This window comes from Zophobas morio, unplaced genomic scaffold (genome assembly GCF_036711695.1).
Source record: "Zophobas morio isolate AGI-343-1 ecotype UQ-CSIRO unplaced genomic scaffold, CSIRO_AGI_Zmor_V1 ptg000207l, whole genome shotgun sequence".
In the NCBI taxonomy this organism is placed as follows: Eukaryota; Metazoa; Arthropoda; class Insecta; order Coleoptera; family Tenebrionidae; genus Zophobas; species Zophobas morio.
The window spans coordinates 151,090-222,674 of record NW_026972311.1 but is presented as its reverse complement, the minus strand read 5'-3'; the positions used below and the strand labels follow the sequence as shown (position 1 = coordinate 222,674).

The 71,585-nt window shown below is 29.8% G+C and overlaps 4 protein-coding genes and 6 long non-coding RNA genes across 11 annotated transcripts in view; 5 read left to right on the top strand and 5 right to left on the bottom strand.

Annotated features, from left to right (window-relative positions):
- Nucleotides 1–2,929, bottom strand: part of LOC135146056 (ras-related protein Rab-11B-like) — a 5,622-nt gene extending 2,693 nt beyond the window's left edge. The window contains exons 1-4 of the mRNA XM_064078210.1: nt 2,859–2,929; nt 2,705–2,797; nt 2,546–2,614; nt 2,114–2,218 (exon numbers count right to left, since the gene is read on the bottom strand). Coding sequence (XP_063934280.1) covers nt 2,114–2,218; nt 2,546–2,614; nt 2,705–2,797; nt 2,859–2,901 — 310 coding nt within the window. The 5' untranslated portion in view covers nt 2,902–2,929. The remainder of the gene's footprint in view (nt 1–2,113; nt 2,219–2,545; nt 2,615–2,704; nt 2,798–2,858) is intronic.
- Nucleotides 2,930–8,306: 5,377 nt separating this feature from the next.
- On the bottom strand, nt 8,307–15,650 carry LOC135146063 (uncharacterized). Its single transcript, XM_064078223.1, has 10 exons — nt 15,546–15,650; nt 15,244–15,311; nt 14,950–15,017; nt 14,570–14,620; nt 13,981–14,068; nt 9,435–9,509; nt 8,724–8,848; nt 8,574–8,669; nt 8,447–8,482; nt 8,307–8,383 (listed from the first exon to the last, which is right to left on the bottom strand). The coding sequence occupies exons 4-10, from the start codon at nt 14,589–14,591 to the stop codon at nt 8,346–8,348; spliced, it is 480 nt and encodes a 159-aa protein (XP_063934293.1). The 5' UTR covers nt 14,592–14,620; nt 14,950–15,017; nt 15,244–15,311; nt 15,546–15,650; the 3' UTR covers nt 8,307–8,345.
- A 9,979-nt stretch (nt 15,651–25,629) lies between these two features.
- On the top strand, nt 25,630–26,097 carry LOC135146081 (uncharacterized). The gene is made up of 3 exons (XR_010283667.1): nt 25,630–25,716; nt 25,821–25,935; nt 26,021–26,097. It is a non-coding gene; the product is annotated as an uncharacterized LOC135146081 (long non-coding RNA).
- Nucleotides 26,098–26,559: 462 nt separating this feature from the next.
- On the top strand, nt 26,560–31,345 carry LOC135146080 (uncharacterized). Its single transcript, XR_010283666.1, has 3 exons — nt 26,560–26,717; nt 29,898–30,007; nt 31,217–31,345. It is a non-coding gene; the product is annotated as an uncharacterized LOC135146080 (long non-coding RNA).
- Nucleotides 31,346–34,352: 3,007 nt separating this feature from the next.
- Nucleotides 34,353–44,018, bottom strand: LOC135146067 (uncharacterized). Its single transcript, XM_064078226.1, has 12 exons — nt 43,967–44,018; nt 43,805–43,899; nt 43,663–43,711; nt 43,564–43,616; nt 43,228–43,339; nt 42,144–42,221; nt 40,878–41,030; nt 40,246–40,352; nt 37,179–37,314; nt 36,632–36,699; nt 36,379–36,495; nt 34,353–34,437 (listed from the first exon to the last, which is right to left on the bottom strand). Exons 2-12 carry the CDS (start codon nt 43,886–43,888, stop codon nt 34,378–34,380), a joined length of 1,017 nt encoding a protein of 338 aa, XP_063934296.1. The 5' UTR covers nt 43,889–43,899; nt 43,967–44,018; the 3' UTR covers nt 34,353–34,377.
- Nucleotides 44,019–49,672: 5,654 nt separating this feature from the next.
- LOC135146066 (uncharacterized) lies at nt 49,673–50,935 on the top strand. 2 transcript variants are annotated; one of them, XR_010283661.1, is made up of 5 exons: nt 49,673–49,768; nt 49,823–49,900; nt 49,978–50,150; nt 50,212–50,624; nt 50,683–50,935. It is a non-coding gene; the product is annotated as an uncharacterized LOC135146066 (long non-coding RNA). The 2 variants fall into 2 exon arrangements; XR_010283660.1 differs by having other exon boundaries at nt 49,823–50,150.
- A 472-nt stretch (nt 50,936–51,407) lies between these two features.
- LOC135146078 (uncharacterized) lies at nt 51,408–52,072 on the bottom strand. Its single transcript, XR_010283664.1, has 4 exons — nt 51,975–52,072; nt 51,859–51,920; nt 51,739–51,798; nt 51,408–51,634 (listed from the first exon to the last, which is right to left on the bottom strand). It is a non-coding gene; the product is annotated as an uncharacterized LOC135146078 (long non-coding RNA).
- A 4,695-nt stretch (nt 52,073–56,767) lies between these two features.
- LOC135146079 (uncharacterized) lies at nt 56,768–57,347 on the top strand. Its single transcript, XR_010283665.1, has 3 exons — nt 56,768–56,837; nt 56,904–57,020; nt 57,161–57,347. It is a non-coding gene; the product is annotated as an uncharacterized LOC135146079 (long non-coding RNA).
- A 5,568-nt stretch (nt 57,348–62,915) lies between these two features.
- Nucleotides 62,916–65,631, top strand: LOC135146076 (zinc finger CCCH domain-containing protein 3-like). The gene is made up of 9 exons (XM_064078234.1): nt 62,916–63,039; nt 63,089–63,152; nt 63,336–63,397; nt 63,449–63,513; nt 64,117–64,212; nt 64,783–64,864; nt 64,927–65,012; nt 65,110–65,322; nt 65,581–65,631. Exons 5-9 carry the CDS (start codon nt 64,186–64,188, stop codon nt 65,602–65,604), a joined length of 432 nt encoding a protein of 143 aa, XP_063934304.1. The 5' UTR covers nt 62,916–63,039; nt 63,089–63,152; nt 63,336–63,397; nt 63,449–63,513; nt 64,117–64,185; the 3' UTR covers nt 65,605–65,631.
- Nucleotides 65,632–66,752: 1,121 nt separating this feature from the next.
- On the bottom strand, nt 66,753–67,418 carry LOC135146055 (uncharacterized). The gene is made up of 4 exons (XR_010283659.1): nt 67,345–67,418; nt 67,133–67,198; nt 67,021–67,076; nt 66,753–66,957 (listed from the first exon to the last, which is right to left on the bottom strand). It is a non-coding gene; the product is annotated as an uncharacterized LOC135146055 (long non-coding RNA).
- Nucleotides 67,419–71,585: the final 4,167 nt, after the last annotated feature.

Here is a 71,585-nt window from a genome sequence, read left to right as displayed (position 1 = left end):
AATCAAAAACTTATAAACGGTTCAGTATGAATAGTGATGCCATCAAAGAATACTAATTATTATTAAACTTTTAAAAATTCAAATGAGTTAATATATATAAATAATTATCAAGAATTCAAGAAGAATTATATAAAAATAAGTAAAGAGCAAAAATAATAATTTAAACAAACTTTTACTATTAAAAAAGTTTCTAAATTTAAATCATAGTTATTACTGCTGGAAATTTTCAAGGTAAAAAGAAATTATTCTTATCATTAATAAAATTTTTAAAATATAGAGTAGAGTACAGTCCAGTAAAAGTACTATAATATTATTATAAAAAAGTTAATTATTTCAAATAAACATTTTATATATTTAATTTTAAATATTAAATAATAATCTAAAAAAAATGAATAACAATAAAAATTTCTTTCAACTTTAGAAGTTACAAAACATTATAGTTGATACTAATATTTTTTATACTATTAAATACTATAACTAAAGTTTTAAAATAAAATAATTTATATAAATGTTAAAAAAAATATTAAACTTCAAAAAAACTAAATATGTTCAAAATTCATGAATAAAAATATGAAATTCATAATAAATATATAAATTGCTGAACAAAAACTGTACAACTCTATAAAGAAAATAAATAAACATAAATAATATATATATTAAAAACTTATTATAAAAAGTAGTACGAGTTTCTAGATAAATATTATAAGAAGCTATTATATATTTATTTAAGTAATATAGATGATGAATAAGGAACTATATGTAAGAAAGTAAAATTTATTAAGATAAAATTTTTAACACAATAAACGATATACTAGCAGTATTATTAACTTTAATGTATTACAGTAAAGATGATAATTACAAAATGCAAAATTTAAATATTTCAAAAATAAAAATATACAAATATAAACCATTTCATATTGAAAAATAAATATAAAAAAAAATTTCAAATAAATTTTTTTTTACTAGAATAATAAAAATATTATATAGGCTGAATATAATAAATTCATTTCTTTAATATATTAATAATTGTTTATAAATTTTATAATTATAAAAAGAAAAATAAACATAAAAAAATATAAATTTATAGAGAATATATACTTTTTATTATTTACTTTGCAAAGTATTAACTTAAGTATTTATGTAATGAAGTTTATTTATAACGTAGACTTAAAAATGTAGTACTTTATAAACTTAAGTATTATAATATATTGCTTGAAACTTTATATAAAATTAATAAAGTGTTTTAACCCCATATATTGGTTCGCTGTTTTTTAATATTTATTCATTATTACAATAATTTACTTGTTATCGTATTTTATTACTAAAGCGAATTTAGTGCTTTCATTTTTATAACTTAACACATTATCTTAGGCTAAAACCTCTTTTTTTATTAATTAAAAAAAATTAAAAATTTATTGCTAAAACTGCTAAACGTGAATTGTTTTCTCATTCATAATTATTAAATCCTATTAATAATTGCTAATTTATAAAAATATATAATTTTTTTTTTTAAAAAAACGTGTTAACATAAGTTATTTACTTTCTATTTTTTATATTACTGTTTATATATACTAAAATTCTCAGATAAAATTACTTTTTGTCAATAATTCACTTATTTCTTTTATTTGGTTAGTATTCATTATTTCCATTTATTATAATAACTTTTCTTTATTTTCCCCTATTTACTTCATATTATAAAAAATAAAAATACTTGAAACATGTAGATGTAAATAAAAAGATTCTGTGGGACAAATATATGAACAAATTTAAATTTAAAAATTTATTAAAAATTTATCAAGAAGTTGTGAGATTATTTTAAATGATAAAGCACATTTAAAATTGTTATACATACAAAAGATCCTAAAAAAGATTATAAAAAAGTAAAAAAATTATGACTTCTAACATTAAATTAAATTTTTTAAATTTTTTAAATTTTTTATATTTAAATAAATAAAATAATGTATAATAGAGGTTTTAATTTTTTTTTAAAGTTTTTTTTATATACATTAAGTTTTTACTAATATTATAATTAATATAAATTTATATAAAACATAAAATTTATAACTATTAAACAATAATTTAAATAAAAATTAACTAGTTATAAACAATTTACTTATATTTTCAAAAGTTTCTCTTTTTGCGATATCATAAACAAGAAGGGCTCCAACGGCGCCTCGATAGTAAGCACTAGTAATCGCTCGATATCTCTCTTGCCCCGCTGCGGATTTAAAAAAATAAATATAAATCTTAGCATATTAGAAAAAGAGATAATCTTAACCTTTCATATAAAACAAAAGTTACGGCTGGGCATTAAAGTAAAATTTTCATTTTAAAAATTAAATTAAATTAATTTAAAAAATAGTAATAAGCTTGTGTCTTACAAAATATGTTACAGTTAACAAATGAAGTAATGTACTAAATCACAATGAAAATTTAATTAGAAACAGATTTAAGCCTATTTTTAATACAAAACAAAAGTTACAGTTAGCTTATAACTACATCAAAGATAGAAAATTTTTAGTGATTAGGTTTAAAGGCATATCACCAGTGTCCCAAATTTGAGCTTTAATGACTTTGCCTTCAACCTCAATAGTGCGAGTGGCAAATTCGACCCCTATAACAAAATATTTGGTAAGAAAAAAAAAATTATTCATAAAAGAAATATTAACAAATAAAACTTGAATATATAAAAGAAGTTATCTACCTATAGTTGATTTGGATTCCAAGTTAAATTCGTTTTTGGTAAAACGCGAGAGTAAATTAGATTTTCCTACTCCGGAATCACCGATCATTACGACTTTATTTTATAACACAAAAATTAAAAATACAAACAATTACTATAATTATTTAAAGGTTACTCTTAAAAAGGTAATCATATGCATCACTAGCAGCTTCACTCATTTTTGAGGTTATAAAAATTTTATTTATTAACGGATATGAATGAATAAGCGAAAAACCCTGGATTTTAAGTATATAATATTAATTAGGTTAAAATTTTATATAATCTACTTTACTGTCTACAATTCGCAAGGACGAAGTATAGAGACGCTAAAAAAATCGACGAAGAACCGCCCAAAGTAAAACTAACCAACTAACCCAAACGCTGAGAAGTGGTGCTTGGTTAAAAATCTTAAACTGATTTGGCAATCTCCGGGTAGTCTCATCATATATGGGCATAAGCACTCCGCCTCCTCGTAATTCGTACTTTTATGTTCTCCCTCCTTGAACTTATAGCTATTCTTAAATTCATACAAAAATGCGTTCAAGTTTAAGTAAATTTGAATTTTTTTTGAATTTATAGAATGGTTTTTGAGGCTCTTACATATATCCATGCATCATTCAAAGATTTTGCGGCTAAATTAAGGGCAAGAGAACAGCTTTTAATATAACAGAAACATTTCGGACTGCTAGCTGGCAAGTTTTACTACTTACCTTACTTTGGAAGTTTAAAAATTTTGCCATTTTTATTATAAATTATCTCTGCCGCCCATAAAGTAGTTATAACTAATATTATAACACCAACAAAAATTTTTATCCAACAACCAACTAAATTTTGTAACTGTTGTTGCTAGTCCCTAATTAATTTTTATGCATACCCTTGAAAATTATACTGAAACCTCCTCATTGAATACTTTTAATAAGTAAATTTAGTTAAAAGTTGAATTTGGTGAAAAAACTTATATTTACATATTTTTAATAGAGTTGTGTGGTAAAAAGATAAAAATTATAAATAAAATTGAAATCTTAGTGGCTTAAAAGGGGAATCAGAAAAATTTTTTCAAAAGTAGTTAGAACTCTGACCCTCCAATTGAAACTATCTCAATGCTGCTCTTACACACTTATGCACTATTCTACAATCCTAAGTTATAAAAATGTTTTTCCTAGAAGTCTATAAGGTAGCATAACTTTTTCAGAAATTGTTATGTAGATCTAAAATAAAAATTAAACAAGTCAGGGGCTCCTTTATACAAACTTGCGAATAATATGTTCTTTTTTTTAGTTGCTTTTGGCTAAGAATAGTTATTATAGTGCACATTATACTTAGATGCAAAAGTAAGCAGAATAATCAAGTAAAAGGCATAAAATAAAAGGCATAAATAATTACTTTATAACATAATTAGATCTTACTGAACTTTTTGTTAGGACTTGCTACCGTCATAACTGATTTCATATTCCCTAAGCTGAAGTTAACATTTGAGTGGGATAATTAACCCTGGCACCTGTTTGCTAAAAGCTTAACTCAAGTTACCCTCGCAGTTAATGTAACAATTATTAGGCTACAACCGCGGAAATAGATAACAATTTTGATAAATAAATAGATAATAATATACATTAATCTCCAACCAAAATGACTTTATGATTGAAAAAACCATTCATCGGCAGTTGTTTTGATATGACCAACCAATTAAGGTCTAATTTAATATGCGTCATGGTCAAGTAGTCCCTTTCGCTTTGCTAAAAATGTATACTGGCTCATATAATTAATGATGGTATAAGCAAAAACGGTAACAATAGGAAAAAAGCACCTCCTATTACTAGATTTAATAAAAATTACTAACAGTCCCTCTTAAGGACAGATGTATCCTCCTGCTTGGTTTCTGACTTTCAGGGTGAGTAGGTGATAAATTCTCAATGATTTTGTATGGAGCACTAAAAATTTACGTTATGTGTACGCGGATACTAAATGCTTACTAATTAAACTTTCACAAATATATATAGGTAATACATATCTAATAATGTTTTAGCTCTTCTTTTACTATCCAAATAAGCTGCTTCACTTTATTTTCTTACCTACCTTAATCTTTAAACCTTTTGGCGTTTTTAAAGTGCAAACGTTACTGTCAGAAAAACGCTCAATTAGCGTACATGCAATAAATGACAACATAAAATTTAATATTAACTTTATTTCGGCGAGGCGTTCTAAAATATGAACTTAAAAAATCCCTATTCAAACATTATCTTAAACTTGATGGAGAAATTAAAAATGTAGTCATTTTGTGTAAGAACAGTTACGATCTCATGGTTAACTCGCCTAAGTATAGATCTGTAATTCTTTAAAATTTAAAAAATAGGCAATAATTTTTTTCTCCCTTCTTCATTATTAGTCTTACCGGGCGATGCTATAAATATAAATAATTTATAATCGGAACGATTAACACAGTCGACTGTCAGACAGTTAACAGTGAGTAAATATGTTAGGAAGACATTTTCAACAACCAAAGTAATGGTTTAAAAGATTTTGAGCCCTAATGTGTCCTCGCAAAACTTTAAGTATTGTTTAATTTAGAATAGTGTCTCCCATTTAAACAACTTAATAAATAATAAGAATATAATTTTTGGCGGTGTTGTGAAAGAATTAAAAATTTGCTTTTCCATGGACCCACCAGCAGAGGTATCAAGAAAACTCGGAATATACAAGCTTAATTTTTTCAATTAAAAGGTATTATGTGATATTCTAGTAGGGATATAGGTTTACACTTTAATCATCTAATTTATAACGTCTCGCCTTTTATATGCAAGGCTTGCAAGCTTATGACCAATAGAAAGATTATCGACTTATTAACTTACCCTTCGGAAGAGAATTATATTAATGCGCCCCCGTAAAGGGGTCACGAAGCAGTCCACCTGGTTTGGTCCTTGGAGGGGGTGTGGGCTACCGTCCTGCCCTTAATAAAATTTTCTGTTCTAAAATCTTTTATTGACCACCAAGGTTTAACTTATGGTAAACTAAACACATTGTATAATTTAACTCTACTTTTTTAAATTCCCTTGTTATAATTTTACATTAATCTTTATATATGTCATTCACTATTAAAATTTTTTTAATTAATAAATCATAATTTAATAGTATTAATAAATTTAAAAATTAATGACATAAAACCATTGATAAAAAAACTGTAAATAGTATTTAAGTCAAAAATTATTACAATAAAAGGAAAAAATGATAAAGACCTCTTAGCTTACCTATTAGCAGAGTCCTAAATTTGTATGAATAGAGCTGCGATCGTGTGCATCCCTAAATCGAAGTATTTTTTCCTCTAAATCTAATGGGCCACCGTTTTGTCTTTTTTTCTGTATTCTCAAAAAATCAGAAGCAGTTCTTCTTGAGCGTTTGCGAAAATTTGTAGAGAGTATTCGTGGTATACCAGGGTTATTGTGTAATTGGATAACGGCCGTTTCACTTGGCTTACGGCTACCTCCAATCCTATTAGCATTATAGGTGTTGAACAAGCCCTACCAATACTCTAACTTTTTGTCACAGTTTGGGGATAATACGACTAATCCTGCTTGCTCTGAAAAACACGTGCGAACGTATTTTACTGCACTTGAGTCATAGCCTGAATGGCGACCAGCTGCAAACGACACACTTAAGAGCAAAGCTTATTTCGTATACCGAAATTCTTTATGCTTTGTAGCCAATACGTCTCTTTACGCGCTATAATCAAATATTTGGCAGTTTCATTCGACAAACAACTTTCGTGGCACCATAAGTTTTATTACCGCGTCAACAGAGCGAAGTTAGAATTTCATAACATTTACCCCTATTTATGTAAAAATGACCTTTACTCGAAAGAAGCTTTATGTTTAAACTATTCAACTGCTTTGACTTTTGCAGTCGTAGCGAAGTCAAATAGTAGTTATCCTAACATAAAGAGTCCTCAAGTGAATGAAATAGAATGATACAAGCAATTTCTCTATTAAGAAGCCTCTACAGGTGGGCGTCCACTTGTTGGTGTGTGTGCAGTCTAAAACTGTTCACTAAGATCGCTATTAATGTTGCTTTTCTGAATATTATTTTCTTCACTAGAATTAGTAAATTACCATTCCCAACTACAACTTTTTTCGGCGGGTTATTATTCTGTGAAGGCTGGCTTTTGTAGTTTTGTGTATTAGACGAGAGCTTTTGATTAGAAAATTGACGGAAAATAGAGGCTGCCACAGCTTTGTTACGTGGAGAAGTGCGAACACTTTCTAAAAGACGCATTATACCAAAAACAAAATTTTTATTTTTAAGAAGAAGTTCTTTAACTTCGACCTCTTCACTAAGATATCTAAAAGTCTATATAACAAAAGTTTTAATTACAATAAATAGAGGTATCAATCTTTATTATATAAAAACTAATTCTAAACTCCAAAAAATAAATAAAACCTCTAGAGCAGTGAAAACCAAGTCTTCTTCTTCATTATTAAGAAAAGTTATTAAACTAGGTATGCAATGTTCATCTTTGATTATAAGTGCTCTATTATCTTTGACAGACGCTAGAGATCGTAACTGAGTAACAACTGATTTTAAGTCATTCATTATTATAGGTAAAGTCAAGCACTATTATTTAATAAGGGATTAAAAAAAGTCAAGAATTAAACATTCAAAGTTAACTTTTAGTTTATAAATAATGCAGAGGAAGGCAGTTACTAAAAGCAAACAAGCAGGAAGACTCGATATAGAGGTTTTATAAAGTGCGTTAAACCGCCGACCCTGGTTAACGCTCAGCCTTATATATCCGTAGGACAAGAGTGTTTCTTATTATATGAACCGTTTATTATGTAGGCAACCGCTGGAAATTAAAACGAAAAGTTTATAAGATATTTTTATATTATAAATTTTTTTTTTCTTGACACTCCTTTCAATTACGGTATAAATGTTTTACAAGCGGGTCCATCTAAACAAAGAGTATCCTTTACGACAATATTACTAGACCTTTATCTTTTCAAGAGGGTTCTTTCATTGCTAGCCTTTATTGCATTTATTAATATGAACTACGCCCTTAAACTTATACTGCTAGAACTACTATGAGAACTCAATTATCAACGCCTCGTTAGAAAAGTGTGTTTTTTTTTAACTTTAAAAGTTGTTACTGTCTTACTCATAAAGCCATTCTCACTGTGTTTAACAAAATCTCTAGGGAATGAAGGACTCGTACTTTGTAATATCAATATTTTAATTATAATCTAAAATAGTATTCATTAAATAAATTATAATATATGTTCTTTTAGCTTTCCAGCGCAAATAAGTAAATGGCGTGCGCACGAAGAGCCTTAACATATATTTATATTTATTAAACTTTTATATATTAGTTGAAGTTGTCTAGTATTTTAAATTAACTTGATCCCACTAATACTAAAGGAACCAAAAAATTAGTTCTAAAGTTTTTTGTAAAGATTACAAAAGTTGTGGTTACGTTTTATAGTTCTTACCTAACTTTAAAATTATAATAAACGTTAATTCAAGTTTTATACTTATAATAATAAAAACGTAATAAAAATATTTGTAATAATAACAAAGAAATTAAAAAATAATTAGAAAATGAGCATCTTTATTATAATACTATTGGTGCTTGGCCTAGCTAGCATTGGCCCATCACATTGTAGATCATATGAAGGCCTGCGAACGGGTGATCAAGTTATAATTTATTATTACTGGAGTAGTTTATTATTTCTTTATTACCGGCCTGAATAGTTCGATCAGCATTCTCGCTACTCCCTAAAATATATATATTTTTTAATTGTAATAACAACGTTATCAATAATAACAATAATAGTGATAATAAGAATTATAGTAATAATAATAATACCAAGAAGAGGATTTATTTCCACGAGATCCATCGAAACCGTGTTAAACTCTTGAAGAGCTCTACATATATAAACTCCTTCGCGATACGTTAACCCGCCTTCATTACAAAAAAGTTGGGTCTTGTCATTGATGGAGTGTTTTACATAGAGACCTCTGACGGGCGTGCCGGTTGCAGGCGCTTCGGTGGGGTCAAGAGAGTCAATGTCGAAACTCACGTGCACCGGGCGTTCTCCAATCAATTTTTTTATAACTTGCATAATGTTTCCAATGCCGAGTCTTTTAAGCCGGACAATAAAATTAACTACGCATGATTGGCTAATTGTGTAAGCTAATTTAGTGATTCAAAGCATTATGATTGTTGTTGCATGTACAACAAAAAGGATTTTTTCCCTTATTACAATCTTGACCAATAAATGGGAATTTTAAAAAAAATTAACTGCAAAGGGATTGGTTGACTGTACTAAGTTAGCAGAGAAGTGCGGAAGCAAATGATTCGTCAAATATTGTGTTTAAAAGTTTTCAATTTTTTTTTTTTAATATTATTAATTACAAGAACAGTATATATTAAGAATTTTATTATTATTACGATTTCTTTTCTGGTACGATAAAAATATTTATAATATAACTTTTCAAGTAACACACCTCTTTATAAAGTAAACCTTTTAAGTAATAAAACCGTTTTCTCAGGGTATCAATGAAATTTAACAATATTATTACACATATATAATAATAAAACGATATCTAAAAACGAAATTTTCTATATAAAAAGATATAAATGACATGATAAATAATCCTTTTCACTGTTTTTGTATTAACTTTTGCGAATCATTAGTATTAAGAAAGTGTAGAACATGAACCATACTGGTTGACATCGCCCATATCGAAAACTGTAATATTTAACTGGCAAAGAAGTCTCTTTTCTTCGGGTTCAACATCTCTAACAATTGGATAAAACAAAAAAATTATTGAATAGAATGAAACATAGCAACAATAAACATAACTGTTTTCATATAATAAACTATGCAAAATTTCATAAATCGTCTATACTTATGTTGGTGTTAAAGTAATTATAGTAATAATTCAACAGTTATAAGAAATTTTACTACTAACTCTGCAAGATCATTCAAAAATTTTAACGAAAAAAGTGGTAGTACCCTCAACTTGATACAATTTTTAAAATATTTTTGAGAAACAAAGAATACCATAAAAAACTTTATAAAGGATCTTTATGCACACCAAAATCAAAAAAAAAAAACTCAAAATATATAAATGTGAATAGGAGCTTTTAATATTTTATTTTTTTAATAAATTAAATATTACAGAGAAATTAAAGATAATATATGTGAATACTATTCGTTGTATTATTTTATTAAATAAAACCTAGAAAAGTTATATTTACTATATATTTTGTTTGTGAATACTATTTATATATAGTTACATATAATTATCGTTCAGCTTAATTGGCTGTATTGTAAAAAACATATTTTCAATATTAAAGGTCCAGTTCTATAGATTTTGATTGGGCAATAAATATATTATTTATTTTATGTTAACTAAGTGCTGCCATTTAGGAGATTTTTTTATAATTTTGAATAAACATATCAGTTAATATTTATTTCGAAGAGCTCTATCTTTTTAATACCCCAACAGAAATAAATAAAAACTTTATTAAAACTACTTGTTGATATATATAATTCAAAATTTTTTCCATTAGATACATATCGCTACGGGAATACCAGATGAACACCATGCTGTATGGCCTAATACTAATCAACCAATCCCAAACCTAATTTTTAAGGAACTTTTTATATATGCAACGACGGAAGCCTTAGCATTAAAGATGCCCTAATACAGTTACTTATTTTTATTAAATTTATAAGCACGTGCAGAAGCGACGCGTTGTTTTCGTTAACTGTTAAACCATATCAAGGTTTGCACGCAAACGCAAATTTTAGACAGTTAAAAAAAAAAAAAATTACCTACTACAAATTCCAAGTCTCTTATATAATAGATATAAGTATTAAGACAGTAAAACTCTTTAGAGACATAGATTTTAGCTATTTAAGATAACTTATATTTGCCCTCTGCAATTTCTCAGCTAGACAATTATTAGCTGATATTGTTAGTAACGTTATAACTTAATACTTCTTTACCTTTAATTCATATGTAAGATGTTAGACGTTGCTTATCTCATTAACTAATTAATTTTTTTTGTGTACGTCCTAATAACAATTTAATTTTGCGAACTATATGTATTGCTACTGGCCTAACAGTAACTATCCCTCTCCATATTTACCTTTTTAATAGTAATATATTGCTTACGAATTCATTTTTTAACATGAATAAAGCATGAAATTTCCTAACTCGTTAAAAAAAAAAACAAAAAACTAATAGTTAATAAAGGTTATGCATACGTACTGCACGCATCACCAACGTTACGAGATAAGCCTTTGTAAAAAGGTAATTAAGGGCGTCATGGATATGACGCCAACATGAGATATGTTAGGGTGTGAGTTCTTCCTGACGGCCTTATTTTATGATATAACCTTTTCCTTAATTTGTTCTGCCTGCTTTTAGTTTAAAATTAAGCAATTTCCGAGTTGTACGTATGCATAACTTCCTCACCTCTTTCGCCGCATTCAACATGTCTTTAAAGCATAGTACTTTCCCTTAGTATAAAAAAACATGTTTCTCTATAATGAATGACATCTTCGTAAAACGTGAAGATATCCCAATAATTCATTTTATGTATGTAGGTAAGTTAGCGCTAACGAAGGTTCGCTATTAGAGAAGTACCGCCATAGTAGATCATCTTTGTCAAGTGATCTAATTATATAATGCCACGCAACAGAGACGGTCTAATACGGCGATACTGCTCCAGTAGCGAACTTCGGCTGCGCTTTTTTACCTATATATTAATTAAAACGAACAAGTGGGATATCTTCACGTTTTACGAAGATGTCATTCATTATAGAGAAACATGTTTTTTTATACTAAGGGAAAGTACTATGCTTTAAAGACATGTTGAATGCGGCGAAAGAGGTGAGGAAGTTATGCATACGTACAACTCGGAAATTGCTTAATTTTAAACTAAAAGCAGGCAGAACAAATTAAGGAAAAGGTTATATCATAAAATAAGGCCGTCAGGAAGAACTCACACCCTAACATATCTCATGTTGGCGTCATATCCATGACGCCTTTAATTACCTTTTTACAAAGGCTTATCTCGTAACGTTGGTGATGCGTGCAGTACGTATGCATAACCTTTATTACCTATTAGTTTTTGGTTTTTTTTTTTTAACGAGTTAGGAAATTTCATGCTTTATTCATGTTAAAAAATGAATTCGTAAGCAATATATTACTATTAAAAAGGTAAATATGGAGAGGGATAGTTACTGTTAGGCCAGTAGCAATACATATAGTTCGCAAAATTAAATTGTTATTAGGACGTACACAAAAAAAATTAATTAGTTAATGAGATAAGCAACGTCTAAAACTATCTTACATATGAATTAAAGGCAAAGAAGTATTAAGTTATAACGTTACTAACAATATCAGCTAATAATTCTCTAGCTGAGAAATTGCAGAGGGCAAATATAAGTTATCTTTAATACTTTAAAAGTTAAAAGTTTAAGTTTATTAAAAAATTCCAATATTATAATACAAATCTCTTATACTAGAAACTTTAAAGTGGCAGTAGGAAATGGGTTGGAACTTAATAAGGCAAGAGAGCACTATCAGCCCTTCATAAGTAGGCTTGAAACTATCATCTCATTGGTTAATATCACCGTCAGAGAAGGCCCATTTTAAATATTCATTAAAGAACTCGAGAAGAGAAAAAAAATTATTTTTCGACTTACCAATGTTTTTAAAAATATGTAATAAAGGAAAATTACTTAATTTTTATAAACATATAATAAGTAAAGATGACTCTCAGCATTATTTTAGGTAGTTTATTAACCTAAAAAAATAAATTTCCCAGTACGGTCCCTTTTGGTAACAGTAAAAAGAATTGTCAAGTATTGTATTAATAAGTTTCATCATTTCATAGCTATCTCACTTTTAATCATAAACTTTATAAGACGCACCTACAAATGTGCGCTTGACGTCTCGTGTTGCAATATATTTCATTACGGGGAAGAGAGAGGAGCAACGAAGAACTTTGGTGTCTTCTTCTTGTTCCTCCTCTACAAGCCTACGGGAGGGTTGTAAGTTGGTAGCCCGGGATAAGTAAACTTTTTTATACAACTAGTAGGTCGCCATGGTAGCCTTTGTCATTAGTCTCGTAAATACATAATTTTCAAAGCAAAATAAAAAAATATTTATGTTTTATAATTGGCAGTCGTAGCAGTCAATTCTAAAGGCACTTGATTTGGAATGCAAGTATAACATATTAATAAGTAGGATTTACTGAGTACCGCTGGGAGTGTCTTGTTAGTTTATCTGTATTAGGCAGCGCTGGAAAGTAGTATTATATTCAGACAACTTTTTTTTTTTCACAAAAGGCTTAAGTTTATAGTATAAGTAAACTGCGTAGGTAAAGATTTTTTTCGCTGTGCTCTTATGGTATTGGATCCTTCAGGAGGTTTTACCGAGGAGCTTAATAGAAAAGTCAGCAAGGGCCCATAACTACGTTGTTTTCTAAAGTGTTTTATTCTTGGTCGCCGTGTTTTTTTTCTACTTACGTTATAAGGAGGGCCAAACATCTATGCTCCGGTAACTGTACAATCAGTGAGACTGAATGACCTCCCCCTCTCCTTCGAATGAAAAAATTAAAGTAAAGGAGGTTCATTCGAACATAATTTTTCTAAGACTATTTTTATTTAATATGAATAACATCTTTTTTTTGATAAGGTTAAATAACTTTTCTTAAAGTGATTTTCTAATAGTTAAAAAAAAAAAATAGTCAAACTGTGAGACGGGAAAAAAGGAATACTGTGACACTGGGTATGAGCACATGGTTTATCGGAGCTAATTCTAACTTTTCATATACTGTAGAAATAAGGAGTATGTAATTGCGTTAACCCTTTACAAGCTGGAATTGTTATAAATAAATTGTTGGTGATATAACTTAAATATAAATATCCCCCATTAGTAGTTTAAATCAATTTATAGGAAAACTATACTAAAACAGTTTAGTGCATATGTGCCAGTCCCGACAAATTTTGGGAAGAAAAGAAGTAGTTAATCGGAATACCCATTTATTTTTTACTTATTTCTTATGTAGATTCATATTTTCTTTATATTTCTTTCATTATTTATTAGGACATTTTATTAGTATAAGTAATTTTTTTTTTTTTACTTAAATATATTATGAAATTTTAGGGTATACACAAAATATATATTTACTTCTATATATTTTATTAACTGGCTAAATAAAACAAAGGAAAGAAAAAAAAATGAAATACCTCAGGCCAATATATACAAGTTGGTTCCTGGCTAATACTGGAGGGGTGGTGGGAAGCCAATCAAAGCTGGAGCAGTGATTAGGAAGTCCTTATATATAGTGAAAGTAAAGAGCTTCCAAAAAAATAAAGAAACATAAAGAGAACTTTAATCTAATTTGACACAATAAACAAAACATAATAAAACTCAAAGCATTCGTCCATATTAATAAGAAGCTATCCCCCAAAAAAAAAAAAGCTACTAAGGATGGCGAAAACTCCAAACAAACAGAAATTACTAAAAATAATGAACTTGTAGACCCAATAACCAAGAAGTGGTTCACGGCTATCGTTATAAATAACGACTCAGAAATATCCAACAAACAAAAACTTACTAAGTACAATAAACTTGAAAACCAATCACCATACAGCTTCATAGCCGAAGTAAAAATTATAATACCAAAGATCCCCAACGAACCAAAAAATTTCTAGCAACAATGAACCTATTACACCAATCATCAGGTAGGTTGTACTCGGAAATATTAATAACGATCGCGTAGTTCCCCAACATACAGAAAGGTACATAAAATAATGAAACATTAAATCCAATCACCAAGTAAGAAGCTTAAAGGCATGCCATGCAAATTTCCCGAGCGCGTAGTCTCTACCAATTAAATGAAATAAACGACAGCTATTATTTAAAAAAAAAAAATGAAGACTGAATTAAACATTCACTTTTTTTTTGTAAACACGACAACTAAAAATACTTTTTATTAATTTTTCTCAAAGAACAACACATGTGATTGATAAATAATACTATTATTTATTTTCTCTATAAGTTTAGATTTATATAGAAATGCTTAACCGTATTTGTAGAAGTAGAAATCTGTAAAAGAAAAAAAAAAGCTACTAAACTTCAGTATTATGGATAGTACTACCAGATCCAATAACTACTCATATATATTTTTGGAGCTCTGACGGCAGAAGTTTTACCTGAAGTATTAATATCGGCGTGAGCGTCCACCCATAAAACTCCAATATCCGGATAAACTTTTGAAATTCTAAACATTTTAAAGACAATAAATTATATCAATTTGGAATAACTGAAAAAATACACTACAAAAAATTATTGTTTACTTACGAGTTGACTTCTTTTTTTTATACTAAAACTGATTGGAATGCACTTAAATAATTTTAAAAAGTTATTTGAAATAAGTAATACTAGCAACATAGTGGATGCTGAATATAATTTTATATTTAATTTTTTTAAAATACAAATAATAATACCCGTAAACACTTCCAATAGCAACGGAATGATCTCCACCAAGACACAGAACAAATTTGCATTCCAAAGCCTGAATTAGAAAAAAGTGAAGTTTCTACTTGAAATAAGTATAATAATTTCCTAAAAACTGTAAAAAAAAAAAAAAGTAGGTTTAAGTATTTTATACTTATAAATAATAATATTACGAAAAAATTAGGCATAAGTATACATAAATATACTTAATTATCAACTCGGAAATTTATATAAATTATCAAAACTGAAAGAAACTAAGAGCGAATAGGTAAGATTTATATAAGTGAGAAACTGTGTTGTAGACCACTTCTGATAACTCTTGCGTGACCTTAAATATTTTAAGTATAAAAAAATTAAAAAGTATAAGTAAAAAAAAATAAAAAAATCTAAAGGCCAAAAGAGAAAAAAAAGTTTCAATATAACTTTAATGGTGAACGAAATTTAAATGAGAAAAGTTGCCTTTCCCACTAACTCTGGTTTCCGTAACAAGTTACAACCACTACTACGAATATGCTTATCGTCAGGGATTGCTAAGTTTCCGAAATCGTTCACGTGCCATCCTTAGAAGTTTACGAAAATATTTAAGAATCCGATAATAATAACAAAAATTAAATAAATTCATCTTTCAGCTGTCAACTTTTCTTTTTAAAAAAAATTACAATAAAAAATATCTCTTTTTTTTTTTAATTTTAAAAAGTATTAAGTATTTATTTTCACCGCAAAGTTTTCATAAAATAAAGAGTAAACATAAAAGTTCTTGTTCACCCAAACTTTGTAGAGAAGTTATTAGATTATTTTTTCTCAGAAGATCAGGAGCCTTGTCTACCCCTTGCTTCGATTGTCCGCCTAAAAATAGAACTACTTTTACTATAGTTACAAAGAAAGGCGACAAGGAAATCTTCTTTATATATATAATTTATAAAAAGTGGTTGATACTAAAGTTGCTTACCTTTAACTTTGTAACATTCACTACTTCTACTTTAGTATAAAAAAATTAAGTTGAATTAATTTACTTGTTTTGGTGATAATAACTGGGGAAATTCATCAAAAAAAAAAAAAACTAAAGGGACAAGACTAATTTTATAAAAAATAATGCTTCAGCTGCCTTCAAAGCTAAGACTAATAATAATATTTATTGCGCTGCTTGTATTAAAAGGCCGCTCTTGCTTAAAGGAGAGCTGAAAACTTTGCAAGAGATGAGTTGAGATGCTTTATAATTGTCTTTATTATACTCAAAATTACTAAATGGCACAGAAATATTATGTGTAATAAAATATTTTAAAAGAGGTAAACGTAAGTTATAAAAGTTTATTTTATTTAAAATACAAAATAATAATAGCAAGTTTCTACCTGAAAAAGGAACACCAATAACAGTAAGGTATTTATGTAGCTCAGAAAAAGTATGTTTCTTCGGAAGACTTAAAAATCTGTCATAATAAATAGTTTGTAAAAGCACGGAATGTTAATTATTACGGCACTTGATACCTTTTCGAATATAAATGACTGCTAAGCCGTTGATAAAAAGAATATCTCCTGAGCATACTTTCAGAAGTAAACAAAAGTGTACGATGAGCAAATAGTAAAGAGACCTTCAATGATTCGCACAGTGAAAAACTTTGGAACTAAACACGCAAATTAATAACAAAGAAAACTAAAATTTTATCCAAAGATGGTAATAGGGTGCAGTAATATATATTTGCACGTAGACACAAAGTGAGAAAGTATATAAGGCTGTGAAACTGACTGCTGGCCTTTGTTTTGAATATTTTAAGTGGTCTTTTAATGGTTTAGTAACCCTATATATAACTTTTTAGATATTCAGTTCTCTATTTCTTCTTAGATTTTACTATATTCTTTATTAAAATAAATTTAAGGACCGCTATAGTCCTTGAGGAGAAAAGGGTTTCCGTGATATTATTAAAGCGCGTCAAAGCTATAACATAAAAAAAATAAGAGAATAATAGGAGAAAAAACTAGTAAAATAATTTATTTATATAACAAAATAATAACGTAAAAATAAAAAAAAATAAGCTCTAAAAAACTAAAAAAACCATACTAAGAAGCCAAAAGAGTCAAAACCCAAGCGGGGGTTATAGGTATAGAGATGTAGGTCGCGCTTCAACGCAAAGCATATTCTCAATGGGTGCAAGCCTTTTATTCGAGTCATGATAGAGGGATCAGTAAAAATATTGGATGCTCGAGCTGATAACATGTGTACAAACGGTGCATCGCTTTAAAGTTCTCCTCCATTTTAATCATATAAAGGCTTTCAGGTGAATTTTGTTTTTTTTAAAACATTTAAACTGCAACGCTAAAGTATTAACTTTATTATTTCTAATTTAATTTATATAAAGCCTATTTTTTTTTTTTTTTTTTTGGAAAGTTGTGTTTGAGGCAGTTAAGGTGACCATAACAACCTAATTGTAACTAATTTACACGACACTAATAGCACTAACAACAAAGAAGGGCGAGAACAAAAAAAAGACGAGAAATTGCATTATTTTTGGCAATCAAGGGACTTTTACAAAGGGTTAAAAAAAAGCATTTTTATTTAACAATAGTTTAAATTAAATTTAAGATTCTTAGAAAAAACAGGTTAATGGGTCCGGTTTTAAAGAAACCTCAGAGACAATACTTACCACATTTATCGTAGCCTCTGCGAAACTGTTTAATAACGCGTTTATTCATAAATATTAGTTTATGATACATTTAATTGGTTTACCTTTTAATTAATAGTTTTTGTGTGTGGGGGTCTATGATTGTTTTAGGTTCATGTGTAATTTTTATTAGTACCGAATAACGGTTACCATGTATGGGGACTGGAATTTAAAATTGGCATCATGGATCAATGCAAATTAGAAATTGGAACTATTGCTCGGAAATCGATCCTATTTCCTCGAAATGACCATTCCTAAATAGAAGTGTACAAGCCAGTTTTGCACCTTGTGATTATAACTAATTTTTTTTTGGTCTTCTAGAGTTTTCTTCTTTTAGCCTGTCTGCACCTGTCTGCTAGTCGATATTGGCTAAGTGGACAATTTTTCTAACTTGAAAGATATATACATCTATCTTCGTTATATCATAATTGTTAATAAAATATATTACTTTTTGTTGTCCAACAAGTATATATTTTAACAGGTAAGTCGTTAGTCGTTTTCGTTTTCTATTTTTAAGTTTCAGTTAGCTAATAGCTAATAATTTTTTAATTATTTAGGAACTGCATGTTCTGTTTTTCGCGTTTTAATAGTTTTACTATTTATGCCTTTAGTAGAGTCATACTAATTACCTTTTTTTTTTTTTTTTTTTTATAAACGTTTCAACTTTTTGTTTTGTTTTGTTTAAAACACGCGTATAGTGTTTAACTGTAGCACCTATAAAAGGTAGCGAAAAATAACAAGAATTATAGATGCACAGCATTATTATGTTGACCGCCCGATATACAAGCAAAACACGCACTTAACCGACTATAATGCAAAAATGCAACCCTCGCGCCAGCTTCAAGACGCACACAAGAAAAGGCTTCTCGCATAGCCTTCCCAGCTACTTATGCTCTTAGGCAGATGCTCGGAGTCATCGCGAATACTCGGGGCGTCCTACTAACATGCACAAAAAATATATGTATATATATTATTTGTTAATCAATTTTCTTAATTCAAAACTGATTGCCTTTTTAAAAACTTTTAAACTTTAAAAATTAGTAAATTTTATTTTTAAGTTATAGTTTTATTTCAACCTGAATACAGTTTCGAAAACTTGAAAAAAATTAAATAATAAATATTTTTAATTTCATACTGACTGCTTATCAATTACTATATTCAGTTCAAGGCCTACATTTTGGACATAGAAGTTATATTTTTAAAATTTTGTAGTCAATAAATTATTAGTTGGTTTTCATTTCCTCCTTTTCGACTTTTAGCAGTATTCTTTTTCAGGTTTAGTCTTAATTAATTTAGTTTTGTTTACAATCACTCTTCAAGGAAGGAGACAAATAATCCCCCTCCCCCTACTTTTAGAGAGCTTTTTTCTTCAAAACCACAAAGCATTATCTTATATAATAACTGTACTCAGGTTTTAAAATTAGAGAGAAATAAAGTAGATAAATAAATAGTAATAATAAAATAGAATGAATAAGTATGATGAATACAAGCTTAAAGTAACAAAATAAACAAAAATTTATCTAAAATGGAAAGGTATATATTTAGAAAAAAAAAAAAAAAAAAAAAAAAAGGAAAGAGATTTCAAAACCCCCAGATGACCGTGATTTAATAAAGTTTGAATATATTATATATATATTCAATTAAGATAAATTTAATTGAAGATTCTGTAAGATAAAAATTGTTAACCCCAGTAATTTAAAGCAGGATGATGTAAATTTAAATAGTGCTAGGACCTGACACCTTAATTAATAATACCCTGACCTGCCCTTATGAAGGCGTCCTCTTATTCTGGCGTAGTGGGGGTTTGACAAATTTATATAACTGAAGATTTCCTAAATAGTATTGGTCTGTTAAAATAGACCACCGTAAATATACTTTATTATTTTTTACTGAATATTTCATTGGTTTACGTGAGCATAGCTTGATAAACTGCTACACCTTTTTTAAGCCAAAACTACTGTTTTGCTTTATTATTATTAATCTTATGCATTACCAGCTAGTTAAAGATAGTTAAAAAAAACTTTAAAGCTTAGAGGACATTTACATTAGTATCCCTATGCAAGTAGTATAAGAAAATTTCTATATTAAATAATAAATAGCAAACCCTTTTAAAAATCGCTTTTGTGTAATCTCGAATCCTAGAACGTGTAATAAATTGGAAATTTAAAGTAACTTTATGAGCCAGCATTTTAAAATATTAAAGTCTAATTTAATTATCTAAATTCAAAAAAAAGTTAACAAGGATAAGAAATGCTTTTTTTTGTTTTTTTTGTTTTTGTTGTTAACTTGGGCTGTCCACTTCTTGTGAGCAGCTCCCTGGTATGGTTTGTAGAAGGTCCTACCTATCGTGTCCAACGCACATGGCATAATCGGCACACCCAGCACGCTAAATATCGGCAGACTGAAAGATAGCAGCTTTAGAGGCAGTCAAGGCCTCTATGGAAAACTGTCCATGAACCATCTTTTATTAAGTTGGGTTATTATTAAAAAAAAAAACATTGTGAACAGTTCCTCGCTCTTCTACAGAGGGGAATCATCCCGCTGAGTTACTTGGTTACATACCTCCACCATGTTCTCCGTACTCCTGTCAACACCTACCTTACCAGCACCGTTGTTGTTAAATTCGACGGCGCCAGGGCCCTGATGGCTCATTCCGCTGCCACGGCCACATGTGGAGTTAATAACCACCTTGGTCGCTTGTCTAACGAGAGTGGAGCCTTACCTTGCGATGTGGGCACTCATCTATTGGCTACAACGATTTTAGAATACCGAGGACTTATTTAATAATTACTTTACATAGTATATGAATTTGAAATCACATTATATACTAATATAAATTAAAAAAAAAAAAAAAAAGATCGGGAAAGTAGAGTTTTTTTGTCGGCTTTTTGGTAGTTAATAAAAACTTGCATTTAAAGCAACAAACATATTAGTAATGCTACTAATTATATTCTTTGTTTAATATCCATACTAAAGTAAATATAACTTCATAAACTACTTTTTAAAGTAAGTTTATACTACAAAATGGAGCTCTAAACCGGACTACATCGCCTCTTTAATAAGAAGCTGTGGGGAGGCCAGATTTTATTACGAGTCGGAGACACGGCGAAGAAATGTAATAACTGAATGCGTAGTAGGAAAGTAACACTGCTTTTTTGATCGGGTAACTCGCTTCCCAATTACTAAAGATGAATATCAAATTGACCTTCACCACCACAAAGCGACGAGTGAGATCCAACTTAATGCCAGCGATTCGCATGAGATTATCCCTATCGACGTGATCGTAGTGATTAACCACTCTTCATCGAGGAGAAAGCGCCCGGCCCCGGTGACTTTACTAATCCAGTGCTGAAGTTAAAAAATGTTCATCGTTGACGATGGATTATCTGCGCTGCTTCATCAACGGTCTTACGAAACGATAACCAACGGTGGCTAAAGGGGGGCGCTACCGTATACGCCCCGATTAATGTCCCTGCGAACAAATGTTAGCCAAATAGCCCCCAGTCAGTCGTTTGGTAAAGTGGCTAAAGCTATTCTACTGCTTGCTTGAAAACGGTTGTCAACCGCTCGCGACGCTCAACAAGTCTCTCTTTGGTAAAATGGACGAACCGCGCTTTTAATTTTTTTAAGAAAACCGCTCCAGCTCTTTTCGTGAATGTCGAAGAAGCAACCCGACAAAGTTTAATGTATAATGTATAGTCTCTGTTTACAAACTGCGCGCTACGCCGTTTCTGTGTCCTTTACGGTTTCCTTAAATTTTTACCTTAACGGCCGCGCCTTTTTGCACAGTCTCCCCAGGCCTTTCGCAGCGATGGTTTTGGGAAGGCCTACTTTTATTTTTGCTCTTCGCAGTTTGTACGCGCGACGTGATGACCTTATCCGCTCATAATACGGCGATTTACTCGTTTGTTGCAGTATTATGCCAACCCCAGCAGCACCGGTGTGGCTAAGCTTCGGCATTGAAGACCACTTGTTACTTCCTGACGCTTTATTTTGAAAAATAACCCTTGATCTTAATCGCTATGCTTTCTACTGTAATGATAAGAGTGAGCTCTCGTCGCGCGACAAGCGGTTACAGCAAATTATCAATCGGTTAATTATAAAAGACGCCTCTTTTTGCGTGAACTTTTGACTCGCTAGCAATCCTCTTCGCTAAAAAAAATTGCTGCACGTCATGTCGGAAGCACCACGGTTTGAAGGCAAAAAGACTTTGACTGAATGACACAGAGAGGTAAAGAATAGGTGTTGACTTCATTTTTTATTATTATTTTATTTTATTGATGATAATTTTTGGTACTACTCGATTGGATCGTCAAAAAGAAGATCGAATTTACGAGCTCTCAACAGGGTTGGTAGCGTACAATTTAGCTTTAAGCTTGTGGTAAAGCGATCACACACATTATATACTTATTTTTCTTTTAATAAAACCTTTGGTCCTAGCCCATATAATATATTTAGAGCCTATTGCGCGGTTGGCGATAGGGTGCATGTTCCCAAAATTTCGCAAATGACCTGACCTCATCTGCCAATAATCGATTGGTGTGCTGATTGAGCCGATCGTAGATGGCGCCAGCATTGCGTTTTCAAATACCTTACCAACAGGTTCAATCGGGATGGGGCTTGAGGTAAGGTATGGTTTCGGGCAAACCATGATGCGCCTGTCATAAAGCGTTAGAAGCTTGTTTTCTCTCACTAGAAGCAAAGAGACTTTTTCCGGTAGAGCGTAGGTCCTAAGATCAGTCGCAGTCAAATACAAGCGTCGTTTGTTGTGCAACGAGAGTTTTTTTTTTTTCTTCAGGTCCTACGTAAAGGGTATACAGTTTAAACTAGCGCCTTGACCTTCGATGCGATATAGTGTATACATGCGGCCGACACGAGAGCTTAGTTAATAAGGACTTCCAGGTATTTTCGCCTGAGGATGCCAAAGAACATTACCTTGTTTTCAAAGGTCAGAGGGGTGGTAGTAGTGCAGTGTGCTAACATGTAATAAAAAGCGCTTTGCCCTATTTTGCATTAATGGTAATTTTTCAACGACGACACCAGTTGGCAAGCGTCGGTAGGTGGTAGTGCAAAACGCTGGCACAATAAGGCAGGAGACTCTGACGAGGAGTAAATCGCTGTGTCGTTAGTCAATCTAAGGCAATCCGCGAGTGGGGTTCGTCAGGCTGTTTGCACGTCGCGTACTTAACGTGCAATGAAAAGGAGTGCTATAAGCTATTCCTTGTGGGGCTCCGGCTGCTGTTAGTGGACTCGGGGGTATGCGCGCACCGTCCACACGTAATCAAAGACGCGGTCCTTTGGGTAGGATATGCTCACGTTAAAAAGAAGTGGGAAGGGCTACGCCGCGCAATTTGTGAAGCAAACCCTTGTGCCAGACTCAGTCAAACGCTTTTCGACACCAAGAAAGACAGCACCAGTGGGTCTTCTTTAAATTAAAGGTGCGGGGTCGTCCACTCCGTCAAGCGAAGAAGTTGTTGAGTGGTGGAACTCAGGCAGTGCGTGGCTTGCGTCAACCAGTGCTTATAAGTGGTGCACCATGACCGCCTTAGGTACTTTGCCAACGGCTAACATGAGGCTGATAGGCCTGTATTTGCCAGGCGTTGATGCTGGTCGTGGTATCTTTGGGAGCCTCGCAACAGTTGCTATATTTTAGCGCTAATGGGAAGGTGCTGAGGGCCATCGTAGAGTTGATGAGACAGCATTAGATGTTCTACTGCCACCATTGGTAATTGCTTTTAATATCACGTTGATGATCCCATCGGGGCCAGGAGCCACTGGTCTCGGTAAAGCGTTGATAATATCTACGCTTTCGACTATAATGATTGGCTCAAACTGCTCCCTGGCCACAGCAAGGAAGTTTGATTTTAAATCATTTTATCAGCCATAAAATGTGTAGGAGAGGCTACACTCTGAGTAGTGAGGTGAACAGCGAATAGTATCTCTTTGTCAGCCCCCTTTTCCTCCACAAAATTGCCGTCTCGCATAGTGGGTAATGGTAAACGCGCTCGGTTTTTTGTATTCCCTAATAGACTTACAGAAAAAGGCGCGACCCTTACCGTTATCATCTGGTATATTATTTAACTTTTTGGTCCACAACCAATTGTGGTGCGCCAACAGCTCTTATTTATTGTGTAGGTGTACTCTATTAACAGCTAATTAACCTTCAGTGTGTTGTGACACCGTGCTACTCGTATTAAGCGTCGACGCTCGTAAGTAAGGACCTTCATATTATTTGGCAAGTATTCTGAGCGGAACACAGCTTGCCCTGTTGTCGTGCTGTTGTGGTACGCCATGGTCAAAGCGCCCTCGATTTTAGTAATAGCAGCGTCAAATAGGGCGGGCGTCCTGTTTTAAGGCAAGAAATGTTGTAAAGGTTCTATCATGAGTCTCGGAGAATTGAGCCCAGTCCGTAAAATTCTAGTATATGTCTTTAATAACTCTTTTTCGTCGCCCAAATGAAGAAGGACTAACAGATTGTCATGGTTTTTTTAGAGTTCATAAATTGCCATTAAAATATGATTATTTTTCAAAACGGCGATATCTAATGCCTCTAAACTCCTGTCTTCGCCAGGTGCGTTGGGTACTGGGGTTTAGGATAACAATCCTCCCTCGTCGGTGTCTTTATTTCAGGTTTGCATCGCTTTAATACATAAAATTTATGAATTTTTGCTGATATTAATGATTTATGGAGTATTCTCAACTTCATATTATTTTGAAATTTATTAGCTTGGTATTTATTGAATTCTCTACATCTAGACAATAGAGTGTTGTGTACTAATTTAAGATGCACTACTTTCGTGTATACGAACGACTCCTTAAGGAAAACGAGCTTACTTATTGGTCATGTCAACTTTCGCTGTCTCCGTCCGCATTACGTACTGCAAACAGTTTTACATCTTGAAAGTTTTTAAATTTTTGACTAAATCATTAAACTATCTGACTACTCCTGCTCGGAAGCATGAGAATTTGAAGCTCAATGACTCGACCGAGCTTAAAAAAATTTATTGAAAAATATATTAATAAATACCCAAATAAGGCAAAAAAAGGGATGCAAACCAGACACCAATTTTGAGTATACTACTGCTCGTCCATCGTAATAGCTTTATATATTTTTAGTTATTACCTTAATTTATACACATATTAAGTGTGTTAAGTTTAAACAGCGGACAATTTCTAAAGACATTAGTATGCCTCATCTTTTTTACTAAACCTAGCTTTATAAGTTATTAGAAAACCTTTAAAATTGGGTAAGAAGGTTTATAAAAGATGCCATCAAGTTTCTTTAATCTTTAGTTAATATAGTTATTTTTTCACTATGATATGTGATAATTTTTTCAGTTTAGTGTAAATTTAAAAGTATTACAAGTTAAAATATTGTTAAGCGGCGTTAAAGAGGTTAGGTGGAAATACAGTAAAATAAGCTAAAATAGCCAAAGTTCCATGGGGGTTATCAGATATAATTGTACTATTCACAAGCAAGCATTGAGACTAAGGAGATGCTACTGCCGTTGAGAATTTTAAGCAGTAGCGAATAAAGAATTTTTATTACTTACTTAACTTGCAGTTAGTGATTATGTTTTCTTAAAACAACTGTGATAGTACCTAAGCAGGAAGCGGAGAAGCTTCTTTTCCCAATACTTGACCTGGTGTGGCAAAACCTCTAACCTTTTTCTAATAGTTCGTCATAATATTACATTATAGAAATTCCAGCAGTGTTTTTAAAAAGTTTATTAGAGGTCAAGAGTTGTTTCCTGCGCCCTTTGTAGGTGGGTGGTAGCTTCTCTGTTGGCAAGTCATTAATTCAAAGTAAAAATTCCTCATATATCATCAAAAGGACATTTAAATCGTCGTTGCTTTCTTGTTATAATGATTTTTTACCATTAAAAGTTAAATGACTTAACTTGTTATAGTAAGAAAAGAAATGCACATTTATGGGATCGTCATCCTTTATAAAGCGAGAGATGAGGCTAAACTTTTAGTCACCGCTGAAAACTTGTCAAGTTTTGGATATTTTCAAAGATCCACGTAATTTATTGTAAAAAAGAATATGAGGAATTCACTAGCTTTTTTATTTAAAAATATTGTGTCCTTTATTTATTTACTTATATAGAGTTCGCGAATTTATCCAATTTTTTGCAATAACTTTATGTATGCGTTTAGCGCCAGGCGCTCATCATTCTGTAGAGGAAGAAGGTTTTTGAAAATCTTCTTTTACTTATATTTTTTAGTTATGTCTATGTAAAGAACAATGAATTGTTATCGTCCGTAATTGCTAACTAGTTAGCGGCTAATTTCTCTATCTTTTTAGTTTGTATTTTTTTAGTAAATTTAAATTACCCTTATTATATATTCTTTTTTCTACTATTTTTTAATAATTTATAAACTGTTCTGTTAGACTTATTATAAACGACGAATGTAATATTTCTAAAACAACTTGAGTTTGTTAGAGTGAATAAAGAAATTAAATTATAATTATAATATTTTTATTGTAATACAATAGTTGTTGCGCTTCAAAAATATATAATAAATATTACCAATTTATATTTTCATAAAAGTTACATTTAAATTACTATGAAATTATTTAATCCTATTATTCGTATACCCTTTTGATTTATTTTTTTTAAATTATTATTTTTAAGAGTATGGAGGAATGTGCCATGTTTATACACGCTACGATAATTTAAGTATTGTGGCTACTACAGAACGCAATTACCCTTCACGAGTCATCTTCTCGTTGATGCACGATTTACTTGATCAATTTAGTAGTCGATTTCCAAAAAACGTGTGGGAAAGTTGCCAGTCAAAAAGTAAATATAGTTTTTCTATTTTATTTAGAATTTACTACAATAATAATGGGGTTGACGGGAAGTAATGATCACCTTTTGTTTTAACTTTATAGATAAAAGAAATAAGGAAAAGTTTTGTGTACTTTTAACTCTGGAATTGTTCAAATTTTTATAAATATAATTTGCTGAAGTGGCCTTTAGATTAATCAATTTAAAATACTTTCTTAATTATGATCTAAGTTAATAATATTTTAGTAGTTTAATATTATTACCGTGAAATTATACACTTAGTAAACCAAAACTTTTATTTAAATTAGTTTCTAATAGATTAAAGGTTGACTGTAAATTGCTAGCAGGATTGAGCAATTCGTCATAATTAATTTTATTTAAAATTTTTTTTTTAATATAAAGAGAATATTTTTTTAGTGTAACAATAATTTTCTTAAAGTTTATAAAAAGTAGTGCTTTCCACAATTTATTTTTTAAGGAGTAGCAGTAATAATTTTTTTTAGATTTTTAAAAAATTTTTTTAATTTTTTAATTTTCATTATCATAATATAAAAAATGCTATAACACAAAATGGTTTATAATAAAAAAAGTGGTTATTACTGGTACATTGACGACTTTAAAACAGATTTTTGATTGGTTTTTCAAAGTTGAAACTAGAACCAATAAAATTCTTAATTCTGTAGTATATAAAAAAATTTTATTATAAAAAAAATAATTATCATGTCAGATCCAATTTCATTAAAAAATTAAATAAACGTTGAGAAGGTTTTATTTGTTTTTAATTTTAATTTTTTACTGTTAGAGAAACACAGCAGTAAAAGTTGCGTATAAATTTTTTTTTATACAAGCATTATCAAAATAAAATTAATGGATCATAACAATTTCATATTTTTATACAATTTCTGATTGGTTGATGAACGCAGAGGAAGCGTAATTTAATATATTTATGTTATTTTTAAATTTTTTTTTTTAAAGACATTGGTTACTTATTATTCAAGTTTGTCTGTGTAGTAACTATGAGCCAATAAGAGAGGATTATTTTTTTGATAATATAACAATTACTAATTTATAAGAAATTTTCAACTACAATACTATTATTGAAGTCTTTAAAAGGTATAATAAAAGAAAATGCTGAATTGATGGGTTTTCAATATATTTTGTTTTCGTGTGTAATAAAAATTGTTCTATGAAAGATACGTGCGTCTTCCTGCTAATAGTTTTATATTCAAAAGGCTTCTTTGCATTTTTAAAGGAAAAACTACTTTTTTTATTAGTGAAAAAATAAAAGATTGAAAAAGGTCGGTAATATACTGTGTTACTGCAACCACGTGGTTTATATAAACACATGAGTTACTAGCATTTTTGTTAGTATTGGTTGTAATTCTTTTAACTCTACCAATAGGGAACTTTCAAAAGGTTTTATAGAATTTAATGTTTTTTTTAAAAAATTTAAGGTAAAAAATTTAAAAAAAATTTATTACAAAAATATTGATTCAGAAATATTAAACAAAAAAAGTAAATAATTATAATAAAAAACAATAATAATAAAATTGTTTCATTTCATTTAATCTAAAAATAAATAAATAAATGATTACTTAAGTATTTTTTAATATACAGAAAGAATTGTTATAATAAATATTATTGGTGTATTATAAATATCCCGTTTACTATTGACTGTTTTTTTAAAAAATTTAAGCAAACTAATTTCCATTGTAAGAGGTTAAATTTTTTCATACCACTTTATAAGAGCAAATATTATTATCTATTGCATATTTAATAATAAATATTATGGAGATGCGCTAAATTAAAAACCTAATAGTAAGCTATTAACTTAATATTATAATATAATACAAAAGTTTTATATATTTATGAAAAATAAAATTGATAAAAACTAGAGTTTGTAACCCTTTTTTAATTCTTATTTAACTTTATTTACAGCTATTTACTTAAAAACTTTCTATAAAGAAGTTTTGAATTAATTAAAATGTATAGTTTTGGTGTTTTTTATTAAATTAGTTGTAATATGGGATTCATAAATTTTGTAAAAATTAATTGGGAGGTTTGAATAATATTTAGTAACGAATAATATTACAAGAAAATGTAAAGTTTTGTAGAAGCCTAATAATTTTATTTTTCTTTAATAATATTATCATTTTAATATATATATTAAAAAAAAGTTAAATCCATCAAGAAAAATTAAATAAATTATTTACTGGTAATTTGGAAGAATAAAAATACGGTAAATATTTTGATAAGCAAAGAAAATTTATTGAAAAGTTATTAGACGTAACAAAATTTAATAATTATAAAGAAAATATTTTAAATTATAATAATTATTTTATTAAAAAGTATTGAAAAATAGTAAACATAAATCGAACTACAATTATTATACGTTTATATCTTAATTGTAACAAAAATTTTAAAAGATTTAAGAGTTTATAATAAGAAACTTATGTAAATAATAAAAGTTTACAGTAATTTTTTCTATGGAATTTGTATAAGTACTTTTTAAATTTAAAACAATTTTTAAAAATACTTGTGTATTTTTTAAAAAAAAACAGAAATTTCTTAAAAATGTTTTTTATAAAAAATATAATATTCTTTTAATTGTAAGGATTTGTAAAATTTAATCTTTGAATTTTTTTTTGAATTTGTATAAACTTATATTTACATCAAAGTGATTAAGAATTTACTTTAACGTAAAAAAGATTAATTTTAAAAATTTATAAAAAAATTGGTTGTACGAAGTTTAATCTACTTTAATCTCATAAGAAACTAATTTTATAAACGTTTTAAATAATTGTTATAAAGTATAATAAAGATATTCATAATCACACTTGAATTTTTTTTTTAAACGTATTGTGCCTATTAAAAATATTATGGATTTATAAAGACTTAATAATTAAAAGTATTCAGGAATTAAAATTGAATTAATTTTTATATAAAAAAAGTTTTACATCAAAATGTTCTTAAGATGCATTTTTGTAATGAAAGAATGCAATAATATAATACTGAACTTACAGAAAAATATTTAAAAATACGTTTAAGTTTGTATAAAAACTTAGAAATAATTGAAATTTAATAATATTCTTTAGTAAAAAATAATAATATAAAATCAACTAAAATTTTATATAGCAATTGTTGAATTTATAATAAAGACTTCAATAGTAACATTTTTTTACAATATAAAAGCATTATCGTTTCCTGAACTGGAAACTCAACTTTTTAAGTATGAGGATCCAGTTAATGCCGATAAGCTTTTGGCCATTCAGAAAGATTTGGAAGAAACTAAAGTTACTCTGGTAAGGAAAATAAAAATCTGAATATTTTTTCTTTCAAGTTTATTATTATAAAATGTTACTTATTTTAGTAAAAAAGTATATTTATATATATAAGAGATTATAAGAAGTTTGAACGTTATTTTCTCCAATAAAATATTATATATTATAATAAAATTAGTATAATATATATAAATATTAAACATTAAAAAGTATAATCTTTTATGAAATATATAATTTAGATAAATTAATAAAAATTTATTTTTTGAATTAAACGATGGTATTCTTCTAGACAACAGGACTCGCAATTTGGGTTTTGGAAATTATGGTTTTTTTTGCTTTTCACTATAAAATTTTGCTGTAGTAAATATTTCACATGACTCACGAGTAATTTTTTCGGGATTATTATTTTTCATGGAGTAATAATTATAAAATGTACTATAAAAATTAAAAATAAAAATAAAAAAGCATAGCCTTTATGAGTTGTAAGGAATTTCATTTACAGTGCAGTTCAAAATCTTTAGTTTCTAGCACTAATTCAACGTTTTAAGACTACTATAAAGGAATCAATCAGTTCGAAAAAGTTTTATTCAAACCATGAAATATAAAACTATGAGCAAAATTTCGTATAGTGAAGTGACATTCACTTTCTTTACCAGTTATGGTTAAAAAAAAATACGTTCAAAATTAAGATTGCTAGTTTTTTGCTGAGGCGGAACGAATTTTTTTTTTGTAGATTTAATCTGAAGTTAGTTTTTTAGCTTCGTTTGATAAGCAAACATTTTTATAAAACTAGTGGTTTTTTTTAGCAGAAATTATTATTTTTTTCAATGATTTATATATTTAGTCATTTTAATTAAAATTTAGAAAAAGTAATCTTATCTTAACCGTTTTTAAGCAAATTTTAACCTTCCACTCTTTTCCCTTATAAAGCTTTTACTTTTTATTATTTCTTATTGTTTGAAGAGCTGATCTTATTTTGCTCTAAATCTTTTACTCATGAAAATGTAATATATATTGTATTTTCTTATATAATTCCTTAATATTACAATTTTCCAGTTAAAATTCTGATTGTAGTTAAACTACCCAACTTTTATTTCAACAAGCAACTTTGAGTTTTCCTTCCTATTTTACTTATGTATTCTATAATATTTTTTTCATACTCGCAAAACCTTATTTTTACTGTGAAAATTTACCTTGTTAAAATTTTTTGACCTATTTAACAATTTTTAGCATAAAACTATTGAATCCGTTCTAGAAAGAGGAGAAAAACTTGAAAACATAGTTGAGAGATCTAATGATTTAAGCGTTCAATCAAAAGTTTTTTACAAAACCGCACGAAAAACTAACTCATGCTGTACATTCATGTAAAAACTTCGAAGATGAATCAACTGTTTCTTTTTATTTAAGTTTAACATAGCTTGGTAAAACAAATCATATTTTCCTCTATGATATTATACGGAATAAACTATTAAATTTGTAATAAAAAAGTTTCTACGGATGCAACAAATTATACTTATTATTTTAAGTAGATTAGGTAACATCTTTAATTATATTTTTTGTTTTCATGCACTAGTACTTACTAAAGAAATATTGTAAGAGGCTAATACTACTTGCTAAAGTACGACACTTTTGATTAGTGTCATTATTCAGTAATATGCTAAAGATGTAACACATAAGAGAAATACACTGATCTTTCTAGGCCGAAAAAAAAGATTTGGAGTCCCTAGAAAACTAGCGTTATTTCTTAGTACGAAAATAATAAAATGGTTGCAGTGATATCAATTTTACCTGGCAATTTCTACTTAAAATAAAAGGAAGTAGCTCTATTAATCTCTACTTCCATTTAATAAGACCTTAGTAAAATCAATAGTTTGACTAGCTCTTAATCTAAACTGTCAGGTCTTCTGACCTTAAAGTTATTTCTAGAAAATTTTCTTTCATTCTAATTGTACTTTATAAGACTATAGAGCTGCAGTTTTGAATAACTTTAATAATATCAACTTATAACTATATTAAAAAAAGAGTAGCATACACACTTCACATTAGTATTTTTTTAATTTTCTGAAAGTGAAGAAATTAAAAATTCAAGTTTGAGAGTGTTTGTTTGCTTTGCTCACCCTGGGAGACAGAGTGGACAAGATGGATGTGAACGTTGAAAATAACATCTCGCCCAAACATTTTAGAAACTCAGTATTTTAAACACGTTCCGGAATAACCAAAACCATAACTGCAATATTTTAATCTAATAATAAAAATGGGAGGAGCTCCGCTCATAATCGGGGAGGCCTGGCCGGCGGGTGACCGCCAGTGTTTCCAGCGGTCTCGGGTCTTGAGCCTAATGCTGCCTCTGCCGGTGGTGGTTTTTAGCGGTCTTCCACCAACTAATCCGAATGGCGGGAGTCCAGGCGCGATATTTTCCGCATCTTCAGTCCTTCGGGAAAGTCATTAGAACTCTCTAAAGAGCGAACACTGATGGGCGCACGTGCTCCAACTCCTGCAGAAAAGGGGACTTCAGATTAAGCGGTTTAAGGACTCAAAAAGACCGGGCGTAGTATGCCCAGTGTTAAAAAAAAATTATATAATTTCCTGTTCCTAATTATTCCTTGGCCCCTTTGTGAATTTTTACTCAAATTTTATTAAAACAGCCAAAGAAAATAATTTTAAAAAGCGAGTAAATTTTTGTTTCATAGGCTTATGTATGTTTTTCCAGTAATAACGCAAAATACTAAGATCAAAGTAGGCTATTAGTAGTACTTGTCTATTTGCCCGAGCGTCAAGAAAACTTTAATTTACTGTAAAAAGTAGTATAATTTTCGCAACATTGTCTATATGTTTCTCTTAAGAGATTTATTTTTATCAGAGCAAAATTTGGTTATTAAGAAATTTGTTCTTAGTTTCTAGTGAAACTTAAATTTAAGGACAGGAATCTATATATGAATGTAATATGACCTGATATTGTTTATTTTATTTAGAATGCAGTAGCAAACAAGCATTTTTTTAACTTTTTCCTAAATAAACGCATTATAATTACAATTTTCTTATTAAAGGCGTAGAAGGATCTTACTGCAAAACTAAATTTTCTTATTAGTGTAGATTAACACAATGTGTCCCGTACTAATTCATAGGTTTAGAATGAGTTAATTAAACTGACTTTTTGGAAATAACTTTTAACATCTAAACAGATCTTTTTGCTTGTGCTGAAACTTAACGTCCTATATTTGCTATACATAGTAAATTTAAAGAAATCTCGGTTCCAAGACATACTCTTTTACCTAAAATTAAATAACCTCCTTGTAGTACCTACTGTAAACAATTCAAAAATTCAAAATTAAATTTTACTTAAACCAAAAAATCTCAATTACACAAGTATTAACACAAAACATATTGAATCGAGAAAAAGATCCAACGCTTCTAAAAGATAAAAGTTTAATGGGAACTCAAATTATATCGACATAAAATTATTTTTCGCTTCCTTAAAGCTACAATTTTTTGTGGTCGGGTATTAGATATTTATTAATTTTCGCAAGCACAAGGAAAAGCCAGAAATATACACCAACTATTAAAGAGTTTCAATAAAGAAACGAGTAATTGCCAAATTCCACTAAATATAGAAACAAAACAATCCAACAACAAAATTCACAGAGGGACTCTGCCTAATATTGTATTAATTATTTTATTCATCCAAAAATTTGTATATATACTTTTTATTATTGAATTTTCCTAGCGGTTATAGTTTGTCTTTAAAAAGAGGTCACATTTCAATAAGAAAAATAAACAAAATTATCCTCAAACAGTTTAAATAAAGTCGGTCTTTTTCGAGAAATAATTAAATTTAAAGTTATAATTTAATAAGGTTATAAAGTTTAACAATAATATATACTTTTCTTATAAATCTCTCTTAAAGATATGAGTATATAAGTTAACTAAATTCTACAGAAAACTTAAAAGCTATCCTCCAGAAACTTTTAACATTGAAAAAATAAACTCTCGACCCAAATATATTAAAAGTAAAATATGTCTTTTTCATTTAAAAAGCCATGAAAACAACAATTTTAAGAGAAATTAATAAATTTTTAAAAATTTTAAATTAATTTAAATTTTAATTAAATCTGTAAAAGTTTGGTAAATATTTCAAGTAAAAAAAAACTTTATCTTCGTCATAATAAGTGACTAATAATAATTTTTATCTTTTTTTTTAACAACTAATATTTCTAATATGAATCCACTACAATATATAAATAAATATCAATATTTTATTATTTGTAACTGTTCTTAAAAGTAGTTTCCACCATAAGAAATAATAAAAAATAACATATATATATGTTCTATTTACTATAAAGGGACATTTAACATGAGAAATAAAACATTAAAAAAAATTCCGAAATTTATTTTTATATCCCTCTTCGTGCATATTGCTGGCTTGGCGACAACTGGCTGCTGTCGATTCCACACTTTTGAAAAAAAAATTATTATAAAATAAATTCGTTATAATAATAAATTTTTACACCCGTTATATAATTTCTTTATATAATAATATTTTCTAAAGTTAATTAGAAAATTATGAAAGTTATTAATAAGTTTTAATAATAATAAAAAAAAGTTAATAAAGTCAATTATAAAATAAAAAAATCAATCCTAATCGTTTTAAAAAAATAAGAATTATAATATTTTTTAAAGTTCATAGCTAACTTTTTTAGAATTTAATAATAAGTTATAAGAAAATAAGAATTATAATAAACATCAGTAACGATTAAAATTAAAAAAAAGAAACCAATTACATCCTTTTTATCAATTCTTATATTATAAATATTTTACTTTTCAAAGTTTATAACTAATTTACTCAAAAGTAATTAATATTTTTAATTTAATATTAAGATATCAATCATCTGTTTTATCATTCTTTATTGTAGATAATGATAATATTTTCCAAAGTATATCACAAATCTACTATATGTACCTACAACAATTTAACAAAAGAGCAACCAATATAATTTATTTTATCAGTAAAAAAAATATTATATTTTTTAAAAGTTTATAACTAATTTACTAAAAATTAAATACGATTAAAAAATGAGAAAAACCCTTTACATTCGATTTATCAATTCTTATCAAAGTTTATAACTAATTTTCTACAAATAAATAACAAATTATAATTTAAAAAAGGGAAAATCAATTACAATTGTTTTATCGTTTTTTATCAAATAATATTATATTTCAAAGTTTAAAACTAACTTTCATAAAAAATTCTAAGAAAAGAAAAATATAATAAAATTATTAACAATAATTAAAAATTAAAAATTAAGAAATCAGAAATAATTATATTCGTTTTATCAATTCTATAATAACTATAATTTTTCAGAATTAATAAAGTTACAATAAAAAGTTGTAAATTGAATTAAAAAAAGATATTTTAATATTTAAAACTAAGTAAAATTTCTTGAATGAAAAAAATCTATTTGTAAAATTTTAATTTTAATATAATAATCAGAAATATATAAATATTATATACAGTTTAAAGCAATACTCCGTTTTTTAATAAATTTACACCCGAAAATCAAAAAATATTTAAATTAAGAACTCGAAGTTAATAAATTTATAAATTATTTATAAATTTTAAATTTTTTTTTTTAAAAAAAAAAATTATGTCAATCTTTTTAACAGAAAATCACCCTTTTAATATTAATTAGAAAAACTTAAATCTAACTTTCACCCACAAAAAAACATGAAATTATTAAAAATAAAAGTAAACAGTTCGAAAAACTAAAGAAAACTAAAAAAAATAGTACTGGTTTTTTCTATTATTTATTAATAAAATATATAAAAAAGATTTATATATATATTATTTCTTAGAAAAATTCTAAATTAAAATAAATAAAATATTAAAAATGAAGGTTAAATTTGGTAAGAAGTTTATAATAATTTATAAAAAAGTTATTTTTATAATTAATTAAGTTTTATTTATATATAATTCCTATTGAACTTTTAATCGATATATTTAAAAAATCTTATATAATTCAAATGCTAATTATATAACTAATTAATAAGAAAATAAATTATATGGGACAAACTAATAACTAAACACTTTTTTATTATAAACTTAATTAAAATAAATATTATAAAATAATATAAAAAATTAAAATTTATAATAAAATTTCAAGACTAGTTTATAAAATAACCTCAATTATAAATTAAAAATATAAAAGTAAAAATATATATATAAAATTATATAAAAAGGAGAAGTATCATTAGAAGATAAAACTTAAAAGTTAATAAAAGCGAAAATAAAATTTAAAGCAGTTGTAGTTTTTATATAAAAAAAAGTTAATGAACAATAAATAGTTTTAAAGTGTATAAAAAAGTAATAAAGTTATTTGTATTATTATTAAAGATACCATTGGTGCTCCTAAATTCTCACTAACGAGTAGTAAAACTTCGGGGTTTTGGTAATGCGTGACGGCCTGGACAATCGCTTCCGCTCGTTTCTTGGGATCTTCACTTTTAAATATTCCCTTTAATAATAATAATTTATTATAATAACAAAAATTTTCTTAAGTATAATAACCAACAATAAAGATATAAAAATGCAAGTTTATAAGCAAGTCGATTAGTCATAATTAAATTAATCAGCAAAAAGACAGAGCTTACAGATCCAACAAACACGCCGTCGCAGCCGAGTTGCATCATTAAAGCAGCGTCGGCAGGGGTGGCAATCCCTTAAAAGAATTAATAGTAAAAAACAACTACTAAGATTTGAATATAGTATAAATAAGCGAATAACAAGAAGCCATTAAAATATATAATAATTTATTCATTAACTGCCTAACAAAAACAAGAAATCTTAATAGGATACAGTTAGCAAAAATTATGAACAACTTAAAAAATACTAAAATTCAGTAAACTAGAATTATTGTTCCTCAAACACTAAAAATAAGTCCTTAACAGTAAAAAAAAATTAATTTATTTATGATTCATATAAGAAAGTCATTTACTATTAATTGTTAATAAACTTCTTTCAAAACTGTCATAAAAAAATTTCTAATTCCAACATTTGATATAATATAGATAATGGCGAATAGTGGAGCCCAAAAAAAAGTCAACAATCGTAAATAAACCATCAACAACGTAAATTTATCAGTATCAAAAAAAGTATTCAATCAAATTTTTTACGCACAAAAAATATATATAAAAAGACCTCCAGCGGCAAAGCAGACTACAGGAAGGCGCTGGAGTTCACAGACTTCTTCTACCAACCCAACATAAACTCCTTCTTGTTCGGCGTATTCAAAAAGTTCAGTAGAATTCATTGAAGCCAATGATTTGATTTCCCGCTAAATAGCAACAAATATAAAGAAACATTTCACTATATAAAATAATTTAATTTACAATATTTAATTTTCTTAATATTTTATTGAATAAATTTACCTTAATTTTATGTTTCTATAGTATTACATTTTTATATGATCTAAAAAAAAGCGATAAAATTTTTTTTTTTTATAATACAAATTGCTTAAGAAGTGGTTAAGAAATGGGTGGTTACATTTTTCATTAAAATTTAGGCTTCTGTATATAAAAGTTCTAATATAAATACTTTAACTACTATTAATATCATTTAAAGCTTTCTTTATTTAATAAAATTTGGATTTCATTAAACATTAATTATTAGTATTATTCATTACATTTTCACATATAATATAAAGTTCGTAAACAAGTATTTTATTCCTTTTTCATTTTATAACATAAAGATTTTTATTTTAAAAACAAAATTGGAAAACGAATATTTTTTCTTGTTTATAAAACAGGCACTTTTATACTTAAATATTGTGTAATAGTATAATAATAATTGAATATTCCCTCTGTTAAGAAGGCATTGCACCTAATTTGTATGTAACTCGGTAGATCAAATATATTTATTTAAAAGCACGCATATAAATTAAATTCTTAAATCAGAGAAGATGAACTCCAAACCGCATGCCTCCTTCCAACCGCTTTCTAATTAATGGTAATTTATTTGATTCCTTTTACTTGGGGGGGGGCAGGAATGTTCCTTGTTAGCTCCTATGCACTTTTTATATACGTTAACTCTGCTTCCGTTGGTAGTAAAAATGGATCTAATCTTAAACTTCTAAAGTAAATCCATCCAGCCAACCATCGCCGCTGATATTTCGGCTTATACTTAAGTAAATACTTTTTCCATTATTCTCATCTCGTTTTTACATATGCTGCTTCTGCTAAACGTAAATCTCTCGTAAAGAAAAGAACGGATAAAAATTTATATATAATATTAAAAATACTAAAAGAATAAAAATGGTAGCCAATCGACTTGTCAAAAAATGCAGGCGCACTAAGGGGAACTCCCTATATCAATCTTTGGCCCCAATTTTAAAAAGGCTTTTATAGTCCGACTTATAAATAATCTTTCCCGGCAAAAAAATTGATTTCCGAGAAATGTGTATAGTATCAACAGATCGGCTTAAACTATGTGCGCGTGTTTAAAATCCAGTCTCACAAATGTAAATAGCGCACTTAACACCATGCAAATGGTAGTGATTGTGATGTTACCTCCCCAGTTTCTATTCTGCAACTCACTCACACATATTTTATTCCCAAGATGGCCCAGAGTTTGTCCAAGTAAACAATAATTCTTTTTCTTTCTTTAGTTAAAATTTCTGTTTCAATAGACTATTCCCGAACATAGTACTTCCAATCATGCACTTCTACTACCTTCCTGTTTTTCCCAATAGTCATCGGCCATCGTCTTACTCTTGGGGTATAATTTCCTGAGATGACATCCGCCTCCAGTTTCCATTAGCTAATCTAAAATTTCTTTACTTTTTTAGTGACTGTTTAACGTGTCGGCACTACTACTGCTACAGATATAAACCTTTTTCAATTTTTCAGACTTTACATCATCTTTAACATTATATAAAAATGTGCTAGCTCTAAAGATATTAAGATTTTGCTTGTATATATACTGCGACAATCACTTGGCCTGAATAGTTTATTCACATTTATCATTGGACGGGAAATGGTTTACAGTACCTCGCTACTCCACTGGTGTTCGGCTCAGACTGCCTCTCTAACGTGGCGCATTGGGACCTGCTACCCACATACCCTTAAAGCCATCTAGTAAAGTCATCTAGTACGGAACTCGCACTAATAATAACTATAAATTTCGCCCACTCGAAGCACAAGTATTTTTCCACAACTACCAATACGGTGTTGCAGCCGTTAGACATAATCATTATGTCTGCTAACGAGCGGAAGCTGCTTCAATTAATGCCTTTCTTAGTTCGGTTTAAGCCTTACTATTCCCAAAGCGCTGGCAAGTATTATCACACAAGTCTATCCAATCAGGTCGTTCGCATTAATTCTTTCTTTCTTCTACCAGAGCACCTTACGGATCGCTAACTAAATTAACTTCTTCAAAAACGTATTAAAGATCCAACAAATGCTAGGGCTACCCCCGTCTATGACGCTATCCTTAACATTAACGAATGCATCACACACCGCCAAAACTACTCCTGCTTCTTTTCCCCATTAAATTTCGCTCCCATCGTAAGCAGCGCGCTAAAAAGTCCACTAACTATCAGTATGGGGAAAATATTTGGTCGCAAAACTCAAGCGCTTGTGGAAAACTAATCAACCCCTGTACGTATTTTTTTAGACTTAAAACATATTAATATAAGGTCATCAGTAATTAACGTCGGTTTCCCCCCCCCCCCCAAACAATGTAACTGAAGGTTTACAAAAAAAAACCGATAAAACACACAAAACTAAATAACAATTCAGTAAGCCTCGCCACGAAGCGGTCGTCAATATGGACATAATTATCCTAAGGCTTCTTCGGTACTCAACTGGCGCTTCGATGTAGCCAGTAGGCAATGCCGCATGCGTCTACCATATAAAGTAAAAACCAAAATCTTTTCTAGACTTCCGCACAATCTTCCTCTAACGAAGATCTAGCATCATCTATGATACTCGCTTTATAACTTCTCATAACGCAGCTTACAAAAAACCTTATATTTATTTTGTATATGAAGTGCAGTACTTCCTTCGCAAGCAATAATATTTTATTTAGCATAATTAAAGTTATAATAAATTGTAAAAAAAATTATAGAAAGATTAATAATTTATATAAAACTATAAAAAGAATAAAGTTATTTAAAGTTTATAATATATATAAATATAAACCAATTATTTGTAGTTAATAATAATAACGAATATTCATATATAGTAAAATTGCAAGTTAATAATAATACGTTCAGGCGCTTCATGTGGCGAACGGCCTCGACCACGTTCCCTGTGCCCGCTTCGCCTTTTGTTCTAATCATTACGGCTCCCTCTTCAATCCTCCGAAGTGCTTCTCCTATAACAATAAAAAATTGTGAAGTCAACATAAATGAAGGCATGTACATTTATAAAAAAATCTATTGGCTGGCTTCCAGTATCTACATATTTGTTACAAATACATTTGTTAATAGTATTAATAATTCTTAAATTTTATATGTTAATAATAATATTGCGCATAACTTTACTTAAAAAATATATTAATACCAATAAAACTTTTTAAAATATAAAAAAGTTGAAATAAAAATAGCAATAAAAAAGATTAATAATAAAAAGGACCATAAAAGGTATTTATATTATTATTAAGAATGGTGCCATCTTTGAAACAGCTATAAAAATCGATATATTATAATATAAACTTCGGTTTTTTAATAAAGGTATAATTAAAAAAGTAAACCGCAAACTTTACATATACTTCAGTATTAAAAAAAATTTTATATATAAACGAAGAAGCTGGTAAAGTTCTTTAAAAAAATTACTTTAATAATAACAACCAATAAAAATATTAAAATCTGAAAAGCAAAATAATGAATTCCAAAAATACCCAAATTTCTTGCGCCACAGACAAATGGAATTTTAAAGGGTGACTTGTAAATGTGCTCTTCCTCGTCTGCTGGAGTTAACACTTCGCTTTCATCAATAAAATCAACGCACAGCTCTTCCAGGATTTGCGCTTCCACTGTGTGCCCAATGCGCACTTGTTTATAGAATTACGTACAATAACTTCATATAATAATATATAGGCATCCAATAAAAAGAAATAAAGTTACAAAGTCACATATCGCCGCAATACGTTTAAGTATATAAACGAGGTAAAAGGCAGGCAGTAATTCGTTAATATTAAAAAGTTGTGAAGCGCAGAATATTGCATGAGAAAAAAGACTCGTTTACTGGACAAAAAAACTGAATTTTCTAATAAAATCAGCTGCCATTTTGTTATAATTCAGCGCAGAATAAAAGTATTTTGGTGCAATGAGCGCAAAAAAGGCCACAATGGAACTTTCGTCATCCTTAAAACTTTTGTGGGGATCTTCCGTGCGCATAAAAAGAATACAGCAGAAGCAAAAATTATTTAATATAAAATTATTTTTATAAATATTTAAAACTTTTTCAAAAAAGTAATTAATTTTTTATTTTCTAAAACTTTAAAGAATTTCTTCATAATATAATAAAATTATAAAAAACAAAAATATCTATAAAGTATCATATAAAAGTGTATAATACAATTTTTGTAATAGAATTTTTCTTTTATATTTTTATTAGAAATGTTTGTTGTAGGGTATTTTTTGTATTAAAAAATTACATTTTAACAAAAAGTTTTTATATACTTTTTAATACTTTTATGATATATTTATAGTTTCGAACATAATAATAAAAACCAATGCTAGTATAAATATTAATAAACTTATTTTTGTTTAACAGTTTTATATAGAAACACAAAATAAACTTTAATAAAAAAAATAAAACTTTTTTCTTTCAAGTTTTGTAATTCTTATGTAATTCTACAAAAGCAATATTAATAATTTTCTGTAACTCTTCTATATATTTACTATGAAAATAATAACTAACTTTTATAACATAAAACCAAGTAAAGATATAAGAATACCTAATAAAACAAAAAGTTAATAAAAAAAACGAGTTGCATAATTTTTCCACTAAACTTATAAAAATATAGAACGTTCACGGTATTTTCAAAAAGTTAACAATTTTATAAAAAAAAATACCAAACAGTTAAATATAAAAATTTATCTAATAAAATTCCAAAAAAAAGGCGCTTAATTTTTATAGAAATCATATAAAATAATGAAACCTTTCGCCATTACTGGAATAGTAATGCATTTTTTAATCTCTTTAATAAGCGCAGGATCGCTCATTCTCGCTACTCCTCCTAATAATAAAAAGTTATACTTATTAAAAAAGTTACAAATAATGATATAATGATTAAGGATATTGATTATTATTAAATAATGATTAATTAAGAGAAAAAGTTATATATTAAAATAATAATAACATTATTGTTACTTATAGCGTTTTTACAAGTCTTTAAAAGTTTTTCTATTATAAAAAAATTATAATACAATCATTACTGGAAAACAAAGAAGCACAAGTAAGAAAGTTTTAAATGTATATGAAAGATACAATAAAATAATATATCTCTTCGAAAAAAATAGGAAATGAGGCTTATTAGTAGTAAAGAAACTTATATAAAACCGATAAGAGTTAATTAAAAAAAAATTCACATAAATTTTATCCAAGAACAGAAAGCGCCGGAAGTGTGACAGAGCACAACTATTATTATTAGCAAAGTACTAGAAGCAGCAGCATTGTCCGGCGCGCAGAATAATAATTATGATAGAAAATATCATGCCAAATTAGTAAATATGACATTAAAGAGTTAGAGCAGCTTGCTACAAATAAGATAACTTCTATTAATTTATTATTATATTAGTAATAATAAAAGGTTTATAAAGTTGGCTTTCTTTTAGTTTAAATTATTAAAGCAAAGATATATCACTTTTATAACTAATAAAACTTCGCTAAGTTGCAAAGCTGAGTTGTAGATTTTGAGTAAAAGAAGAAGAAACGTGAGTTATAAAAATCGTAAAGAATGGTTTCATAACGAAGTATATAAATAAATTTAATAAATAAATTTAATAAATTCTAGTAATACTGTATAAATAAATTGAAGGAAAATTTTTTTATCTATAAATACTATAAATATATGTCCAAAATGTTTGTTAAGTATACAAAAATGAATAAAATATACTTTCCTTTCATTATATTAAAAATAAAAAAATTAATATAAATTTTCAAGTATAAATTAAATATATATATAAAAAATATTTTAGAATATACTATAAATTATAATAAGTTATGTATACGTAGATCTGTACCTTCTTTGCGTATATCCGCTGGAACGCGCTCGAGGGCCATAACGGCGCAAGCTCCCGCAGCTTCAGCAATTTTAGCGTGTTCTACTGAGACGACGTCCATAATGACGCCGCCCTAAAAATGTTATTACAAAAAAGTCTATAATATATTTTAATTTAAACTAAAATAAAAATAAGCATCAAAAAGGCTACTTTTTGAAGTTTTTAAGTTTATGAATCATGATTAAAAAAAAAGTTTTAGTTTTTAATAGGAAAGTAAACTAAATCTAGCTTTTAGTGAAATCCTCCTATAAACAGTAAACTGTAAAGCTTAAGAAATATTAGAATTAAGCTTCAAACCTCAAACATTCTCGCTAATCCCCTCTTTAATGTGTCATCTTTTTGTCTTTCAACTAAACAGATTAAATAAGAGAAAAGCAAAACAAAAAAAAGACAAACTCGGTTGGTCGCAACGGCAAATATCCTTAAACCTTCTTTTATTCTTTCCCTAATAATAATTATTATGATATTTTTTTAAAAAAAGTTAATAAATATAAATAATAAACTTTCTATAATGTACAATATATTTAAAAATAATTGCCCAGATAAAATTCATTAGGGCGTCTTTGATAGTTAAAAGGGCTTCAAGTCTCGAATCTAAATTCGGCAAATCTTGGTATATCATTAAAGGATGCACTATGAATATGTATATAAGTTAACATAAATTTCTCTTTAAACAACTTTTTACGCAAAATAACACAACATTAGAAGTAGCGAAAAGTTTCAAAGAAGGCAAGGGAGGCTAGCTAATTTAGAAACAGAAGTCTCGAAACATTGCTTGCTTTTCAGTGGTTGCTTTTATTTCACATGAATACTAGCATATCACACACGACCTGGCAATCGTGTTCTTTTTTTCGATATTTTAGAATATTATTTAAAATATTTTTGTAAAAAAAAATTTCTTAAATATTAATTACAGTGGCTGTTATTTTAATATACTTAGCATTTTTTCTTGGATTTTAAATGGTTTGCGCAATAGATCTAAAAACAGCTTGCAACCTAGAGTAGTTCTTGTTCTACCTGAAAGTGTTGTTTTAAAACTAAAGACGCCGTTGTGGCTGAGGCTAACCTTTAACGTGTATGTGATTGCTCTGTAACTTACCACTACTGGTTTGCTTTAGAACTTTTAGAGTTGGCTGGGATTTTTTTATATCGGGTTTTTGTAAGTGTTGTCTCCCTAGTTTTCCACGTAAGTAGCGGAAACAGAATCTGCATATAAAATAAATTTTTGAGTAAATCCACTATTGTTGTTTGTATCATTCTGTAAACAACACAACCGATTAGTACAATTTAAGGTAATAGCTATTAAATAGAGAGTAAGAGAAGTCTGTTTTAAGTTATACAACATTTTTTTAAGTTGGAAGAACTTTAAGTCCGTGTTGTGATATTTTTCGCTATCTCAGGCGCCAACTAACAAAGATACAAGTAAGAAGACTTCTTAATTAAAAGTTTCAAGCTAATATGACGTACATTCATAAACATTAGCGCTTTGCTCTAATCTTAATTTCCACCTCGCAGACTCCTGTAAATATTAAACGGCTGCATAACTGGCTATAATTTAATATTAATGTTTTAGTTATAAGTATGACAGAGAGATAGCTTTTTTATGTAAGTAATAATAGTTTTACAATAAATTGTCTTTTCACTTGTTTTTTTTTAACTAGTTTACTGAAATTTTAATCCTACTCACACAATGAATTGGGTAGATGCCTCGGTAAAAGTGAACGTAGAAAGCTTGGTTTTGCTAAAACTAATTATTTTGCATATTTCGTATTCAGTTTCTGGGTGCCACGATGTGTTTGGAGGCTTACAACAAGTGCGCCTATCCGGAGTTTGGAGTAAGTTCTGGAGTCTACTAATTGTTTGGCCGCCTGCTAACATGTTCAAACTCACCAGTAGTTGCCTCGTTTCAGGCCCAGGTCATAGTGCAGCGTGCCATGGCGCTGGTCATTAGTCGCGGAGCTTGTTTGACGCAAGAGTGCAATTGTTGGTTGTTTCGTAAGTTAGGTAATATGCGTAGGCCATAAAAGGGTGCACGTCCGCATCATGGCGTATTTTATTTCCCGGGGACATTGTGCTTTTCGCACAGCAGCGGGTAGAGTAAGTGGGTTGCCGCTAAATCTACATTTTTCCTTTGCTTCTGGGAATAAGAATTGAGTAAAATTAAATTAAATAGGTTAATGACAAGGTGGAGTCCTGATAGTGTTAGATGTTTAAGCATCTTATTAAAGATACCTTCAGGGTCTGTTGCCTTTATAGTATGGAGTTACTCGAGTACAGCACCAATTTCTTTCTCTATGCAAGGGTCTTGCGAACCAAACTTTTTTTTAATGAGCACAGTGTTTATACATTTCCTACGTAGCCTACATGTTTGCTTTCATAATTATTTATGGAAGGGCAAAAGGTTGGAAGAGTAAATATTCTGCAAATATGGAGGCTGTTACAGCAGCAGAGTAAGCAATCTTTTGTCGTTGTAAATAGGGGGTATGCTGGTTATTTTCTTTTTACCGGATAATTAATCCTCTTCCGAATGGATGTATGGGAGGAATTTAATAAGTTAAGTTTGTTGTCCCACATGTGGTTGAAAAATATCCTTATTTCCTTTATTATTCTTTTGTTCAAATTGTTTATAGCGTTTTGTAAATAGGATATAAACTCGCTTTTCATTCTTTTTTTTAAACGTTGCCTCCTAATCAATTTTTTATGTTAACGGGGTAGAAGGGACTAAAAACGCCCTTTGGTTTTGTAATTGAGACTTTGTCAAAAGAATAGATAAAGGCGTTTTCGAGATAAGAATTGGGGTCGTCGACCTCTAAAAGGTTTACCCAGTTATTAGGTCAACTAATGGGTTATCAACTGCTTTTTTGAAAACCACCCAGTCTCTACTTTAAAATAGGTTACGAGGGTTAGAGGGTCTCTAACAGTTATTTCTATTAGTGTGAGATCATCATCTGCTAAAAGCTGGTGGGGTTGTGAGAGAGGTTGGCATTAAAGTGTTCAGTAATACTTCTATGTCCAGAATATCTAGAGTGTCTCGTGTTGAATAATTTATGGGCTCGGATGAATATAAGCCAAGACAATTATTTTGTCCAGTTCATTGTCTAAGAATTTTTTCATTGGAATTAGATTTCCACAGATTTTTCACAATTCAAGATTATATGCTTATAGTTAAGGTCACCGCACAAAATGGTTTGGTTTCATTAAAAAAAAAAAAATAACTTTAGGGCTTAATCCTTTATCTGGGTCATTAATTTTTTTCTTGTGAATATACGTATATATGGTCCGCTTGTGCAATCTTTAGATTAAATACTTTGATTTGATTACTATTTACAGCTTTTATTCTAAAAAATGCATCATAGTATTACTAGCTTTTAAACCTTCAGAAAAGCAACAAATTAACAATTGGACTTCTGTAATATTATACCTATTAATAAAAAGTGACAAAGAAAATTCCTGTGGTATACTTGCAATACCCCACTTTTGTGTTATGGTAATAACCTCATATCAGCTTTCTCTAATGCCTTATTAGAATAGATCAATCCGTTTATCTTAATTATAATTCGAAGGTTTCAATTTAGTTAACGCCTCAAGCGCTTATGGTGAAATATAACCTTATTTAGTTGTAATGAGCAAATTAATATTTTCTCTTCTTCTCTTCGATGAAACAGATATTGCTCTATATATTAAAGTTCTATCTCTAGGTGTTTTAAGTTCTTTCTTCTCGATTATTGTGCTTAATTCTATTACTACGAGCTTAGAATTCTTAGTGTCCTCGTTTAGTTTCCTTTTTCCTACGATCTGTTCTATGTTCTTTGCTACTTAGCTTAAAGGTAGTTCTTTTAACATTAACATTAATAACTCTCCGTATTTTTGTTATTCAACCACATTTTTGCTCTTTTCATCTTGAAAGAACTTTATAACCGGCTGGGTTAATACGTCTTAAATTATGTGCTCAGAGGCACAAAAAATAAAGTAGGTGGTAAAAATAATTTTTTTAAGGCAGTTATTATAAATTTATTAGCTTTTTTTTTTAAAGAGGTTTCTCTTCCATTTAAAAAGACCTTCTTTAATTGAACTTTCCCTGCTGGGTAAGCATGCTCACTATCGGTTGTTAAACCTTTTTTTTAGAGCTATATAAAAATATTTTAATTTTAAGCTGTATTTCAATAATGTTTATAAAAATCACTTTATATAAAGACATTAAAAAAAGATATATAATATATGGAACTAAATAAAAATTCAAATAATTGATAGGATAAAAAATAAACTAATAGCCCCTAAAATTTATAGTACCTTAAAAGATAACTCGCTTTTATTTCCGCTATATATACCACGCCATCGCCTTTAAAACTTACCAGTTAGAGGCAATACCGGTTTTCATTTGTTACTCAAGTGTAGTTGTCAAAGATGTATAGCAGGGAGCAAGTCTAGAAAAAAAATAATTTTCCTGCTTTGTTTCCTGGATGGCTTCAAACTAATGCGATTGCTAGCTGGTATCGTCTCATTGAGGTTCTTTTACAAGGATGTAAAGAGTGGAGAGCTTCCTATTATAAAGACGCATTGTGCTCCCCATGTCGTTGGCAAGGAAATTTTCTGGTGCTTTCGGTGGTGTATTTTAAGGTCATTATAGATTCTTCGCTGTTCGTGGCGTACTCAAGTGATTACTTGGTAGTAAAGGTCAAAGCAGCAAACCAGTCGTTATATCGTCTATTGCCCAGCAAAAGTAAGCTTTTTTTGTGCGAATAGGAAAGCGCAGCATGTGTTGTGCAGTTGACTAATCATAATGTCTGAACCTACAACTAATTAACAATACATCCTCGCTTTAAGATAGTAAACAGCTGCGCTTTCAATAAAAGCACCGTGATATGTTCACAATGATACACTAAACCTCGAATTACAGGTTGTGTCACTAGCTTTTAGGTACGAATAGCTGGCCACGCTACTCGTCTTTTAACATAAAAAACCGTCCTCAAGGTGCAACTCTAAGTAAAATTAGTAGCAGTGGAAGTAGAGTATTTTACCACTCATGACTAGGCAAAGACAAGCCATAAATTTTATCTTTTTCCAAGGCTTAACTTTGTGCTTTAAGTTAAACTAAAGCCACCTTGCCGAATATATACATTAAAGCAACTTAAAATTCGTCGGTGAACGGGTGGTCCAAACAATATGAGACGGAAAAGCTAGCTCACTTTTACGCCTTGTGTCTAAGTACCCCAAGTTTGGTTAATATGAGCCCAAGTCGTAATTTTAGCTCTCTTTATGGCGCTTTAATAGCTTTTGTAACATCCAGATTCAAATTTTTCTAGGTGCTTTTACCACAACGACCGGGGACCCTCCTATTTTTTTCCTCGTAGAACATTAATATAACAGCGCCCACTCCAATTTTAAATCCAGCGATCCAGCTCACACTTTTATCTTAATATTATTTTCCTTTATTTCTTTCTAAATCCTCACTTCGTGTAGTTTCAGACGATTTAATGAGAGTTTTTAAATTATATATAATAAAAAGAGGTTAGGTATAGAACTCTATTAAATTGCTTTACACGCTGCTTGCGCGCACGCTCATATAAACATTATTAATGATGTTATTGGTTTTCAAATGGTATGTACCTTGAAAAATCCACTTTTTAGAGCTTTTTACAATTTCTTTAATGCACACAGGATGCGTTCTCCCCTTTAAGCCCCTTTAGATAAACTTCAGACTTATATAGACCTTTACCTGGACTTCGATCCTCATTTCTTCAACTTAAAATTTACTTATTTGACATCGCTCACTTTACCATTTCCATAAACTTTTGGTTCACACTTTTCATATCTTAATAAGGCTCCTTTTTTCTTAGCTCTTATATTTATAAATTTTTTAAGTATATCATTATGTAGTCAAACTTTTTTAGGTCCTTCCTTCCTTAGAGAACATCATTTTATCTTGTAGGTTATAAACTACATTCAAAATTATAGCTGCCTTCCAATTATTGATTATTGGTTCTACTATGCCTACAATACATTTAATTACAAACTTCCTGGCACAAATATAATTTACATAATTCTATATTATTATTTAGGATAAATGTATATTATAATTTTAAAAAAAAGGGCCGGTGGTTATGGGATAGGACTATCAACTGTTTTATATAAAGGGCAATAGCTAACGGCTACAGTGTTATCTCCGTCTGTAGAGCATAGTTACAACAACGAGCCCGATGTCTGCGACGAATAATCGTTACTAGCCTATCAGATAAATTATATGACAAGGCCCTAAATTTTTATTAAACAGGTAGCACCATCAACGATAATTGACCCATTATACACATTAAAAATAATTTGTCGTGGCACGCGGACATCTAGATACGTAATAACTATCATTTTTTCAAAATGATAACGAAAAAAGAAATATTTAACTCAAGTACTGTTCAATTTTAATTACACTTACAGACCTTTGTCAACGGAAGTCTTTCACAAGAAAGTCACTTCTTTAGTGTGGACATGAAAGCTCCATCAGGGAAATGTAAGCTCGCCCTAAAGATTTGACAATAACTTGTTTACATTTAGTTAAACCTAGGACCAATAACCCAAAGTCCATCTTTATGTATATGTGAACACATATATATATATCTTGAACTCATTGAGTAAAAAATATGTAATTTGTGTAAGATTATCATAAAAGGTTAACTTTGCCTTCTTCTGAAGGCTATTTACCAATTCTTTTTTTCCAAGGTAATATGAACTAAGTATCAAAAAGGACGTATATTTTCGACTATAGAGGCCAATTTCTTAAATAAACAATATATATATAAACAAGCTTTATTTATGCCAGCTTCAGTTAGCTTGCGAGCTCGTTCTTACCTGGAAAAGTTTAGCAAAACAGTTATCTCTTAATGAAAATTTGTGTATATGCTTTAATATTTTTCTCAAGGTACGAACTTTTTATATTTTGCATATATAAAATAGACATAAGATTTATACCAGAAACAAAACAGTCCTCTTATTTAGTGCTTAAAAAGGGGATTATTACTTTTTAAGTGCTGCTAAGATACGCCTCGTACACCGGTTGTTTTTTTATTTCTATTTATTGAAGAGCAAAACGCCAGATAGATGCATACGGTTCCTCGCACATGTCAACTCTTTCTATCAACTATTGTGATTTTGTGCTCCTCAGTCGTTTTTAAACTTATTATATAAGTTGTTACCGTATCTGAAGTCTTTTAATAAATCATAACCAGTAACTTGATACCTTTACATAAATTTACTATATGTCAATAGGGAGTGATTCGGAAGCAAATTATAAAAACTGAATAAATTGGAGGCGTATGAATTTTTAATTAATAAACATGATACCTAAACGGACAGGATGCCGAAAAGAGGTAAATTAGTTTATATTCTCACTTACAGTACCTAAGTTGTTTTCTCTTTAAAATTTAGGCATCTCGAAAACTTCTGCAGAAAAAAAACCACGCAAAATAGCTTCTCTTAACAACTGGTGTATCCTATAATTGTCGCTGCTTTGGAAGGAAATACGTACAATTCTTCTGGAAGGTGATATTAACGGCAAAATTATTTTTTGCTAGCTTCAATAAAATTGAAAGGCGGATTCAAAAAACTCAATGACTCTACACTTCTCGGCCACGCACTATAATGAAGCATTTAGTAGGTCTTAGTTATCTTTTTAGTCGATAACATAACTTTTAAATAAATATAAACTAACCCTAAAAATTCACTAAGCTAACTGACATAAAAAAGTAAGGACTACTTTATTCTCTATCTCTATCGCTTATACAAATATATTTTTTGAAATATGGAAACAAATAAAACATGTGGAAAAAAATTCTTGGTTACAAAACTGTTTCAAAAAGTTTTCGTTACTGTACTCCTGCTAATTAATGTCCAAGTATTATAATAAATGTAATTATTAAAAGTTTCTGCAGATATATATTAAAGTCTTTCACTTAAAATCCCGGCTAGGCACCATATTTAAGTTAGGTCTACATTTTAATAAAACTTGAAGCGAAAAATTTAAGATTTCAATAATAGTGGTCTTAATATAAAAATTTGTTTTTGTTGTCAAATAAAGGCTTTTCACAACTATAAGGATAAATGATTAAGTTAAATAAACATGTTTCTTTATTAAGTATGAAAATTGCGATCGCATAAATTTAATATTAACAGTAAGATTATAAAATAAATAAAAGAAATTAACTTATACGTTAGCAGAATATACTACTAAGTATAAATACTAAGGTAATTGCTAACGAACTTCCGAAATAATCATCGTTTTGATTAGGTAAAGCTTTCTCCTTAACTTTGTCGACAAATTGTGTCGCGGTAGTTCCTATAGCATCAGCGCCTTCTGAAATCTTACTGATAATTTGCAGATCTAAAGATTAAGTAGAAATTAATATAGCTAACCAAGCAATAAGTTAAAACGAAGCAATCATTGTTTTGATTAGTTAAAACTTTCTGCACAAAATTCGCTGACACCTTCCGCAGTTTTTTTAAGAGCATCAAGGCTATCTGAAAAAAAATCTAAAGGTTGCAGATCTAAAAATTAAGTAGAAATTAATATAGCTAAGCAAGCTCTAAGTTAAATATAGGAAAGACCAGCCAAACTGGGAATCAATACTAATAAAAGCACCGCCGACCGACAGAGAAAAGTAAAATTCCTAAATGATATAAATTAAAAAATAAATCAGGTTTCTTTCCCCTCCAAAACAAACCACATTTTAAATAGTCGCGAGAAAATCACCCGCTCTACCACCAATGCCAGCTCAATGAAGCCAAGCAGTAAGCAAAAATTATAGAACTAAAAAATTTTTAAAAATCGACTGCACATGGGCACCCAGGTCAGTTGCCCACTGAATGCCAGAGGTAAAATGAGACAACGCCAAAGGCATTCTTGCTTTTAAAAAAAAATTGACCAAAAAATAAAAACATTGTCTTATAAAAATGTTATTATTCATTTATCCGTACTTAGGGAAGTTTCGAAATAGGAAATAAATATAATATGAATTAGTAAAATAAAATCAGGTAAATAAAATAAATAAAAATCACAAAAATAAAATGAACTAAAAATCCCTTTATTTTAAAAAGTGCTATTATATAGAACAATTAACGGCTTCAAGGTCACGTATATAAGAGAAGAGAGCTAGTTAATTTTCTTCCCGCTGCGCGAGGACAGAACCATCTTAATAAATCTATTTTTCTAAAAGCATCAGCTTTTTAATGCACCTTATTAACAAACCTTTTCTTATGACCATATTTAGCGGTTTTGAGGTCGCCAATACATATTGCTAAAAGCAAGTAATGTAAGCATTGAATAAAATTTAATTATTCTGGACATGTGACTTGTTTGTACTTTTACTTTTAAACGATTTTTTTCGACCTACGATATATATAAAAAAAGGTTTGCTTTTAAATGCTGATAAGGTAAAAGTTTTTTACTGCCACAACTACATCATCCACCAAAAAAAACAAAAATTTTCCGCATTACTGTTTATTTAGAACTTTCTCTTCAAAGTACGAAATTTTAATTTAACACATTGGATATATTAAACCTTTTAGTTTATTAAAGTCCCAGCGCTCGAGGGAAGTTTCTTACACGCTAATAATATTATACCGTTAAATTATTTTGTTATTACGTGGATTATTTCTTTGACCCAATTGAAATGGCACTTAAAATTGTAAAATGAATGACTTGATGATTGGTTAGAGTTAATATTCTGCATTGAATTCCTTTTTCTTTAAAGCCCTGTCTATATATAATATAGACTAAGTCATCCTTTCGACTATGAGTTGAATATAATATTAATTTTATTAAATAATAAACAATATTATTTTTGCAAATAAAAAAAAATGACTTGCATCTTAATGCAATTCCACCAGCATAAAAGTTGTATAGGCCCTCTCCCCTAATTGTTTGCCAGACTATGTGCTGGAATTTAAAGCAGCCTCTATAAATTGAGTTATTTTTAGGATCTTAAAATGATAAAGATTTTTTGATGATAAAAAAGCGCTTAAAAGCTACAAAAACGTTATTAGTAAAAGAATAATTAGAAAAAAGAAACAAAATACATAATTTGTTATATAAACAAAAATATAATAAAGGGCTCCTCCCTTATGGTTGAGGAGCTCATACTCGAGGAGGCCTGACTAGCAGTGGTGCTGGCGGGTGTCTTCAGGTAATCTGGTATCTTGTGCCTAAGGGTACCTTTCCAGTGATGGTTTTAAGCGGTTTTCCCCACTTTAGGCCGAATGGTGAGAATCCCCCCAATATCTTCTGCTTTTTCAGTCCTTGGAGACAGTCATTATAGCTCACTAAGAGCGTACACTGGTGGGCCAGCGTGCCTGTCCCATGCCCTGCGGAAGAGGGTAATTCAGATTAACCAACTTAAGTTCTGAAGACAGCCGTAGTATGCCGATGTTAATATATGTAGATATATCATAAAAGAGTACCAAATAAGCTCAAAAAAAATGCATAAACTAAGAAAACAAAAGGACTAAAAACACAAGAGAGAATCATATATAGAAAGACACAATACGCGCTTCACTGTAAAAATATATAAGGCAAGGGGCTTAGTTATCGTTTTTGGAAATTTGTAGAGATGCTCGGTAAAATCAAGTGCAGGTTGCTTAGTTTTTTTCGCTAATAACTCAGTGTAATGTGTAGTTTGTATTCAGTTTTCGCAAGTCCTCTAATCCTTCTATAGATACATATACATTTTGTATGAGAAGGTTTACAATAAGTGTGCGCTTAAAGAGCATCGCGGAGCTGTCAGGAGCGTGCGTTTATCTAGGGTTCGTGTTCAAAATATCTGGTAAAACTAGTTAACATAATGTTTAATTTGTTGTCCTCTAGATTAAGTTATTTATTAACCTCGTTTAAAATGCTCTCTAGCCCTCTAGACTAAAACTATACCTTTACAATATTGCTGATCCTCTATACTAACGTAAAATTACAACAACAAAGCTACGCTCAACACCGAAAAAGAACGAGCAGAGTACAAAAAATGAATGGACCAAGTTTTTTTTTATTTTTAAAATGGCATGCTACATTAGAGGTCACAAAACCCTTAATTGCTTAATCTATCTTCCTTTCGTATTGTAGGGCGGATGGTTTTTATAACCAACAAGGAAAAAACAAGACAAAACAAAACAAAAAAAACTCGCGGGGGTATCCCTATGAACAGTAAGAAAGTTTACTTAACGACCCGTGCATTATATACCGACTGGGCTTCTGGATATTTTACAAGCTCTTGACTATTACATGTTTCGGGCTGCTTGTATTTAGGATACCGACTGGGATAGTACTTGAACGTTTCCGATAGCAATTTATTGATGCGTTAGCTGTAAGCATTGAAGATGGTTGTGCGCGGCTTATTGTAAGGGCACCTATAGGTTCCAGTTGATAGTCTCGATGTATCTAACTTTTGCTCAAAAACCAAGGAGTATTTGAGTCATTTGAAAGCACCTACTTTGAAATAATTGTACCCTCTTAAGATTTTCCTCGAAGAATAAGCCCAAGCTATAGAGGTATACGGCAACACCGGACGTATACAAGCCGTGTAGAGGAGAAGTTAGTTATGTAGTGAAAGTTATAAAATATATCATACCTCTCAATGCAAATTATATAGCTACCCTCAAATATTAAATTTTCAAGTTAGTGCTGTAAAGTAACTAAATTCTAAACAGTTCGTGTGCAATATTTCGAACAGCTAGTGGTTTGAATGCCTACAAACTTAGAAACATTAGTTGCGTTTCGGAATAAATAATAAGTAATATAAACGTCCTTACTCAGGCCGTCCTACAACGTGTTATTGCATACAAAATACAATTCGCCGGTCATAAGTCGCAGAAGTGCAATTCTCAATGCTTATTCGTACGTCCAAGCAATAAATACGTAAGTACAAACACTGTGTCAAGGCACAGTTTATAACGTACAGAAATTATCCTTTTGCACACAGCCGCGGTCAAGTGCGTGGTTGCCGCCAAGTTCGTCGGTTATCAATTATGACGCCCAAGTATTTGATCTGAAAGAGCCCCACAGGATCATCGTCGAGGGTGGAGGGAGTGCATCCATTTAAAATGAATATTGCCCTGCTTTTCTCTGCATTAATAATTACTTGTCACTGCTGCATCGGTTGGCAAGTGTTTCCAAGTAGCTTGGTATTGCCGTATTTACGAGAGGTTTTTAAGGTGTTTTGTCATCGGCGTAAAGGGTGAAACCAGAGAACGTTGCGAAACGCCAGTTGTCAGTAAACGGTTGATAACAGCGCAAAAATATTACTCAAAAAGTTCGCCCGCATATAAATGCAAGCATGTTACCGAGGCTTAATGAAGGACCTAATACGCGTATTTAATGTAACAGGCCCTCCTGCCTCACTCGGTTATAAACCTTTTTACGTGAAAGACGACCAGGTGATAAATTATAATTGAAGTTCCAAGTTGTCCACTCAACAAAGCGCAACAGTTATTGCGTCGTGGAGAGACATCTTCGAAATCTAGTGTAATTCTGGAAGCGGTTTGTGTTTCGCTAAAGTCTTTCAGCTGGTTTTCTAGAACAGCCTTTACGGTTTTTCCCACTACTGAAAGTAGGCTGATAGTTCGATATTTGTTGGATGGCATCAATATAGTATATATTTTCCATCGTGTTCGAAACGAACCAAATGACATTGCAGAAGCTGGAAAATGGAAAAAGATGGCAAAACTTTTTAAGCATCCCATTAGTACTGCCATCGGGACCAGTTGAAAGCTTCCTACTAGCCGATATAAGGTCAGAAGTAAAACATGCGTACTGATAAAGTAAGCACTGTATTTTACGATGAAAAAAAATTTCGTTACAACTCTCTCCGAGTAGGAACGACATATTGTTTATGAAGTTAAATGCATACTAATAATGATGTGTTGTTAAATGAAAGCATAATAAATATAATTTACGAAACTTGATGACTACCACATGAAAAAAGGAAATTTAAGAAAAAGAAGAGACTGATAAAAACAAGTAAAATACAAGTTGTAAGAAGGGTGTTACAAGTTGGTTACTCCTTTCTATACACACTAATTTTATGAATTAAACAATTCAAAAAGAGAAGTAATGTCAAAAACTAGCCTCTTATTTTGTTACCTTTATTTTAAGCAATGCTAGTGTTAAAACTTGTTCATTTTAAGACGATGTACGCGTAGTCCCGAACGTTCTCAACCCCATAATTAATTAAATTATTGTTTAATACTCTTCAAGATATAAACAAACTGTTTTAAAACAAGTTGTCTTTTTTTCGCACAAAATTTTTTGTAGGGCATACATAAGCTTTTTTGGGGCTAGAATGGTAATTAATTAACTATTTTAAAGTTTGACCTGACAAAGGTAAGCTCTTTTGAATTACTCAAAAAAGCAGTGTTCATTTTTAACTATAATAATTACAAAAACAACTAAGTAAAGCACTGTTTAACCCCTAAAACTATCAAGTATGTACAACAGTTACACTAATATAACATTTTCAAAATTAAAAAATTTTTACTCAGAGGTTGGCTTGTGCAATACGCCCTTTCTCCACGTGCGCATTACTGTTAACCATGATTAAGTGGTGGTTTTTAATTAGTTTATACCAAATATAATTTTCTCCTTTTTCTAAAATTTTTATTTTTGCAAGCGTGACTGGTTTCCTTCCTTGTTATTAAGAGATTTTAAGAAGTCAGTTATCTTAGCTTTGCACTGCGAGTTAACATGCCGGGCGTTAGTTATGAAGTTTCTGCTGAACTCCTTGGAGGTCTTTTCATATTTATATAAATTTTTTATTGGTTTGAATGTTTATTTTAATTTAATAATTATTTTTATACTTACACCATTTATGAATTTAAAAGTTTAATAATTTTTTTAACACACGGCTACTTCAAACTTTTATTATAGGTAAAATGCACGGTGGTTTAGCTCGTGCTGGAAAAGTGAGGAAGGTTACCCCGAAAGTCCCCAAACAGGAGCGTTTAAAAAAAAAGTTGACTGGTCGTGCTAAGAGGAGAATGCAATACAATAAGCGCTTCGCTCCTTCTTCTAAGGGCTTTGGCAGGAAAAGATCACCTAATTCTAATCAATAAAGTTTATATTTATTAATAATTACACAAATTTATTGATTGTGAGATTACTAATTCATAACTCATAATAAATATTATTTTTATTATTTCAGCTTGTAGACTTGACTTATATAAATTATTAAAAGAGTAAGTATCTATACAACTTTAGGAGATGACTTTTGGCTCACCAGTTGATTTTTTTAACACGTTAACTTTTCTTACTGCCTTTGATACTTTTTTTTTAAAAAAGCATCCCTTAATTGGCAATTATTTATTTCGTTTAAAGTTTGGTCATAGACAAGAGAAAGGAAACACATACATTAATATATATTTTTTTTACAAATAGGGTGTTTTAGAAAAGGTAAAAGAAGGTGCTGCTTGAGCAATAATGAAACCTTAAATATTAAGCTCACCTTATGCACTAGAGCCATTTTAGAAGTCAAGCACAATATAAATTTACTCAATCGTTGGAAAGCTAGTTACAATGTTTCCTGCCTTTCGAAGAATTTGTGGGAAGTAATTTGAGAATCATACTAAAAAAGTTCAGGAATATTTGTGTCTTTCGGTTATACATTTGTTTACGGTGCAAAAAAAGGTATCAGACGAAAGGTTGGATTTTATTGCATAGAAGTTATACAAATGGCCTTTTTTGCATATATATTAACTAAACAGAGGATAGCGTCTTAAACGTTATTTACGGGAAACAATGAAAAAAAAGGTCATGTACTATTGACTTATTAATATACTACGATAAATAAATATATACTCCGTAAAAAAAGATATTCAGCTTATTATTCCTATCACTAGTGCCCGGTCTACAGGAAAACATTAATCGATAGGAACTTATTACTCACGTTCTAATTGCAGCATTCTTAATGATGCCCTTAGCAAACGCTATTGCAATCGAAATTTAGTTGCCTGCACTGATTGTTAAGACTATTATTATAGTAACAATTCTTGTAGGTAGCCACGTTGTGCTCGATATCGACACGCCTGTAGAGGGCCGTTCCTTATGTCGAACAAGTACTAAGGCATGAAAGCTATAGGTTTCAATATGTGTACTCTACTAGAAACTTAGCTTATAATTTACTAGTATACTATCCTCACAGGGTCAAAGTGATTCAGTAAATCTTATATTTTAGGCTTCTATTTGAAAGAAAGCATATACAGTACGAGTTTGCAAGAAGAAGAGAAATAAGAATGCAAACTTTGCTTTGAAATATTAACTGACTGATACAATTTTACTTTAAAAACATAAGTACTATATTCACTTAAGTTATTAAAAAGATTACGAATAAATGTTAATGGACTAAAAGTTGTCTTATTTATTTTTTTCTAAAATCAAAAAATTTAATAAAGTAAAGTGAAATTTATATTTTAAATTTTTGTAAACGGTAGATTCGTAATATTTATATTAATTTAAAAATTTTTGAAATAAATAAACTCCTATAATTTAAGGAAATTAGGAATTATATGAAATAAATGTCCTAAAAGTTTCTTAAATTTATTTCATTTTAAAAGCTAAAAATATAAAAAATCTAATCTAAAATTATAAAAATTAGTAAATACAAAATCTATTATTATGAAATTTAAAACTTTTAAAAGTAGAAATTTTAAGAGTGAACTTATAAAACTTAATAATAATTTAAGCCATTTAACTAGTTTATAATTAAATTTGATAAAAACATACTTTTTATTACTATATAATGTTTATAGAATTATTTTTAAAGGAACATCGTTAAAAACTACCTTACCAAATTCACTGAAAAAACCTTTAAGCCTATAAAAATTAATTGGAAAGTGACTAATTTGTTAACTTTATTTATAAATTTAATATAAACAAATAAATTTATAAGTTTTGACTTTAAGCTTTAAAAATATTTAAAAAATTTTAAGATCTTTAAAAAATTTATAAAATATAACGAACTATAAATTAAAACTTTTTAAAGTTAAAAGCGATTTGCCTTTTGTGAACATCTCGTCTTTTTCCAAACTAATTGGCTCAACTTCAGATTCCAAAAGATTTCCAAAACTTTTATTCTTTTTTAGACACTGGTCTCGGCAAGAGCTGCTAACTTGGCGGGCATGTGCGCCCTAAAAAAAAGTAACAAAAAAACAATCATTTATTAACAAATTTTATACTTTTTAAACTTTTAGATGAAGAATCACCAAAAAATTTATTAAATAGAAAAAATTTCGAAAAAAAATTCAAATTAATAAATTTTAAAATAAAAATTAGTATATATTTTTAGTTATTAAAGATTTTTAACTAATTACATTAAACTGATTTATTTTACCGAGATTAGCACTTATACTTTTACTTGATCAAAAATAATATAATAAAATTGAAAGCTACTTTCATCATATTTAACTAAAGAAGTTAAAATAAAATTAATACTCAGCGCTCGCGTTAATTTAAGCTAAAAAAGTATTTTGAAAATAATATTGATGCCACGTTCGTTTTACAGAGTAAAATATGTTTTGACACTGTATTAGTAAAGTAAGTTTTATGGAATGTTAGGTTAAAAACCATCATATAAACTAAATACAACACTCTTTGAGCCCAGGCAAAAGAGAATTCAAATGTGCGAGTTATATAATATATATAAAAAATAACTGAATAATTTATAGCACATCATGCAACAGTTTTCTTTTTAATGTGATACTACCTAACAGTTTTTAGTGAATATATAAAAATAATTCCTCAGTAATTTAGACAAAGCTAGAAACTAATACACGATTGTTAAAAAGAAAACTTCGTGAGTACAAAGTAAGGCCCTAACTCGCTTCTTGTACTGCTGCCTGAATCATTTAACGAACCAGAATACCAGCTAAAGAGCGAAAAGAAGCTATAATAAACAATAGCATTAGAACAGAAACCATTTGACAGGCAGAGCGCAATATATACGTTTATTACTTTCGAAAACCTGTGAAAAGAACATCATCTTTCTAAATTTAAGTAGAGTAAACCTAAATTATTATTGCTTAATAGCGGTGTTACGATGTGTCGTGCTTTTTATATATGTCTATTGTAGTTACTCCACGAATCTTTCTTACTAGGTGATTTATTTCTTATCTACCGCGTACAAAGTGTGTTAAAGCTGCATAGTTGCATGAATGAAGTCTCATAGCGCATCGTAAGCGGAGGTAACGCTTTCCTTTTCGTCGCTTACCCTTTGCACAAGCAGCGGCTGCTGCTCTTAGAAAGTAATTTTCGAGGTGTGTTACTCATCACAAGGGGTGCCATGGCAAACAGGTCACTAGGGAGAGTTTTATCCTACTGCTAGAGCAGGGTCTCAAAAAGTGGTAACTATTAATATTTTGCCTGAAAAAAGTTAGACACTTATATTGCCTATATAAGGAAATTTAAATTTGCCTTTGACTATCATATTTAAAGTTACTTTTAACTTTTCGCAGGTAAAATAAACAGTATGCTCCCAAATTTAGTCTAATAGGCTAACCTAAACCTTTCAAATTATTTCTTTGTGGGCGGTTTATTTCGGCAACTTTATCTTTTCACCCAGCAGTTAATATTTTCTCTTTTTGGCATAGCAGATTGAAAAGCGAACTTTTAGAAAGGTTATGAGGAAGACAGAGGTAAGAACGGCGTCTTGTAATTTATTTATGTACATTTAATCCTTCTTAAGTTTACAATATTACTCTTCTTACGACCATTACTCGTGTTAGCAACGTTCTAACCAGAACTCATTTTTTTTTTTGACTTTGTTATACTACGGCCTGTTTTCTTCAAACCTTAAGCAGCTTAACCTGAATTCCCCTCTTCTGCAGGGGTTGGAGCGCGAATGCCTACCAGTGTACGCTCTTTAGAGAACTCTAATGACTGCCCCGAAGGACTGAAGATGGGAAAATATCGCGCCTGGAATTCCGCCATTCGGACTAGTTTGTGGAAAACCGCTAAAAATCACCACCGGGAGTATTAGGCTCAAGACCCGAGACCACCTGGAGACCCAGGCCATCACCCGCCAGCCAGGTCTCACCGATTATGAGGTCCTCATCAGAAAGGAGGAGCCCCATTAGAACACCTCATTATTAAAATTTTTACCTTCCCTGAGGGCGACCCACGTTTTTAACGCTTTGGGTATTTATAATAACTTATTAACACTTCACAGAGACCCTTTTTAATTTGGTATATATAATTTGTTATTAGCAGAAATTATGATACCAACGTAAATTTAAACGTAAATTTTTTTTTTATTTGAAATATGGTTGTTAAGTTATAAAACTATGGAAATATGCTAAGCAAGTTTTTGAATTAATTAAAGACAGGGATAAATTTTCATTAACTGCTTCACTTATAAGAAGCATTTTTTATTAAGTTTTTTGGTGATTGTGTTAGTTTCGCTAGGTGCTAAATATTTAACTTTTTGAAAAGGAAGTATATTATATGGGTGAAAGAAGAAAGCAAGAAGTGGACTTGTGCTGTACGCCTGTCTTCTTATACAGGCTTTTGAAGAGTTGTAGGCTGGGAGTTCATAATTTTTTTAATAGTTAACTTATATTAAACCTATTGAGTAATTACATAACTTTATTTGGTCACTACATTACCAGATAATCTAGTTGTTAAAAGATCATATAATTTTTTCTATTAGTTAAGTAAAATTAAGTTTTATATTCGAGTCGCGAAAGTAAAAAGTTGCTTGAACTTATTAAAAAGTTCATATTACTAGTTACCTATGTTTAGTCAGCTCAGTTCTTAAAAACTCATAAATAAAATATAGTTTTAAAAATTGTGTATAAGTGATATAAAGTACTAGGAGTTAATAGTAGTTAAAAAAGAAAAAAGCGCTTTTGTTAATAGAGAGAAGTTTATAATCAGCAAAATTGCTTCTTCCTCTGAATGAATGTAATGCTATATATTTTAGGGAAAGTATACCGCTCGTAAAAAGGTAGATCACGACAATATAAAGTGCTCACGGCGATCACTAAACATTGTATTATTTACTATGTAAAGCCTCTTACAAAATCGTGTTGGCTATAATAGACTTAGTTTTTTATATCGTATGTTTTAATAAACTAAAACAAATAATTTCAAAATAAAATGGTTATAACAGAAATTTAAAAAAGGTAGTTTTTTTTTATTTCACAATGGTCTTTTAAATTTTTATATATTTTTTTTAATTCAGTTTATTAAATCTGAAAATTTGTTTCCTATTGACTTAGAAATCACTTTTTTTTTCATATAAATTTATTATATTACTCTTTTAATTTGTTTTTAGTAAGTTAATAATTTAATTACCCCCCCTCCCCCGGGGAGCCCCGAGCCACCCCTTATAAAAACAGTCACTTATTTTTCCTTTTTAGTAAAGCAAAAAGACGAATAATTTAGCCAGGCTCTCTCCTATTAATTGGTGGGCTCCGCGTGACTACTAATTCCTCTTTCTGGGACAGCTCTATTTTTTGATTTTGAAGTCCGACGCTTTTATATATTTTTAGAGCGACGTTATGACTAGTGAGGGAGGCTCTAAAAGAGATCCAAAACGCTTATTAAAACAAATAGCAGAAGTTCAAGGCATAATTAATATAAACCATTTATCGATATTTTTACAATTACTATTATCTTTTTAGCTTTACTTAATGTTTCTAAGAAACAAGATTTAGATTTTAAGATTAAAAAAGAGGCTTCTAAGATTCAACAGGCTTTTAAAGAGAAAAAAAAAGTGAAAGATACGTTGTTAGTCAAGAAAAAAATATCAACACGTAATCGAACCAATGTTTTTGTTAACATTTTTAAAAGTTTTTTTTTAAGCTTCTAAAATAACCGTTCTTTCGAAAAAAAGCATTTTGAAAATTTCCAATAGCGCTATACCAAAGTATGTATATTTTTTTATTATTTTTCTATTTTATATCTTTAATAAATTTAGAGTTTTTTATAAAGTTATTTTTATATTAATATCTAACCCCGACATCCTCTTATTTAGTTTAGTTTTATGCTGCTGTTAATAACTACTATAAAAAATTATCAAAACTTCTTTACTTACTTTATTACGTTTAAGAACTTCCATAGCAAACAATTTAACATCTGGAAGGGGACTTTGCTATTATTATACTAAATTTGGTTTGTTTTTGAACAACGAATGTAAGTTATTTTGTTATTGAAGAATTTTAGGTCATTGCCAGCGTCCTAATTGCCCTTTTGTGCATGATATCTCGAAGATCGCCGTTTGTTTAAAAGTATTAAACTTTAGTAATTTTAAAATAATTTCGTTTGTAGTTTTTCAATAACAAAAAAAAACTTCACAACTTAGTTGCTAATTAAAAAAGTTTTTGTTTTATTATTTGCTACAATAAGGACTTTAGTAAGATCAGGTTATACTTTACGTGAATAAAACGTTTAATTTCAATTACGTCTCAAGTTCTTTTATAATTACTTATACATAACTTTATTTTTTAAAAATCATATTGAAATTATAGATTTAGTGTATGAACAACTTATAAATTATTTATATAATAATTTTTAAAATGTGTTTATATTTTCTCAACCGTCTTTACAAAATATAAATTTTTATTATATAGTACATAATGTGTCACTGAATTTATTCTAATTAACATAATTTTTTTTAATCTATATATATAAAATTATTAATTTATAAATTATTTTTATAGACTTTATAAGAAGTTAATAATTCTGTAAAGTGTATATCTATAATTTTAAATTCTAAGTAGACCATTTTACTTTTTAAATAATTAGATAATTTTTTTTAAAAAAATTTATAATTATAAATTGTTTTTAATTTTAATATTTTTGGATTTTTATTAGAATTACATTTTAAATAGTTTATTAAAGGAAAGTGTTTACTTTCAAAGGACCAATGTCCCCTCTCGCACTCGTTAATCAGCGATCGGATGCCTCATTGTCTGCATTTCAATAAAGTAATTGTTTGAATTTTTATTATAAATTTGTTTTTCCATTATTATAAACAAAATCTTATTCTACTCATTTTTAATTGTCTTTATTCAATTTATTTTTTAAAATTTTACCTAAAATTTTTATAAATTATAATTTTGTTGGTGGTAAAAAAAAATTCCTTTTTTTCGCTATACGAGATTTAAAAGAAAAAAATTGAAGAATACAAAAGTGTTAATAGAATTATTATATATTTATTTTTATAAAATTTAACACATTTTATAAAAGTTAAGTTTTTATGGAGTAAAAATTATATTTAACGATATATTTATTAGCAAGGAAGATTTTAAGTATATATTTTAATCTGTATATTTATTATAGATAATTATTTATATATATATAAGAGTAACAAAATTGTTAATGATTGTCAGTTTATGTAAATATTTTTTTGTATTGGCTTAATTATTTTTGTTAAAATGTAATAAGAGGGCCATATTCTGTTTTTTTTTAATAAAAGTAGTAAAGGGAAACAACTCAGTTTCTATATAGAAGTTTTATATTGCTTTTTTTAATTTTCAATTTTATTCTTCTTTCAGGGCCGATGCTCAGCCGACAAGTGCCCTTACCTCCACGTGAAAGTTGACCCGCACAGCCCCATTTGCGAGGCTTTTGCCAGCGGTTACGAATTTTTTGTCAACCGGCTATACTTACTATTATTATTAATACTGTTATATTAAAAGGTTACTGCCCAGGTGGGCGCTTGTGTAGAAAGCGGCATCTTATATTTTGCCCTGATTTTAATAATAACCAACGAACTTGCCCGCGGGTTTATAATTATTCAATATTATTACTCAATTCAAGTTCAGCTCTTTTTTTTTTAATAATAGATATATAATTTGTTTAATATTTATATTTTTTTTTAGGGGAAAAAGTGCCGTTTGATTCACTACACGAAACCCTTGGGAAAGCAACAGGATAAAGCATTACCCGCGGAGGCTCTCGACGATTATATTCCTGTAGAGTTTCCCGAGGTTGAAGAAGAAGAGGAGCACCTTGTAAACTTTCAAACGGTTCCAGACTTTAGCGGGAATATTTGCTTAAAGGGCTACAACGCTTACGACCCTCCAGCGGATGAGGTTCCCTTCTCTATCGCTCCTCGTTTCACGTGACTTTGTTATTTTCCGCGTGGTTTTGTCGGTTAAAACTTATTAAGTTCGCCCATCGACCAAAAGGGCTAAAAGATGCCACTTGTGCGTTGCTTATATACGAATATATTTATTGATCCTTTAAAAAAGAAGTTTTGTATTGATAAATATAAAGAATAAAGGTTTTTAATAAAATAGATTTTTGTGTTGCAGTGTATTTTTGAACGCTTATAGTAGTTTTTTATATAGCGGCTCTGCATTTTTACGGAGTGACTGTCCTAACTTCGACACTGTTAACGGGCTAAGCCTTATTTAATGTGGATTAATATTTCTTATATTAATTATTATTTTGTAGTACACTATAGCATAGCACACATCCCGGAGTAGAAAAAATTTTAATAAAATTAACTTTTCTTCTTTTCTACAAATATACTACATTAATCCACATAGTGTAGCTCAATGAACTTAATACGTACTTTCAAGCTTATATAAATTAAAATAAAAATTAAATTAATTCTAAATTAAAAATGGAATTCTTTTTATTAAGGTGTGCTTAGAATTTTTGATGTGCATGAGAAATACCTTAAAAAGCGTAGCCGCAGCCAAATGTTATTGACGATCTGCTAAAATCTTGTATTGCTTTCTGATGGGCTTAACTTTTTTAGTTCACAGTATTTACAGTGCATGACAACCAGCTGACTTGGACGTCGGTTTAAAAAACTTTTTTTTAATGGTTTTCATAAATAGTTAGGTATAGTCGCCAATAAAGTTCTGTGTATTCAAGAAGGGTATTAGGTATTGGCTTTAACCTACACGTTCATAGGTATTTTTTATATAAAAAGCAAAAAAAAAACTCGATATATTTATTGGTCTTAAATTAGTTTTCAATTTCCTAGGTAGTTCACTAATTTTCATTTTTCTGAGAAGTGCTAAAAAGTGTATTTTTCTTCTGATTAAGTAGTATCGAAAAAAATAAAGATATTATAACTATATCTTAGAAAAAAACTATAGAAATTTTACAATAATGTACAACTTTACTGTCAGCGGAACAAAGAAAATTAGGATGATTATTTTTGAGGTTGCGTAACGAAAATAGCATTTTGTTAGTTTAAAAAATTTTAAAATCTTGTAGGTACGTTAGTCTTAATAGCGGAAATAGGTAAACATTTTGAAACTATATTGAAATAATAAAAATAGTTCTTCCAAGATGCAAGCCATCCCAAAGGCAAACAGAGATTACACAATAACCCAGAAGTTGCTTCTTTTAAAATTTAGCGCTAAACTTTCAAAGCAATAGCCCAAACCAAAAAAATTCACTAAGAAGAAAATAAAGTTGAGGTAGTATATAATAATATTTTTTATTGATATAAGACAAAAAAGTTTTTGTAAAATAAAGGAGCTCTTGCTTTGATAAAAAGTTTCGTCAAGTAAACTGGGACTTGTTTTTATAACTAAACTTCTATATAATATTAAAAATATTAAATACGAGGTGGTAAAAAAAAAAAATGAATCTTAAAAAATTTTTCTTTTAAAATATTTTTTTTCTTCCTGAGTCTTCCGGTTGGCTATCATTCAAGCTAAGAAAACGAGTGTACATGCTGGAGGACTTGGAGAAGATATACTCATCTTATAAATAAAATATTATGGTTTAAATTAAAAATCAACTGTATATTAAAAAAAAAAAAAAACCTTCACCCAATTGTTTGGTACTTAGAAAATTTCTCTTTGTGTCAGCATTACGAGAACTATTAGCTATTATGAGAAAAACTTTATTTTTATATAACTCCTATCAATAACTTACAGATCTTCTAAAAAACCATTAAAACCCTTGAATATATTTCCCAAATTTTGGGTTTCCTCAAAATAACTAAGAAAACAAAAACAACATAATATTAATATTATTATCAAATAAAGTTATTTAATAACTACCGGTTATTATATTTATTATCAAGTTATTAAACAGTTTAAGCTTTTACTATAATTTTTATAATATTTACTACACGTAATTCGCACACTTCTTCCAGAAGATATATTTGTTTTTCCAGGTTAAAAAGGTTTTCTTCAACTTGGTTTTTTTTTAATATCAGGTCATCTACAGATTGTGTAGTATAAGGTTTCATAGAAGTTTTAAAAAAAACTACTAATTTAAAATAAGATCTAGCCAAGGTTATAAATAAAATTTAACAAAGACGCAACTCTAAACTTCTTTTTACTTTTCATTGCATGTGGGTTGAGCCATCGAGGTCACGACACCATCACAGCACTTAAATTTTAAACGTTTGTTATTAGATGGGCGGTGTTGTGCAATCCAGGCAGCTCAAGAACTATTTTAGAAATTGCTACAGCGCTTTTTATACTTTCATCTCTCCATTTTTTATTAATTTTTTGTTTTTTTTATATATATAATATAATTTTACTTTTTTAAATTGTAATGTTTAGTATTGAAGCTACGGCTATGGAAGATATGCGCTTTATAAAAATGGATCCTTTGTGCATTTATGAGTTAACAAACTTTAAAGACCTTAGCTCTCACAAATGAGAGTTAGAATTCTTAGAACTTCATACCGGGTTTTCCGCTCCCTTAAAGTGGTCGTCCACTTTTTGCCGGGGTAAAGGTGATTGAGAGAGATATACCAAGAAATAAAATTATATGTGAAGTTGCCATAGCAAGTACACGCGTCCTAAAATACGGCCTTACCAACTTTGAGAGTTCGGCGAGATAAACCTATACAATCACATTGACAACAGCTGAAGTTACGTTTCGCTCTAACTACCTTCCTAAGAAGTTAAAAGTATAATTCTGCAAGGTATATGGAGACCTCTCCGTGTGAGCCCGACCATTTAGTGGGTTGAGGGGCTAGCTGATGTTAAACCTTCTACATTGGTATATCAGAAAAAAAGTGAAGGCATCTACCACCGAATGCGAAGTATCAGAGGTGGTGGCAACTTCTCAAGAGAATCACTCTCACTACTGTGCAACGGCATTGTTGCAAGCGAGCCCAATGCAGACAAGGAACTCATTGGCGGTCACCTCGCTTTTTAGTATCAACAACCTACTCATAATAATCTAAGCGTTATTGAGAGGAAAGGCGTCAGATCCCGATGGCATTAGTAATTAAATCCTTCAATAAATACCGCTGTTATAGATATGCGATGACATTTAAACATTTAGAAAAATAAATATAAAATACGTACTTACAATAATGTATAAACTAAAAAACTTAAAAACTCATAAAAAACCGTGTTAAAACGAACAATTATAAATATAAATCCAAGAATCGCGCTGGAATCTGCTTTTGTGAACTCTACCTACTCCTTAACTGTAAAGAAAGCGCTTTCTGAGCCATAGCTCTCTTTTTCTAGGAGAGTACAATTAAGTCTCTAAAGCTGACTCTCTAAAAGAGACCGAAACTACGGTCAAAGCGCTTTAAAAAATATAAGCGCTAAACCTTGACGGCATTGAAGAACACCTTTTCGGAACTGAATTCCGAAATACAATGATATTACCACATTAAAGAGATCTGGAACATATAAAGTTCAAGTACTCTATAAATCCTCAATTAAAAAAGGTACTTGGCTTTTTTATTTTTTTAGATCGCGCAGCCCTCTTGCCCTTTTGGAGGAGGCCTCTCCTTTTTACTACATATTTGCGATGAATAGCTTACTCGTTTACATATTTATTACTATTAGGAACGTATTACTTTTGCACGAAATTTTTTGTTAGCAGCACTTATTTACATATTTATCACCATACTTTTTAATAAAATGGGCTTCTCTCTTCTGGAAGTCGATTTAGGAAGGACAAATGCTAATTTATAAGTTACTTTTGAGGAGCTTCGTAAAGGGGCTAATGAATGTGAAATTGAAGTTAAAGATATTTGAAAAAAGTCCCTTATTAGAAATGAGACAAAACGACGAAAAGAGCCTATAGAAAATTCTTCTGTTATAATTAATATTGCTAATTCTTACTATGCTCTCTAACACTGAACGAGTTTGGGAAAGAAGAGCCCTTAGAGAAGAGTGAAGGAAACGCTTTTATGATAAAGAAACTAAAAAGAATTATAACAACATTAATAATAGTAATAATAATTATTATACAGAAACAAGGGGAGTAGTCGTATTACTAATATATTTAGTAATAATACTTCTGCAAATAATTTTATTGACTGTATCAACCATAACAGTAAAATTATTGGTAATTAAAAACTCTTTTTTTAATAGTAGTTACAAATCACAGATAGGCCTAATGAAAAGCACGAAGAAGGTCTTTAATTAGAGTTCAATATCCCCTCCCAATGCCCAGTCCTCCAGCGGATCCGGGCTGCCTTCGGTGGCTGCATCTCCTCTTAGGCGAAATAATAAGATCCTGCCCTGTGGCTCTCTCCGAAAAAACAGAAGTGGAGTCATTTTGCAAAATCTCTGTCTGCCAACGGCACCAATAACATTCGGAAGTCTAGGGATACACATCAAGTAATAAAAATATTTTAAGCAAAAGAAGACGAAAATCGAGTCATCAATAAGCTTAGGCGTGATGAAGCACTACCCCATTTCACCTATCTAATACAAGCAGACAAGCCTATAAAGTCTGTTCTTCGCGAGATCTATTGCGAATTCTACATTCCAAGTTTTCATGAGAGAGATACCCACTCAAAGAATCTCACCCTTCCGCGAAACAAGGATGCACACTGAGAATAATATCGTTGAGACTGCACGAAGCGACCTCTACCGATGATTTTAGTGCATATACAAAGGTAATAATCGACTAAGGCTGCTGAAATTATAAACGGCTTCTAATCTTCAAGTTAGTGTGAAAGAGTTCCGAAAGAGAAATCGAGTCGGGCAGTGCCACCGCTGTTAAATATTTGGGTACAGCGCAAATTTCTGTTCTGTCGCCCCAGAGGCGTTAAATGTGGCAAGGGTTACTTGACTGCACAATGCACAATAGCACGAGAAAGTCCTGCCAGTTGTGTAATTGCGGTAAGCGCACACTACCAAAAGTAGTATGTCGGATGACAACGGTAAGGGACGCGCCTCTTTCTGTAAGTCTATTAGGGAATAAAAAAAACCGAGCGCGTTTACCATTACCCACTATGCGAAACGGCAATTTTGTGGAGGAAAAGGGGGCTGACAAAGAGATACTACTCGCTGTTCACCTCACTACTCAGAGTGTAGCCTCCCCTACACATTTTATGGCTGATAAAATGATTTAAAATCAAACTTCCTTGCTGTGGCCAGGGAAAAAACAGCTTGAGCCAATCAATATAGTCGAAATCGTAGATATTATCAACGCTTTACCGAGACCAATGGCACCTGGCCCCGATGGTATCATCAACGTGATATTAAAAGCAATTACCAATGGTGGCAGTAGAACATCTAAAGCTGTCTTATCAACTCTACGATGGCCCTCAGCACCTTCCCATTAGCGCTAAAATATAGCAACTGTTGCGAGGCTCCCAAAGATACCACGACCAGCATCAACGCCTGGCAAATACAGGCCTATCAGCCTCATGTTAGCCGTTGGCAAAGTACCTAAGGCGGTCATGGTGCACCACTTATAAGCACTGGTTGACGCAAGCCACGCACTGCCTGAGTTCCACCACTCAACAACTTCTTCGCTTGACGGAGTGGACGACTCCGCACCTTTAATTTAAAGAAGACCTACTGGTGCTGTCTTTCTTGGTGTCGAAAAGCGTTTGACTGAGTCTGGCACAAGGGTTTGCTTCACAAATTGCGCGGCGTAGCCCTTCCCACTTCTTTTTAACGTGAGCATATCCTACCCAAAGGACCGCGTCTTTGATTACGTGTGGACGGTGCGCGCACACCCCCGAGTCCACTAACAGCAGCCGGAGCCCCACAAGGAATAGCTTATAGCACTCCTTTTCATTGCACGTTAAGTACACGACGTGCAAACAGCCTGACGAACCCCACTCGCGGATTGCCTTAGATTGACTAACGACACAGCGATTTACTCCTCGTCAGAGTCTCCTGCCTTATTGTGCCAGCGTTTTGCACTACCACCTACCGACGCTTGCCAACTGGTGTCGTCGTTGAAAAATTACCATTAATGCAAAATAGGGCAAAGCGCTTTTTATTACATGTTAGCACACTGCACTACTACCACCCCTCTGACCTTTGAAAACAAGGTAATGTTCTTTGGCATCCTCAGGCGAAAATACCTGGAAGTCCTTATTAACTAAGCTCTCGTGTCGGCCGCATGTATACACTATATCGCATCGAAGGTCAAGGCGCTAGTT

What these genes read in the sequence shown, in the direction of transcription:
- LOC135146076 (XM_064078234.1), top strand. Translation starts at nt 64,186, where the DNA reads ATGCCTCATTGTCTGCATTTCAATAAA. An exon ending in TTGCGAGGCTTTTGCCAGCG is followed by an intron (nt 64,865 to 64,926) that starts GTTACGAATTTT and finishes TTATATTAAAAG; the next exon opens with GTTACTGCCCAGGTGGGCGC. An exon ending in ACGACCCTCCAGCGGATGAG is followed by an intron (nt 65,323 to 65,580) that starts GTTCCCTTCTCT and finishes TTTTTTATATAG; the next exon opens with CGGCTCTGCATTTTTACGGA.
- LOC135146067 (XM_064078226.1), bottom strand. Translation starts at nt 43,888, where the DNA reads ATGATATACCAAGATTTGCCGAATTTAGATTCGAGACTTGAAGCCCTT. An exon ending in CCCTAATGAATTTTATCTGG is followed by an intron (nt 43,712 to 43,804) that starts GCAATTATTTTT and finishes AATTATTATTAG; the next exon opens with GGAAAGAATAAAAGAAGGTT. An exon ending in AGTCTGCTTTGCCGCTGGAG is followed by an intron (nt 36,700 to 37,178) that starts GTCTTTTTATAT and finishes AATTCTTTTAAG; the next exon opens with GGATTGCCACCCCTGCCGAC.
- LOC135146063 (XM_064078223.1), bottom strand. Translation starts at nt 14,591, where the DNA reads ATGCCTTTAAGCTTCTTACTTG. An exon ending in GATATGGGCGATGTCAACCA is followed by an intron (nt 8,849 to 9,434) that starts GTATGGTTCATG and finishes CCGGCTTAAAAG; the next exon opens with ACTCGGCATTGGAAACATTA. An exon ending in AACCGGCACGCCCGTCAGAG is followed by an intron (nt 8,670 to 8,723) that starts GTCTCTATGTAA and finishes TTTGTAATGAAG; the next exon opens with GCGGGTTAACGTATCGCGAA.